The 72,089-nt window shown below is 45.6% G+C and overlaps 1 protein-coding gene across 1 annotated transcript; it reads left to right on the top strand.

The window, feature by feature from the left end:
- Positions 1 to 18,919: 18,919 nt before the first annotated feature.
- Positions 18,920 to 56,584, top strand: RIIAD1 (regulatory subunit of type II PKA R-subunit domain containing 1). The gene is made up of 4 exons (XM_085638812.1): positions 18,920 to 19,123; positions 37,847 to 37,923; positions 42,785 to 42,831; positions 56,223 to 56,584. Exons 1-4 carry the CDS (start codon positions 19,049 to 19,051, stop codon positions 56,306 to 56,308), a joined length of 285 nt encoding a protein of 94 aa, XP_085494938.1. The 5' UTR covers positions 18,920 to 19,048; the 3' UTR covers positions 56,309 to 56,584.
- The last annotated feature ends 15,505 nt before the right edge of the window (positions 56,585 to 72,089 follow it).

Below are 72,089 nucleotides of genomic sequence, written 5' to 3'. Positions count from 1 at the left end.
TATGTTCTTTGGAATTCAAGTTCTTTTCCGAATATGATGTCCATATTTTGTGAGAAAGATTTTTTCTAGGATCAGAATACAAGAACCAGGTGGGTCTTCTGCTCCTTCTGGAATGCCAAGGATATGAATGTTCCCCCGTCCGTTTCTATCTATCTTCGAGAGCTGCCAGTTCTCTGGATATAGACCGAGTCATGGTGTTGAGAGATGAGGTAACTTTGTTGGTTTTGGCTGTGGAATCCTCTCGTTCACTAACTCTGCTTTCTGTTGTAGCAATTCTGGCATTAATTTGTTTGATGTCTGTGCGGATAGCGTAGATTTCATTCTGCATTGCTTCTGTGTTGTCTTTTGTAGACCTAGCAAGATCATGGACATCTGCCAGTTTCTTGAGGCTCATTTCCATTGTGGAGTTAATGTCCTTTAAATGTTTGACATGCGATTCAGGGTTCGAAGGGTCTGCCTCAACTCTTTTCAAGCTCGCTCTACATTCTTCCTCATCCATATTGCATAGGAGTGGAACACTCATGGATCCAGGGTATCTTGACACAGAAGCTACTGAGGCCATTGGTTTCCCTTGTAATGCCACGTCCCAGGTTGAGAAGGGAGGAGTGACTGAAGGTTGAGTTATTGAGAAGCGAATTAGAGTTGACAGGTCAGTGTGTATTTTATCTCTATGCAGATATGAGCGCTGTGCATTGGGATGGGCCCCAAGTTATATTATTACGCTGCGCTATGGATGTGAGTAGAGGCAAAGTGTCACTATTGGTGGTGGCGTAATATTGGCTGTTTGTCTGGCGCTTGTTGGTATTGTGTTCACTTGATGTAGCATGCAGATTGAGTGACTGGAGTTCACTCTTTGATGTTCACCCCCCCGGACTAGCTGGATCGATAGTCTCTCACTTTGATTAAGTGCACTTGTTAGAGTCAATGTGTTGGAAAGAAACACTTCCTTTGACTGACGAGCTCTCCGTCGGACGCCTTAGTCCAGAGATACTGAGGTGAAGAGTTAAAGTTGTACATAGGGGCTCACAGGCCCAGCTTGTGCCGTGTAAAGTGGTCCTTGTAGAGAGTGATGTTATCAGGACAGACACTCTAAACGGATGTCAAACTCCAAATCTAGGGCTTTAGTGTGTGAGGCAACTAAAGCTCCTGTCTTGAAAATAAACGAGCAACAATCATTGGTATTAGATATTGGGGGTGCTGGTCACAGTGAGCCTGAATGATCAGTGCGTTACTTAGGAATCCGTCAACGTAGTGTCTACGGACCCAGAGAGGCTGAATAGCGCTTGTGGGGTATTAATAGAGTCTGATGATTGGAGAGGGAATCTAGAGTGCTGTCACCATTATTCACACAGACCTACATAGTGCAAAGTCGGCGATCGTTAAAGCGTATTGATGAGAGTGGTATATTTAGCCCGTTATGGGTATTACCAATCGCTTGCTATAGATTGTCATTGATGAACACTGTGCTTGCCTCCTGTAAGTTTTCAGCAGACCACAACTTCGTTACAGGACAGGGCAAATTTGGAGTAAATTACCCCGTTATGATGTTGGACGTCGCAGCCGAAGACTAAAGCTGGACGAAACGCTTGATTGGAGAGGTTGAGCGCTCCGATTAATATGACGGGTTGCAGCTAGTTAGTGTGGCGGTGGACGCTGTTAACCACTAAGTGTTTAGATGAAGAAACTCAGTGGATTATAATACTTTAGTGACATGCTCCTTACTGTAAGGGAAGCATGGGACCACCATTTTAGTTGTGAGACCAGACATATCAGGAGAACTCAGCGCGGCTGAAAGTCAGCAATTACTTACTGGTGAGTGCAAGTCTGGGAACTACGGCAGGAGAACTCTTATGTACTCTTACACGCTTTGCTAAATCAGCCTTAAACAATCAGTTCTAGTATCAGTGCAAGAGGAATCCATCCTTTCTATTTGCTCTACTTGTATATCACTATTCCCAGATTTTCTTTACATTCTATTCTCCTTGGGGTTGTTCTGGGGCTAAATCACAAAGGCTTGTAAGAGTATGTAAAAGAGTACTACTTTACCTACTGCACAATAGCTTTGGGCATAGGCCCCAAGGTGAATAATGCCAATAGAGACGACTATTCTATTAGCTTCAGCTAGAAAATATAGAAGGATTTTGTATAAACTAATCTTTAAAGAACTATGGGATAACCCTTATTTTTCAGATAGAATGTCGATGGATAGATCCAAAAGACGGACACCAATTCGCCGTCACTTATCTTTTATAAGGGCATATCGCCATTATGAATCGAGCAATGCAATGTATTGCGAGACCTTCTTGTGAACAGAGTGTGGCCAATGTTACCGTAAAGGTAAAAACCATTGTGCAGCAACACATATTTGCATTATGTTTACCATGAAATACAAATCAAGGTATGCAATGTTTCTCACCACACTTTTACCAACTGCAACATGTTTGTCAACAGTGTTTCTAACAGGACTTTGACTCTGTCCAGCAGAGAGAGTTTTACTTGAATGTACTGTGCTGCTCCATGTTGCAGATCATAATGCCATCATCCTTTCAACCTCCAAATCAAATCCAGGCAACCAGAAGTCTGATCTGATACGTTCCTTGGTTTGACAATCCCTAAATGTCCTTCGTAAACCAATTTAATAATCATTTTCCTAATGCACGCAGGATAATTCAACCTTGGTCTGCACACCTGACTAACCTGGTCTTTGTTACAACATCAGTTATTAATCCAACTGCCTGTAAAATGTCATTTTTAGGTCTCGCGCCTAGCGTTGCAGTGCGCAGCGCGATACCTCTTGTACGGGCTTCAGAAAGCTAACCACACGCTTGTGCGTGTGGTTTTGCTTTCGAGGGCTACCATTGGCTTTAGTGTGCTTTTTAAAAAAAAAATACAGCACACAATTGGGCAAAGGCGGGCGCATGTCCCGCCTTTGCTCCGCCCATTCCCACCGGTGTTTAGCACACGCAGCAGCGCGCGTTCGCGTCGCTGCCGCGCTCCCTTGCCCCCGTTCCTCTGTGGTGCGCACGCACTACTGGTTTTGCTTTGTTTCTATCTATGCGCAAATGAAATAAACAATAATGCTGTCACGATTACACCACTGTTGTTTACGCAATTTAGTGAGAAAGCGTCGTATTGGTGGCGGAATGTTTTTTTGGGGTTTACTACAAACATTATTAAAGAATGCTATCAACAAAAATGCAAGATTTCTGCTAACACAAAAATTACTAACATTTTCCAATTGAAATAATGCTAACAATAATTATGGATGTTCTTGTTATATTCGTTGCTGTTATTAATGTTATTGCTGATATTATCCATAATAGCTCGGTATGGAAATTAATATCGTTACGCGCAGTGGCTTTAGTGTTGCAAGTTTTTCGTTTCTGGGAGTTTGTCAAACTGTACAGTGTGCACAGTTTGTGTCAGCCCACTCGAGCAACGCAGCGCCTGCCCTGTGCTTGGACTCCCCACACAAACAGCCGGTGGATGCCCCACCTCCACCCCCGCCGCATATCTTATGAGCTTGGGGCGTTCACTCTATTATTCCAAACCCCGCTAAAGTTTACTTTCTTTCTAACGCAATTGTTAATTACCACCCGAGAGGGCAGGGGTAATGCACTGGATAGTGACGTCATTATTGTATGTTTGTGATGACAATCATAGTGTATATAAGAGAATCTCGAGTACATCTTCAAGAGCCACGATTATGTAGTGGAAGGCGTGTGCATGTTCTAGCTTCTTGGGAAATGTAAGCGTTCATGCTCAGTGGTGTCTGTAACGTGCAGCAGTGTTCTTCGATACCTAATTAAGCATGTGTTTCTAATCAGCGCGTGTCGCTTTGTTGATGCGCCCGCTGCATATGCATACATGATAGGCATTACAAGTAAACTAATAGTAGGAAAAACAACAGCAAAAGTGGACATGCAGGAGATGAAACATAATGTATGATATACAAATTCTGTACAGATCGCATACAAGCATTGCTTAGATACATTGTGTATGTGTGTGTATCACTGTTTATGTGTGTACATTACTGTCTCTGTGTGTGCATGATTGTTTCTGTGTGCATTACTATCTCTGTGGGTATGTCATTGTCTCTGTTTGTGCGTTTTGTCTCTGTGTGTACATTATCGTCTCTGTGTGTGCTTCACTGTGTCTGTGCGTGTGTCTCTGTCTTAGTGTGTACGTCTCTGTCTGTGTATTTACATCACTGTCTCTGTATGTGCAACACTCATCTGTGTGCATCACTGTGTCTGTATGTACATTACTGTTTCTGCCTGTGCATCACTGTCTCTGTATGTGTATTACTGTCTCTGTCTATGCAGCAGTGTTTCTGTACGTGCATCAAGCCTCTGTGTGCATCATTGTCTCAGTGTGTGCATCACTGTGTATGTGTATTACTGTCATTGTATGTGCAATATGTCTCTGTATGTGCATGAATGTGTTTGTGTGTGTCTATGTGTATGCACTTCTGTCTCTATAGTCTCTATATGTGCATATCTGCTTGTGTTTTTGTCTCTGTGTGTCCGTCTCTATATGTGTATCTCTGTTTTTGCAATGCAATAGGTCTCGCATTTACACAGGTTTAAGCTATTGGCATCGTAAATGAGAATTCATTTTATTTATGTTTTAAAAACCAAAACATAAATAAAAGGCATAGTCATTTACAATGGCAATAGCTCAAATCCGCGTAAATGTGAGACCTATTGCATTGCAAATGCTTCTTTTCAAGGTCTTCACATCATTCTTTCTTCAACACCATACAATGTGAATTCCCACTTTCACATCATACCGCTGTTCATAATTTCACAATTCTCCTCCTACACACTTCTCCATTCCCCTTACCAAATCTTAGAGTATGCCCCTTTATTCTGAAACCATAGAATATACAGCAAATTAAAAATGCATTCTTGTAACTTAATCACAGACTTACATGATGTAACTGAGTCGATTTGTTCCTGTATTAAGACCTCCTCAAGAGGCTTGTGTTCGGTTATGATAGTGAAATCTGTGCTCCACACAAAGTTTTTAAATTTAATTTTGGAATATATGACTTGCGAGAACCACTATTTTTATAGTTGAGTCATTTGTATCTGCTGCTCTTAAATATCTCGATGCAGAAGGAGGGGTTTGATTAAAAAACACACACCCAATCGATTACAGCCGGCATAGTTTAATACTGTAGAAATATCTGGGGTCAAATGTTTTTAAACACAGTGACTGGTTTAAGATATTTTCTCAATTGCTTGAGTTCTGCATTTCACTTCTTGATCACCATACATTTATTAGCTTTCTTTCTAAGATTATAGCTACCATCATGCTAGCAAACTTCTTAGTCTTAGTAAATTTGTAGGGGTGGGCGGAATTTGCGAAATTCACTTTCGCAAATTATCGCGAAAATGTTAAAAATCTCCGCAAAAGATGCGGAAGTTTTTTTCCCGCCCGTTCGCGGTATGTTCTGCGTGGTCGCGGCTCGCCAACTTACCCATGCGGTTGCTCGCGGGCGCGGCCATCTTGTTTTCACTTGTCTCGCGGTGCATGATCGCGAGAAGAAAGACGTGATCACGCGACGAATGAGGTTACTGCGGGCGCGAACTGTCGCGAGACAGTGCAAATGGCTACCAACAATCCAACATCTCGTGGAGAACGCGACCGGATCGGGAAAACTTGTCGGCGAACGCGGGGATTCAGGTAAGGCAATCGCGCGCACGCAAGAATGTATTATTTTACAGCGCGAGCAAGCAAAAAATTTCCGGTAAAATGCGAATTGCGGAAATTTTGACATTTTCGCGCTCTCTACGGAACGCGAAAATGTCAAATTATCACAATTTCCGCGAGCGGAAAGGATTTTTAGCCCAGGCCTATAAATTTGGAGTAAACCTCAGTCATGCCTTGGACATACAACAGTTCTGTTTTGTTCTATGACTCATGGAAGGATGCATTAGTATCCACCAGACCGGTTTTGGTTTACCATCTTTTCCTGAAATACTCAGGAATTTAACCTTGAAACATCCAAATTTACAACCAATTTCAGTTTTTTTTCCATTTAATATTGACGGTGCTTTTGTAATGTAAATAAAACCTTTTACCCTCTCATTGTGTTCCAAGTTGTTTTCATAAATCCAGATGTCACCCTGAAAGCATACCTGGCATAGCGCCCAAATTGCTGGTAATGCTTTTTGGAAATATTGTGGCCACCACTCATCACCACACGTGAAAGGAGGGACCCAACACACACGTGTGATTTATGCATTGCAGGCGTGCTAGCGCAAACGGATAGAGCATGACTCACAGCATGTAGGAGGTTTAAAAGGGTTACTTCTGGGAATCCAAAAGTCATATGCTTGTTGGCAGAACTGAAAGCATCACCATGCTTCGTCTGTTATTCCACTGTAGAACCACATGTGCCTTATGGAAGGAATAAAGCACAACAGACTAGGACAACCCGGTAAACTCCCAGGAGACCGAGTATGAACATGCACAACAAGGAATCTCCTGAAGGAGAAAACAGAATGATTGGTTTCCTGTTTTTTGGAGACATGGTAAAGAATGTATCGCTCACCTTTACTTGATATGCAAAAAATAGAAAATCAATAATAGATGGTATCTAATTTAATATAAGGCATACTTCTATGTAGCTCAACAATTTTTTTTATTTATTAAACACAGTAGACAATTAAAAGATGGGTCATAAACAAATTGCACTTTCCCGCTGCCAGTACAAAATCACCCCAATAAAGTTTGAAAGCCCCAATAGTAATCTAGGACAGGCCGGGGACCACCCAATGATATAGTCCTCCTTATGTTTAGAAATGATTTTCTTGAGGAAAAGGCTAGAGAGTCCTTCAGGTTTGGTAATTGTGCTGGTCACTACGTCGACGTTTCGGTCTCCAATAGTCTAATAAGTATAAGCGACTAAGCGTTAAGTTTTCTTCTTCAGGAGTTTCCTTGGAAGAATCTTCACTTCCGAAGAGGGTCAAAAAACATGACAATCTAGTTGAAAGATTTTCAGTGTGACTGAGCAAGTATAAGATTGCAAAAATAACTGAACTGAACTGTGAGTACCTTCCATTGCAACCACCGCAATGTTTCTTAAAAGTACTGACGCAACATGTGAGACTACGAATGACACCCATTGGCCTGGTGTTTATACCTATAGTCATTCCTGAAGCGAACATTAAGGACAACAGAAGTCTATGTGAACTGTAAATAATCCCTGTCAGGGTTTAGTTTTTGCTGCACACTGAACAAATGAAGGGGGGGGGGGGGGGGGGGTCATGCTCAACTTGTATTCACCCAAGTGACAAAGTATTTTATTAACCTTCGGGGATGGAACAGTTTAGTTACATCCTGTTGGTCGCAGAAAGTCCTCTTTTGCTTGGATTTCACCGACGGACAGTTGACAGCTTTTCTTGGGGAAAACTGCAATAAGAACCAGAATATCCAATCAGGACAGAAGTATAGTTTACAATGGCAGCAGCTAGCCAATCAGAAGTGAGCAGGATTTCTCACAAACTAGGGAAACTGTTTTGAACAGGTGCAGGATGTGGATTCTCCCAAGCCTCCAGAACATTTCTTAATGAAATGACTGACATTTTACTTGTCTGAAGCTTTCTGTGGTTGCTAAAGCTAAAGGAGCCACATTGGGCAATGTAAGAGAACAAAGAACTTGGTTAGGTTGTAGAGTATTTGCTTTGTAAGTAATGAAGATTCTACTGGACGCAGTCGCCATTGGATACGTGGCTGAACAGTTGCTGCTGTTGTACCTGAATACAATTTGCTTACCCTCTACAAGAGTGTGCAAACAGTCATTTCAGTGGTGACAAAGATGGGTGCACAATCTCTTCTGGAAGGTAAGCAAACTTTGTTCAGGTGTAACAGCTGCGGCTGCTTAACCAACTTAAGGGTAAAGTAGGGAGTTATTTCGCGCTCGGACACTTCAGTCATTCTGCCCACATACAGAATCAGTTGCAAGGAATGGTCGGTCCTACAATAGTGGGATACATACATTTATCAGGGATGTCAGTAGCCTCCTCCCCAGGCATGTAGTAAAAAGGCTGTCACTTTAGTAAGCAAACTACCGCAAACCCTGAAGGTCTTGCTAATGCCAGGTCCGTAAGGGCACTTGGTGGTATATGATGCAAAATCAAAAAGGAGTAACAACAAGCATTGGCAAAGCCAATAGGTAGCGCTTTTATGAACTATTGGCTCTACCAATGCTTTTTGGTAATGCTGTTGTGCGTACCTCGACAAAAGATATAATAAAAAAAAAAGTAAATTTAATGACACAAATCTGCACGTATGTGTCATAATATTGCTGACAGCCACGTCATTTCATAGGCGCATGCATGCGTCACTATGCATATGCATGCCTAAAGAACAACAAAAGCGCCATTTTTTTTATTTTTTGCGTTAGCCATTCCAAAGATGGAGGGCGCCACTAAAAATGGTACATTAAGGAAATGTATTTTGTACTAGTTCAAAAGCTCGCTTTTTGAAAACTGAGCAGCCCTACAACTGATGGCAGCTGCTGGGCCTTCCAAAAATATATATTTAAAATATGTTATTTTGCAGGCTTCAAGAGGTGGGGGGGAACACCGGAAGTTTGGGTGAGGGAAAGCAACAGTGAGTGAGCACTGCAAAAGTTTGAGGCTGGGAAAGGAATACATTTTTAAAAATGAAAAATAAACTGAGGTGGGAGGAAGCAATGGACGCAGTGGGAGTAGGGAACAACGCAGAGTGTTTGGGGCGTGGCAGGTATTAGACAGGGGCTATGCAACGCACAAAAGAAAACAATGTACAAAGAGGAACAAAATGTGCACTCACATGGAACGCTCGCAGCAAAAGAAAAAAGTCCCGCAGCAAAAGAAAAAAGTCCCTCACTAAATTTGAGCAATGGAAGGATGCAAGTCATCCAGTCAAAAGGTGGTAAAGCGGTTAGGCTCCATGGGAGGGACAAACAAAAATAAAAGGAAAACTATCCAATAAGAAGCAAGCAAATTAGAGTGATAAGAAAGCCACCCAAAGGTAAGCAACTGACTGGCATAAAACACTCTGCAGGTGTATTGTATGGTCCACAAGAGGCTAAAAGTTTCTTGCAGGCAAGACAGAAAAAAAAGGGATGATTTTTAAGCGAAAAATTGAACATAAAGAGTGGGGATGGCAGCAAAATACAGTTTTGGTCTATCTTGCTCACAGGTACCAGTTTTAATTTGAATCCTCCTTTTTTATTATTTTCACAAGAATCATTTAATTTTGCAAAGCACCAATTTGTCTCATTAATGAAGTGATTTATTTTATCTTTTTCTCCGCTCAATTATTTTGAGCCAAATGGGGCTTCATTTGAGATCTGCTGAGACGTGCATTTGGGTCAAATATCGACCTGATTTTGTTTTTGAGAGAAGTAATTTACTGAACATATTAGTCGGTCATAAGACAATTGCATATGGCCACCCAGGTGATCCTCCAGAAAAAATCCAGAAGAATGGTCCCCAATTCTCTTTCTTGCCCTACCACGTTGCGTGGATCACAGTCCTGACGCGCTTCAATCGTCTGCCCTAAACTGACCTCTCTTTCCTTTCCTTTCCAACCTCCCATTTTCCATACCGCCTTGCCACTCTATTATTTTGTCATTATTGGTGAAATGGTGAAATTGTATTGCAGTCATTCTACTGTGAAATAGCTTCCGCGCGCGTGCCTGGCCGGGGCTCAGGAGTATTCAAAGAGAGAAAAACATTTGAATAGGTGGCAAGCAGCAAGAGGTGAGGGGAGTGAGGAAGGGGAGCTCACAAAATACAATTCTGCTCAAAATAATTATAATCCTCAGGCACAACCATGCAGAAAGGGTACATTTTTAATTGTTTCTGTGCTGCTCACTGATTTCCGCCCTGTCGTAATCCCAGTTGAAAATAGGTAGGAATGTTCATTCCACATCTGGCATAGAAAAAACAGAGGCTTAAAAAGGTCATAAAATTAGTAAAACAAAAAGGACAATAAATTAGAAGTTGAAATAAGTTATCCCAATGCTATTCACTTTTAAATTCAGGAAACAGGACTTTCATTAAACAAGTTCATTAATATAGATTGTTAATTTGTTAGTAGAGAATTGTTTTTGTAATAATGTTTTAAAGGAAGGTACTTGAAGTCTACCGCTTGCATGCGTACAAATACAGGAAGGAACTATCAAGTGTGGTCATCTGAACCTGATAGTGTTGCAAGGGTTGAAAAAGCTAAAAGTGGCTGATTCTACAAATGCAAAACAACAACATCATATGGCTGCATCCTTCTTCTCAAACTGCACCCACTGGGTGAAACAAGCATCCTTTACTTCTACATCAACATCACATATGATGCCCCTAAAGGGCATACAGACCACCCTACATGGCTACCTTGACCAGCTGGTCAGAGCCCTGGGTTCATGTGCAAGCTCATGATACCACCTTACTTCAGGAGAACAGAAGAGGCCTGATAAGATGAAGAGTCATCTCTGGTGGGCAAGGACAAAACACGCCTGCAAATCAATTAAACCAGAGATTCTGCTCTGGGGCAGGTAAGTTTATGATCACTCTCACTCACATAACCTCTGATCTTGGCCTGTGCTCTCACCCATAGCAGTTGGTACATAATTTTGGGCCGCCCTTCAATACATACCTATCATTTGCACCTAGGTTGATGCCACTTCCAACGCAATTAGTTACTAATGAAGGCCTTTATGAGAATCCTCCCACTCTTGCTGGTCCAAGACCACACTGGGCTGGTCCTAGCAGTCCTTGCGTGCTCACTTTACTAGCCCGACTGAAGCATTACTGGTCTTCCATCCAAAACCGCCTAAAACCTACTGAAAGCCTGGTGACCCACAACCTCTGCAGCGACGAAACTCTGAAATGGCTGCCAAGAAAACAACGCATCGAGTTCGGAGAGCTATTCCTGACTGACAAAGTCATCTAAGGTCTTGTCCCATCGCACATGTGCTTAACTCAAGGACTGATCGGAGAACAACTGAAACGGCGACCAAAACAACAATGAGACAAAATAAAGCTGATCAACTACAGTAAGCAAATTAATTTAAAACTGTGATACTAAAATGTGCAATTTTGATTTAAGAATCAACCTTTGAGAAATTCATTGACTTATAGGCTTGAGCGAAACACTTTGGCTGAGCTTTATATGAATGAATTTACAACATCAGGCTGAGCTTCACTTGAATCAAATGTCACAACAATGAGAATTAGAATCGTAATTAATTATCCATTTACAAAAACCACATTGATTTGGATCTTCTATACATTTCTAGAGGCGCGTGCGATCAAATCTGCTCACAAAATCTGCACCTACCTCACTCAGCAGTCCTACCAACTACCCTGATGCCCAAGGTCACTATGCCAATACTGGCCATCCACCCGCTGCAGTACAAACAGGAGTGTGTCACTCATCTAGGTGTTTTGGAACTGAATTTGGGTATGAAGCAGGATGGCGAAACCCTTTTAAAGAAGTAAATGTCATCTACTCCAGTGGTGCACAATGACTGGACCAGACATGTCGGGCAATTAATCTCTAATACTACTCAATAACATTAAACCTTTATTGTGTAGTTAATTAAAACCATTACAATGTTGGCATAAAAACCATCAAATGTGACAACATTCTTATTCACATGTTCCGTTGTGCAAAAATGTGGGTTTGTTCGATCTTCTTAAAATAAGGCGTTGAACATAGTGCGTCTAAAATCAAATCAGCATATTTTTGTCCGGATTATAGAAATATCCGATGACTGCATTCACAGTGTTAGTAGCGGAGTTCTGAGCACATTTTTATTTATTTTTTCCTTTTTTTTTTGTCTGCCACAAGGAGAATCCAGTTGTTTCTCTTTCCATCGTTAAAAGGGGACCTGCTAATAAGGCATTTCAATTCTTAGCACAATTCTAAAAGAGTTGGAGATATACATCTAAAAGCAGGAAAAAAAGTGAACTGTGTGCAAGTTAGTGCCGGATGGCACCTGTCCCCCGTTATAATTTTATGTGAATCTGTACTGTGCCCTTTGTGGGTGCCATGTGGCTAGAGTTTGTGTACGAAAGTGCAAATTGATGTAGCTAACTTTTAATAAATAGAGCAGCTTGAATAGTTGGGAACAAAGTATGTTCTCATCTGAATACAAGGGGTTGGATCTGTGTGCGAATTATGTTGAGTGGCCGCTATACTCTTTTCCTATGATTTTATGGCTTCGATTTACTGTGTATAAGCAGCACTATAAGTTTGATATTTGTAACAGTTAGCTAACTTGTTGCAAGAACTTGGCTGCCCTGCATGCGACTGGCTGTTTATTAATGCCATTAAGGCAGGTCGACATGATCGAATTCCCAGAGTACTGAGAGCTGGGAGTAGAAAATGCTGTCTCCAGTTGTTAACAGCTGGGCAGATGCACAGGAAGTGTAGAAGTAACTCTTCCGCCTGTTCGCAGAGTCAGCACAGACTGGTCGGCCATGTTCGTTTCCATGTTGGGACCTGACCTTTTGAGCAAATAGCTCCCAGTCGGATCAAAAGCAGAGTGTGCTGTATTGTTGGGGATATATATTGTACAAGATATGGCTGTGGCAAGGGGACCCTGTACGAAGATAAAACCATCCATCCATTTTTTTTCTTTGCCAGGGCTGATTTCTCCAATATCCAGGCTTTGTGTTTGGCGGCATGGTTTGCTATTTTTTTTAATGTAGGGAAGCTGTAGTCGGTGCCCCATGCTTCGTGCAAGTTGACAGTGGTTAACGCTTGCTCGAATGCGGTTGGCCAGTCTTTCTTGCCTTTAGGCTGGTTCTTCAGTTCCGTCCAGCAGAGACAAATAAGACAAGATGAGTAATACAATAAACAGGTATGTAGCGGCTATGCAGGAAGGCACACTATGCGGTAAGGAAGAACAGCATCAAATGTTTGTACAATGAATGTAGGATCACTAGCTTCGAGCAGGAGAAACCTAGCCCAATTATGGTAAACATTAATTTATTAGGACTCTTTTGGCTTCCAGTTTGAAAGCAGCCGTTCAGGAGATTCTGCGAATTTCCGGTGGAAGAGAGTTCCATATCTTGGGGGCCGCGTCAGAGAAGGCTTGGTGACAAGTTCTCTTTTTGCTAAGGATGAGTGGTTTCAGGAGGAAAGTGTTAACGCTTCCTGAGGCTCTACCACCACATGATAATTCAAGCTTTTGCGCTAGGTATCTGGGAGTATTGAGATGCAGAGCTTTATGCACCAGAACGGCAATCTTTAACAGAATTCTAGCTTCATAGGGCAACCATTTAAGAGATTTTAGGACTGGGTATATGTGCTCATTTCGTTTGGTACCCGAAACCAATCTAGCCGCAGCGTTCAGTGATGCCCTTAGTGGAGCCAGGGGGTATTTGGGAAGGCCACAGAGAGTAGCGCTGCCGTAGTCAAGCCTTGGCAAGATAAGCGTTTGGACCACCTGCTTAAAGTCGGATTGTGGTAGGAATGGTTTGATGTTTCTAAGTGTCCTCATCAAGTGATTAACTCCCTTACACACATTGGTGATGTGCTTTTTCATATTCAGGTGTTTGTCCAGGGTGATTCCGAGGGATTTGGCAGAGTCTATGATGAGACGGGTGCAGTTGAAAGCAGTGAGGTGATTTAACCAAAGGTCTAGTTTGGGGACGTGGTTTGGAGGCGAGATAAGAAGGAATTCAGTTTTGGAGGTGTTGAGCAGGAGATGGTTCTTAGTTAACCAATTTTGCGTAGAGTTAAGTGAGATAATGTCATACGGAGAAGAGATTTTCAGATAAAGTTGCGTATCGTCCGCATACATATGGAAAAGAATGTTCATGGAATTTAGAGAGTAAGCTAATGGTTCCAAGAATAGGTTGAAGAGGATAGGAGATAGGGCTGATCCTTGGGGGACACCCATGAGTACTGGAGAGGCCTGGGAGAGGGAGTTGTTTACCTTGACTCTTTGTGATCTGTGGTGGAGGAAGGACGAGAATCATTGTAGCACCCAACCAGAGAAACCCATCCTATTCTTCAGAATGGATAGGAGGTTGTCATGATTAACCATGTCGAATGCGGAGGAAAGGTCAAGGAGGATTAGGAGGCATGACTCATTTTGGTCAAGCATTTTTAAGATATCATCCATAACATGAACGAGAGCCGACTCGGTTCTGTACCCCTTTCGAAAGCCAGATTGATGCTGATCTAGGAGTTGGAAGTTTTCTATGTGAGCACAAAGTTGGGATTGTACGCATTTTTCTAGGAGTTTTGCTAGGGTGGGGATTGTTGGAGATAGGGCGGAAGCTATTGAGGCCAGCTTTATCCGTGTTAGGTTTTTTTAGTATAGGTGACACCTGAGCTGCTTTTAGGGTCAGGGATTGTGCCTTGTGATAGAGAAGCGTTTACAATTCTTGTCCAGGTAGAGATCAGTACATTCTTGATTTCCTTGAAAATGGCAGGGGGCAGCGGGTCATTGAAGTGGTTAGATGGGTTGATATTCTGAAGAATCTTGTTGATGTCTTTTTCACTGAAAGGGGTAAAGGTGCCCCACGACGCGTTGTTATTAGTGCCCAGGCTAGTAGGTACGCATTTTTCCAATAGGTCAAGGTGTGATGTGGACCCGGAGGATGGCAGGAGAACCTTCTTAGAGGCGCGATCAATGGATAGGAGTCTTGATTTTTCAATGAAGAAAGCAGCAAGGTCGTCGCACGAGGGTGGGCTCATCCAGAGTCAGAGAGGTTTGGACCTACCACTGATTGCTGTTTGACCAATTCAAAAAGTTTTTGGGGGCGATTAGCAGCTTGATCAAGTTGGTGTCTGAAGTAGTCAGCTTTAGCGCATTTGATTTGTTTGTTGTAGAGACTCCTAACCTCTCTAAGGAGTTTTAGTTGTTCCAAGGAGGGTTTGGATCTCCAGGAACGTTTAACTGCCCTGAGTTTACGGCATTCCGTGTTTAGGTTGTTATTGTACCACGGTTTGGATATTTTTGTTGCGGCATTTTTTTGTTGGAGCGGTGCAATGTCATCCATGATGTTGGAGATGGTCGCGTTGTAGGAGTCGGTGAGTAGCTGCACCTCACTCAGGTCAGCTTGGGAGGAGAGAGTAGATTTGCAATGGGCTGCTAGTTCAACTGAGTTTATTGATCTGAAGTCCCTTTTCCAGATCTTTGATTTTGTTGGTTGACCCTTCCCCATCGACACCTCTCTGTTGATATAAAAGAGGATGCAGTGGTGGTCGGACCAATCGCAAGGGGTAATGGAATCAAGAGTGATGGTCTGCCCTTTCAAGATAACGAGGTCTAGAGTTTCTCCTTTATTATGAGTGGGTTGGTCATAGTGCTGAATCCGGTCTTTATCATTTAAGAATGTTTAAGGCAATTTACCGCAGGGTCATTGAGGTTGGACCAGTGAAGGTTGAAGTCACCTAGGAAGATTTGGGACACGGCTGAGTCGACATTACCAGAGAGGATTTCCATTAGTTGCTCGATGAAAGGGAGATTGTCTCCCGGGGGGTGATAAAAAGTGTGGAGTTTGCAAACCGGCAGGTCATTACTTGAGATGCTGATACAAATGTTCTTTTCAACACCAGGATCTCATGGGTCTACTGGCGGTGTTGAATGAAGTACTTTTAGAAGGCGCTGTAGGTTTGTGTTCCTGAGAGGTCTAAGAGAGCAAGGAGCCTTCATTGACCTCTGATTGGTGCTTTTGAGGACAGAGCTTCAGAAGGTGATATGACTGGAGAGAGATATGGAAGCAGATGTGCAGCATTAGAGAGAACTAAAGGGGTTCTACCTTGCATGGACAGTCTGCAGAGCACAGGTAATGCAATACCAATGAATAAACCTAGGGACAAAGGATCCGGAGGGGTGGGACAAGAGATGCTAGGATGGTGTACTTGTGGCTAGATCTGCAGTGGGTAAGTCGTGCGGTGAGAGAGACTGGCATGAGGGTCAAAAGAGATCTTGGAAAGAAACCTGCAGGGGTTGAAATGTGGCGTATCAGAGAGTGAGAGATCTGCCCTGGGACAGCATCTGCAAGTAACAGTAGGTTGTAGCTTGTCGTAATCACCAGTAACATATGAGAAGGTCCTTCCTGCTCCCCTTACCTCATCAATACAATCACCCAAAGAACCTAGAGTTGAAGTATGTGAGAGCTGGTGACTGTATGCTGAGCATGCCCCTGGAACTGGAGGGACAACAGCATGAAGGTTTGAGGGAGAAGCCCTTTCCTAGGGACTGAGCCACTGCAGGCCAGACTGACCCTGAGCTGGAAGTGTTCAGGGGCTGAGATCGCAGCTAGGGCTGACTGACCTGAGGTTGCAGCTAGGGCAGACTGACCTGAGATTGCAGCTAGGACAGACTGACCTGCGATTGCAGCTAGGGCAGACTGACCATGGGTGCAGCCTACCAGTGCGCCAAACCGGAGATTACAAAGCAAACTGGCCTTGGGCATCCAGTACTACAGGCCTGACATTGTAGGGCAGAATGGCCCTGGCAGCTTTGCTTCAGGCCTGAGATGGCAGAGCAGACCAACTCTAGGCAACCAGTGCTACAGACATGATATTGCGGGGCAGACTAACTCTGGGCAACCAGTACTACAGGCCTAAGATTGTGGGGCAGACTAACTCTGGGCAACCAGTACTACAGGCCTGAGATTGTGGGGCAGACTAACTCTGGGCAACCAGTACTACAGGCCTGAGATTGTGGGGCAGCATGGCCCTGGCAGCTATTACTTCAGGCCTGAGAAGGCACAGCAGACTACCTCTAAGCAACCATTGCTAGCCTTGGACCTGCACCTGCGCGCCATGAGAGGTACTTCACCTGTTTTAATTACATTTTGGCAGTCCACGCGGCACCCCTTTACACTGACCTGCTCCCTGCTGACGAGAGGCAACTACCTCGAAACACGTGTCCAGGGATGGCTAATGCAACACATATTTTTCTACATACATCGTGGCATAGGCGTACTCGCCGTCGCCACTACATCTACCACAGTTCCTTGGGGCAACTTGTTGGTGTGACGAGCAGAGTGCGACCAACCTTTGAATCATTTATTACGGCTCCCTTGAGCCAACGGGCTGACGAGCCTTGGACCTGCACCTGCGCGCCATGAGAGGTACTTCACCTGTTTTAATTACATTTTGGCAGTCCACGCGGCACCCCTTTACACTGACCTGCTCCCTGCTGACGAGAGGCAACTACCTCGAAACACGTGTCCAGGGATGGCTAATGCAACACATATTTTTCTACATACATCGTGGCATAGGCGTACTCGCCGTCGCCACTACATCTACCACAGTTCCTTGGGGCAACTTGTTGGTGTGACGAGCAGAGTGCGACCAACCTTTGAATCAACCATTGCTACAGGCCTGATATTGCGGGGCAGACTGGCTCTTGCCAACCATTGCTACAGGCCTGAGATTGTGGGGCAGACTAACTCTGGGCAACCAGTACTACAGGCCTGAGATTGTGGGGCAGACTGGCTCATGGTAACCAGTGCTACATACCTGAGATTGCGGGGCAGACTAACTCTGAACAACTAGTGCTCCATGCCTGAGATTGTAGGGCAGACTAACTCTGAGCAACCAGTACTACAGGCCTGAGATTGTGGGGCAAACTAACTCTGGGCAGCCAGTACTACAGGCATGAGATTGTGGGGCAGACAAACTCTGGGCAACCAGTACAACAGGCCTGAGATTGTGGGGTAGGCTAACTCTGGGCAACCAGTACTACAGGCCTGAGATTGCAGGGCAGACTAACTCTAGACAACCAGTACTACAGGCCTGGAAATGCAGGGCAGACTAAATGTGGGCAACCAGTACTACAGGCCTGAGATTGTGGTGCAGACTGGCTCTTGGCAACCATTGCTACAGGCCTGAGATTATGGGGGCAGACAAACTCTGGGCAACCAGTACTACAGGCCTGACATTGTGGGGCAGACTGGCTCTTGGCAGCCAGCGCTCCAGATCCGAGTTAGCGAGGCACTGGCCTGGGCTGTCACTTAGCCACTATCATTTCACCCATCCGAATTCCCTGCTAGTGCAAAAAGTAGAGAAATCGCCTAAAGTCAGTATTTTTTTACACTTAACAGCACATACTTTAAACAGTGAATGTGAGAAGAAAACATTTTTTAAATGTGTTCTATATCTGCCTTAACGCCACCTGACTGATAATTAAAGTAACAAAGAGAGAAAGGCAATGTTAAAATGACCACAGATGATTAAGAATGTTGTCTGGGCCTTTGCAGAATATTAAAAGGTGAACAGATACCCAGTATTTTCTCTGGGAAAAGTAGCAACCAGCTTGTCAGTGCAACATACGAAAACCCAGAACAAGAACTCGGCGTCCTCATGGACATGGAGTCAAACTATAACCTGCAAGTATCAAGGTCAGGGCTTTAAGTTAGCCAGGTCCCTCCGGGCCTCAGACCAGTGAGTAATAATTAAAAACGGACATTTAACCAGGTCCCTGTATTCATGTCCTAAACTTTATTGGTAAATAACACTTCTCGATTTCTGAACAATTAATAATGAAACAAACGTTTAGGTAATCCGTGCTACCAATATAGCTCCTGTTTACATTTCACATGTTTAACTTAAACTTGCATCAAAACCGTGGTTAGGTGGCACACTATAGGGATCACAGAAATTGAGTTTACTTGTTTATGCCATGTCCTCAATTGCATAGGCCACGCCCCTATAACAGACCCTCCACTTTTTGCATCGCACTCTAAGCCCTGATCCAAGTCACCTGTGCATATTGCATCCCATTCTGAGCCCTGTTCCAGGTCACCTGTGCATACTGGACACAATACACTACTGCTTTGTTTTTGACCTTGGGGTGTCTTAAACCGGCTGTTTACAACGCTGCAAAGCTCAGGGGACAATGACTCACTGTCACTAGGCATGTGTAGAAAGGTCTGTGGGATGAAAGCAATCAAACACCTCTGAAGACGTCAGAGTTTCTGGCTTCCGTCACGTGACTGGCCGGTTGCCATAGCGACGCTGACGGCGTCTCGGCCTTCGCTTTCCCCGGCTTACCTCCTGTCTTGTCGCCGCAGCGGACATGGAGTCTGCGCTGGAGCCCAGCGACCCCGGGGCTCTGAGCCCCGAGCAGCTCGAGAGGCTCCGGGACTTCAAGGTGAGCTGGCTGGGAGGGGGCGGCGTGGAGGGAACTCCCCGGTCTGCGCGAGAGCAGCAAGCATGGGACAAGGCATCATCCTCATCGTCAACCAATAGCAACGCGGAGAGGAGTGACTGACGAGGAAAGCAGCCTTTGGGAACGTGCATGAGGCGGGATTTGAGTGGCAATAACTCTGTTTTTTTCACCCTCCGCTGTCTCGCGGAAATGTAGTGAGACGTGAATTGGATTCGAGCACCTGGTTGAATAATTTATTTAGCGCATCTGTTATTTGTTTACCGAAGAGTACCGGTAAAATGGCAAAGTATTTACTTGTCAATACCATCAACGGCCGAAAAGGAAATTGTTGTTTATAGTTAAGGTGATGTAGGAGGGCGTCCTTTAGTTTATGTTTCACTACTGGCAGTTGATGCCTCTCCGCGGCTGAGCCAGCCCTTCTGCCCGGTGCTTGACTTTGATAGATATAAGTGCAGGGCCACGAAGATGTTTTTCTGAGTCCGCTGGAATGCGGGGTTGCCGAATAACAAGAAGGGTCTCTTTTTGATTCTCTCACATTTCTCTTTCCTCCACCAACTTACATGTTCAGCTTATTTTTTTACCTCGCTATAGTTGGTTCTTTTTATCCCCACTTTATCACTGTCTTCCTGCCTTTCTCTACTTTCTTCCTTTTCTACCCCCCCCCCCCTTCCTTCTTTTGCTCTGGGTCAAAGTCTGATCCTGAAATATAGGACCTGCCTCCCGCACACCCACCCACTCCCCTAAAAACAGCGGTGCTGCTCACTTCACTTTCACGTGCTACCCAGTAATCGAGGAAACGCAGGGCTCTATTGTAAGGGTTGTACAACTCATAGGAGGCGTCCTTAGGGCAGCTCAACCATAACTGACCTCTAAAACCTCCACAGCAGTTCTATCTGACATCAAACAGAACCCCAGCGTAGTTATACACAAGTCAAAACTACAACACACCCATTTCTCTATAACATAAGCATTCACAAACAATAAGGAAAAAACATATACATCGAAATTGTTTGTACTTGGGAAGGGGGAGATGAATTACATTGTAAAACTCTTAACATTAACATGCAGTAAATAAAAGGAAAATTAACCATCGCTTCAATGAAATGAAAACACAACATTATTGGGACTCGGGCGCGTGATTTGACCTGCAATCACCACTCATAATTGTGTAGCCTTATGGCAGCTCTCCCCACTCTGCCCATGTTGGTCCTCTTAGACACGTGTTCCCTCACTGCCCCATCACCTCTGCCTCTTTCGGCCCTGGGTTCCTCTCTCAGTTGATTTGCAATCATTCTCCATCGACAGCTTTACTCCTTTACATACATCCGTCACCTCCCTCTGCCAGTCTAGTACTTGCGTCCTCGCAATCAGCACCCCTTTAGTACAACAACGCCCTCCTCCTGTTCCACTTTGGAACATTGTCTAATTTAATGTAGTTATCTCTCGCTACAACCACTGTTTAGAGGCCTTTAAACCTGGACAGGCCCTGTCCATCCCGGTTTCACCTTTAACCTCACCCAGCCTCCAACAATTATTGTCTTTTTTTGGTTTCACTCCCTTTCTGTATCCCTTTCACCGTCTATTTCAACCAACTAGACACCGAGGGGCTCATTAGGATGGCGGGCGGACCTGAGTCCGCCCGCCATCCCTGCGGTGTTTGGACCGACCGCCAGGCATGCAGCGGTCCCGTACCACGAATTAGTATGCGACCACCACCATGGCGGTCGCATTCTTCAATTTAACATTGCGGCGGGTGCTGCTGACAGCAGCTCCCACCGCGATGTTAAAACCGCATGTCTAGCATTTCACTACACCACATGGCAGGCACCACACAGTGCCTGCCACTTGGTGCAGTGAAATGTAGGGGGGTACCATAGGTACCCCCCAAGTGCACTCCACCTTCCCCAGATACAAGGGGGGCCCACAACGGGCCCCAAGACCCAATCCCCACCAGCCTTTCCATGGCGGCATCGCCGCCATGGAAAGGCCTTTCATTCCCCACATCCTAATATGGCGGACGGTGCTTGCTAGGCACGGCACCATATTAGTAGCCCTGCTCCACCCGCCAGGCAATGGTTACGATTGCCACACGCGGAAAAGTGGCGGACGGACTTTGCGTCCGCCGTGATACCCACCGGCATCCTAATATGGTGGTGGGTAAATCTCATTGTGATGGCGGAACGGTCACCACCGCCGGCTTGGCGGTGTCGATCGTTTCGCCATCGTAATGAGCCCCCAACTTCGTATTCGCTTCTGTGGCTCTTATAAAGAAGAACGGTGAGCCACCTGTGACACCACCATTCACAAAAGTGCTGTACAACCACTCTGTCTGCATCCAAATAACTCTTTCAAGCCTTCCCAGGCACCCCTTTAATGATGTGGTTTCACTTTCGGCCATGTGCCATTAGACTGGGTGATGCACACTCATCCTGGAGTGTTTCACACCATTCCATTCCAAGAATTGTTTCCTTTCTCTGGGACTCAGTTGAGACTCCTTATCAGTAACAAGATAGCCAGGTGCACCATCCCTTGCGAACACTTTCCTCAAAACATTAATCTTGCTGGACGCGGTTATTTCCGTGATGCACTCCACCTCCAACCACCTTCTTTGTAAATCGACCATAACCACTACAAAGCGTGTTGACTTTCGTAGGTTCCACATGGGTCCGATAAAGTCCAAAGACACGTATCCAGCGGACACCCAGATCAATCAAATGTTGAACTTTGTCTCAACTTACTTTCAACTTTTTCTCCCTCGCTATATACACTTTACAAGTCTTCACCCATCGCAACACCTCTTCATATGTCTGTGGCCACCAAAAAGTTTCCTTCAGCTTTCTCAAAGTGCCTGTCCTATATGTCCCTCGTGAGTTGACTGCATCTGTCTTTGGTGCAAAAGTTCAGGATGTGCGAATCTTTCACCCCTCATAATGATACCATCTCCACATATCACTACCTCTCCCTTTACTTTGAAAAACAGCCTGGCTACCATGCTTACCCCTATCCTCTCTCGCTTGCCTCCATCCTTGATCAGAGACCTGTAGGCTACAGCTTATAGGTGTTACACCTTAGGCCAGCAAAAGACAACTGACCTCTGTTACTCCTAAAGTAAGTCCACATGACATCAAACACCCAGGTGAAGTTCCACACAAGCTGAACAACATCACCCACCACTGGCAAAATGAAACACTGCTTCTGCGCTTCTCAACCCGGATACCATCTCGGCTATGGACAGGGACACTGGTCTTTGTGGTCTTAGCATCTTTGGGTGCTATGTTCGATTGCTGCGCTGTTGGTCCTCTGTGAGGCCTGATGATTGCACTTGGTTTTGGTGGCTCCTGAGTTGTTGCTTCTGTGAAGTGCTGCCCATAAAGTGCCTATTCCTCCCTTTATTTTTCTTCGTGTCCACTATGTAATGGTCCTTTTCTTGTGGTTGCCCACATTCCAACTTTCTGAAGCAGGGGCTGATGTTTGCGGTCGCATGGAGCGATTCTGCGATCTTTCTGCTTGGATATTTTAGGAAGGTGCTAGAAATGTTTGCCTTGCCCTCTAAACGTGGAGGTCTAAATTCTTATCAATTAAACTAGAGGTTTTTTTTCTAGAATTTCTCATCTGAATTATATTTGAAAATGGCAGCTCCATCTCCAGTCTGTATTTGGTTGGCAACACACAAATTCAAAAATTCTAAAAACTGTGGGTAGCTGGAGTTATACACAGCTTAGGTGTTATTTACTGTTGAACAGAAAGTAGGACGGAAGCACTCAGGAAGAGTTGAGCGGTCAGGACATTTGCTATTTTTTTGTAAATGTCTCATTAGTATCTACCTTTTGAATGAGGTCCCTGGACTTGTCTATATCCTCTAAATAACAAGGCCTGGGCGAAATACGCTGGCAGAATTAGTGTAATTTTGCGTTACCCTTGTTACTCGAAATTTCACTACTACGTCACATTGTGTAATTACACTCCATGTGCAGTAATAATGTATTGCAAAAGCATAGGAACAACATGAAAAATGGAATGAGAGTGGCTGTTCTTTGCAGTGCTTTTTATTTTTTGCAATAAGAACAATTGATGGACAGAATGCAGAACATTCACCCCAGTACATAGATTTCTGCCTAAATTCATTGTTTTTTGCTCCCCATGCCATTTCAGTTTGAACTCAGCCATATGCAAATCAGTCTTGACCCTGCGCCCAATGGGAACAGTCCAGCCTGAACTGCCAGGCCAGGTCCTCCCTGGACTGGAAACAAGCATCCAGGATGGCTTGACTCCAGTGGCATGGAGAGCACAGGACCCACGTCTGGGCATACCTGTCCCACTCGGGGTGACAAATGCAAAAAGAACAATTGATGGACAGAATGCAGAACAATGTCATACATTCACCCCAGTACAGAGATATGGGCCTAAATCCATCGTTTTGTGCTCCCCATGCCATTCCAGTTTGAAGCCAGCCATATGCAAATCAGTCTTGGCCCTGCGCTCCAATGGGAACAGTCCAGCCCGAACTGCCAGGCCAGGTCCTCCCTGGACTGCAAACAAGCATCCTAGGACCGGTTTCGGGGTTTCACCCCTCATCAGGCAGGATAGCTTGACTCCAGTGGGAAATAAGGAACAGGGTCAAGACTGATTTGCACATGCCTGGGTCCAAACTGGGGTGGTGTGGTGAGCAAAAGAATGATGGATTAAACCCAGATCCTTGTGACTGGGGGTGAATGTTTGCATTGTCCAGCATTCCGTCCATCAATTGTTTCTTTTGCATTTTGATTTTTTGTAGCATATTTTAAGAGCAAAATGCAACTTCAGAGGACACAAGAATGCATTTTTGTGCTAAAATAAAGCGCCATATGCCAGTTTTACATTTTGCTTAATTATTCGTAATTTCGGATAATCAAGCCAAATTTCCATACAGTGACGCAAAAACAAATTACGCGCACATCTATGAATAAACCATCATAATTCGTTTTTTGGGGGGTTTTTTATTGTTGGTTTTGGAGGTTAAATATCCTCAGAAATGAATGAAATGTAGGTTTGGATGGCTGAGTAATAATATTGCCAATATATATAGTACATGGTACAAACTAAACGTTCTACAAGCAGCCGCGGCCCGTGCAGGTAAGAGTGGTGGGGCCTGGTGGGAGGGGATTTTGACAGACGATGACGAGGGAAAATTAAAATATAGAATTCATTTTCCCTTGTCGTCGTCCTTGGAAACCCCCTCACCAGGCCCTACTGCCCCATAGCTCTTACCTGCATGGGCCGTGGCTGTCTACAAGTGTATTTTACAACATCGGAAAAAGATGCACATAGGATTCGGGCGCCAGGATTCAAACCTGCGTGCCTGCATGTTATACGCAGAACACTGCAGAAGGTTAGCTATTGTACTATTTGCTTGCAAGGGTGTTTTGTTGTTAACTCACCGTATGCGTAAAGTTATTACACAGCAATGCCCCTCCTCCACACACTACTTCATTCATACTCCGGCATGGAGTCTTCCTTTTTACTGAGCTGCTGAAACTAGAGCAGAAGCGTCACCAGCGCAAGTGGAGGCCATTAATCTTCCCCCCTCCTGCCGCTTATCAAAATGACTTGCATAAATATGTAATTTCAGTCCCTACAGATTCACCCACTTACATTTATCTTCACCTGAGGCAGACAGCTGAGGTGTAAGCGGGGGATTTCAGGCCAGGCCTGAGGGATTGCGTAGTAATTAGCACACTTCCTGCACAGAAGACCCAGTGATGCACTGGCGGCGCGTTCCCGCCCCTTTGCTTCCCAGGGATTTTTTTTTCCTTAACGTTGGGCCTAGTCTGGAGAGGGAGGCTATTTCTGAAAAGGTTGGGAGCCCGGGGAAGTGGTTCATTGCAACGGCATACCGATTCGATTACTTACCGATAATTGCATTACTCTGAGTCCTTCTCTCGCTTACGTTCCTAATAACATGAGGCCTCCATGCCTCTCCCGACCTTTTCCCAAACATAAAAGCTCCTCCCCCCCTTTCGTACTTTCTGTTTCGCCAACAAGCCCCGAACTAACAGTTGGCCTGCACACACAAGGCCAGGAGGGAGGTAGGAATCTAAGCGAGAGAAGGACTTGGAGTAATGCAATTAACGGTCAGTAATCGAAGCATTACCCACTCGTTCCTCTCGCTTAGATTCCTAACAAAGTGGATGAATACAAGCCGAGGAAAGCTGGGGCAACTCAGCACATAGAAGAAGTGTTCTTGAACAGCTTCCCAGTCCACCCACTTAAACACTGGTATTTGAAGGAGCCTTGATATTAATGCGAATGCCACCACTTTGGCAGATGTTGCGAGGGCGGCTCTCATCCACTTCATTGCAGCAATTCTTGCCCGGCTAACCTTGGTAGCAGATGCAATTGTAGTGATGATTCCAGTTTATACAGTGAGCACCATTGGCACATGGGTTGGTTGCCCTCGCATCAACCTGGGAGCAGTGTTGTCTTCGGAACCCCTTCGGGCAGCCCCACATGAACTGCACAATGCCATCAATCACAAAGTTTGTACAGACCCCTTCGTTGAGGCAGGGTCCTTGGTGGCAGGAGTCTTGGAACTGGCACTGGTCACCAATAGGCCTTGGGCGGCACCACACAGGATGCCAATCTGGTGCAGTACCTGTTACACTTGACCCCAATCTCGCAAGGCCGGTTACAATCCCAGCATTGCAGACCTGTAGGTTGCCTTTGCCGAAAAGCGCACCGAAGCTCTCCGCAGCCCTACCTAAAGCACCTCAGGAGAAGTCTCGCATTCTCCCCTCCAGAACACCCAGGCGAATGCCGGTGACCCAGAGATACACCGCATTCCTTGCAACCCGCAAGTGCTCCAAAGCACCAACGATGCACACACCACCGGTGGTTAAAGACCAGGAAGAATGGTTCCCCCGTCGCCTACTGGAATGCCGCAATCCTGGCAAGCGCCTATGAGAGATGTTTACCGCTGGGCCAGAGGTTCCCTTGATCCCGCACACGCATAGTCTCTCCCTTGCGGGTGCATGAACCGCACTTGTACAGAACGCTGGAGCAAGCTCACCGCACCGTCCAAATGGGAGACGACCAAGAGAAACAGAAAGTATGAAGGGTTTGAGGAACTTTTATGCTTGGGGAAAGGGTTGGGAGAGTTACTGAGGCCTCACATTGTTAGGAATCTAAGTGAGAGGGACAAGGAGGTAATGACTAATAGGGAGAATGAGGACTGCTGCTAGAGGCTGTGGCAGTGCTTAATTTGTGCCAGTGTTTGCAGGGAGTGCGTGAGCACCTACACTCATTTTTGGGGACTTGGACATATTTTTCATCATGAGACTTTGACGCAGAAAGAGGGGGAAAGGAGGTGGAGACTGAAAAAACAGTGACAAAGAGAAAGCAAGAATGAAAAAGAACCTGCAAGAGAGAGGTAAATAGAAATTTTAGGGTAGTGGAAGACAGAATTATGAGGTGCAATAAAGTCTAGGCAGTCTGGGTATTGGCAACCCAGGCATACCGCAGCTCAAGCAGTGGTCTCCTAAAAAAAACTTTACATCCTGCTCTTGTGATTTTTCCTCTTACAAATTAACCCAAATTAAGTACTGCTGCCAGCTCTGACGGGCAGGAGGTCTAGACATGCGATCAGTGGTGGCTGCCACGTAATAGTACGGGTGGGGAGGGGGGTAAAAAAAAAGTTACTTTCTTAGCTGCCAGCCGCCACCTCTCCTCCGTCCTCTTCTGTTACTCCCGGAAGCAGGAAGCACACCGGCTCCCCTACACCAATCAAGACGCTGCTGTCATCAGCATGGCAGCAGCGTCATGATTGGTGTGAGCGCCCTGGTTCAGCGCTCAGACGGGAAGTGGGAGGCTGTGCATGTTCTCCACCCAGGCTGTGCAGTACAGCCAGGTAGAGAACATGCTAAGTGTGCATGACTGGCCGGTCCAAGACAGCCGGCCAAACTGTCATACGCACTTAAGTTCCCCGACCACTCTTCTCCCTGCTAGCTGTGACGACAGCCGAGCCCCATCTGCCCCGTAAAACTGCCTGAGTACGGGAAAAGAAAATGATAATAACATTGTGATATTATCATTTTATTTTTCCTTTTTCCTGCAGTGGGACGGCGCTCCTCTGCCTTAGCGGAGGAACCGCCGCTGTATGTGATGTACTCTACCCCAGCCATCTCAACCTCTCTGACATGTTGGCATCACACATGCTCTCCTTGGTCCAGTATTGGAGTCAGTTGTAAACTCACATGGCTTTCCCATCCCATGACACCTTGATTAGACATTTGCTGATGTAACCCCCTGCTTGCCTTTCCAGTTCAGACTTTTTGGGGATTTGTGAGAAGTTGGCCTGGCATATGATGTCCACTAGTTATAGTGGGCACCTTGTACCAGTCCAAACAACCCTTACTGATGTTTAGGTTAAAGACAACCTTTATTGAAAGCTTCCCTAGTGGTAGCTATGGAGAGCAGCCTTCAGGCTAAGTCTTGAAGGAATGTAACACAGCTTGGTTTACCAGATAATAACCTCTTGAATGACCAAATGAAAGGAGAACCACACAAGGTATATATAAAATATATGTATTTATTTCTAAACACTCTCTACTAACCTCTTTATGAGATTAGAGAACAAGATACACAATATTAAAGCACTAGAACGACAGTAAATAGCACAATATACAATGCGCCCCAGGGGCAGACCAAATCATATATTAAGAAAGTGGTATAAGAACAACGACTTGACTAGACACGGTGCCTAGAGCACGTAGAATTGCTGGGACCCCAAGGAACCACCCAAGGCAGTGACACAGGGGACCCATGGGGACGCGTGCAGTGTGAGAACACAGCCACGAGCTCTGTACAATCCTATGGGAAAGTCACAGTTGGAATTTTAAAGATTAAGGACACTTAGGAGAGCACTTGGAGCAAACCCTTGGAGACTTAGAAGGTTCTAAGGCCAGCACCCATGTGAGCACCAGAGTACTCGTGTTACCTAACCCAGGGAAGCCAGGTGCATAGGTGTCAAATGGTGTCGGGAATCTTCGTCGTTTTCAATGGAGAGTCGATGGTCTGTCCTGACATTGCTAGCATTGGTCACTTGGGACATTTCACCAAGTATGATTTGCTCAGGAGCCACAAGATCTTTTGTCACCATTGTGACACTTGCTCTTGTGTCCCTGAATGCCAAGGCCTCGTTTCCATTTATCAAAGGCTGCTGTCTGTATTTGCCCAGATTACTGGGACTGACAAATAAGGAAGCCATATTCATGCCTCCATCACAGATCAGTACAGCCTGAGTAGGAACTCTGACTAGGCCAGAGTCCATCTCAGACCCCAGGGTTGACTCTACTACACCCTTATTCTGAGTACCACCACTTGGAGCTGAACTAGGGGGAACAGTTGCTTTAGGGGCAATGGTGGCTGGAGTTGAGTCCTTGGACTTGGTACAATCACTCGTCCAATGGGTTTTCTGTTTACAGATTTTACACCATGGTTTCTTCTTGCTTTTTCCTTTGTTAGATTGGGACTCCCCACGAGATGCCGATTTGTGGGGCCCTTGAGAAGACTTCTGGTCTTTACCCTTTTCCCCACCCTTATCAGAGTTTTTAGAATCCTGCTTCTTGAAGTCACCCCCTTGGTTCTGAACCTTCTGCTTCACCCTGGTTCTGACCCATTTGTCTGCCTTCTGGCCCAATTCTTGGGGAGAGGTCAGATCAGAGTCCACCAGGCACTAATGCAACAACTGATTTTGACAATTATTAAGTATCTGCCCCCTCATAATTAAATTGTACAATCCTTTAAAATCAAACACTTTACTGCCAGGTAACCAGACTTCCAGAGCCTTAGTAGCACAATCTACAAAGTCAACCCAGTCTTGAGTCTGTGCCTTTTGGGTGTCTCTGAACATAATCCTGTATTGGTCAGTGGTTAAGCCAAACCCATCAATCAGTGGACTCTTCAAGACTGTGCAATTATCAGCATCCTCTTCTCTAACAGTGAGGAGCTTGTCTCTACCTTTGTCTGCAAAGGACAGCCACAAGATTGCTGCCCACTGCTCCTGAGGGACCCTCTGTACCTTACAGCCCCTCTCCAGTGCAGTTATCCATTTGTGGATGTCATCCCCACTCTGGTAGGGAGGGACAATCTTGTTCAGGTTCTTATGGTCATCAGTATGTTCTCTACTTCTAGGGACACTGTTGCTGCCACCATGTGGCTCTAGCCCCAACTTTTGAGAAGCTTTCTGAAGCTCCAGGGATTCCCTGTCTAAGGCCAATTGCTCTCTCTTGATTCTGAGCTTAGCTATCTCAAAAGTCAAGCAGTTGGCACTTCCTCTCATAAGAGGACTCCCTTTTATGAGAGGCAGTAGTTCTATGAGAAACGGAGGTCCCTACAGAAGTACCAGAATGATTAGATTCCTGAGAAGGAGATCTTGATCTTCTTGGTAAACTGTTAACCCTTCCAGGTGGGGTAAAGAGAGGACTTCTAGGGTCTTCTCCCTCACCTTCAGGAAGAATTGGATTGTCCAGGTTAGAATCATCTTGATCCTCCTGGTCAGCATCAGAGTCTAGATCCTGGATGTTTTCACTTCCAGGCCTGTCCTCTTCTACTGCGTGTCCCCCCAACCTGCCTGCCTCATCAGACCCTTGGGTCTTTCTGAGGTCATCTAAAAGCAGGGCCTCTATGAAGCGTTGAGTTCTAGGGTTTTGCCCTGTCTTCAATTTTCTTGATGCACACATATTTCTCAATTCCTGAAATGAGAGGTGGTCATACTTTTTCAGCAAGGAGCCATTGGCTTCTTCTCTTGAAGACATACTAGTGTTGTGAGGTGTGGAACCTACCTAACCTAGTGGAAACTACTGAACTCTCTGGAGTTAGAGAAAGGTTGTACTAAACCCTTGGCTTACCCAACTCTATGTTCAGTAGAACTTACTTTATTCTAGTCTTGGGTATATGTACCTATGTACCTATAGTGGTTTTCAGTTAGTCACTCAATTAGATTATCTGGTAAAAATCCCAACCGCTGTACACCAATGTGAGAAGTTGGCCTGGTATATGTTGTCCACTAGTTATAGTGGGCACCTTGTACCAGTCCAAACAACCCTTATTGATGATTAGGTTAAAGACCACTTTTATTGAAAGCTATCCTAGTGGTAGCTATGGAGAGCAGCCTTCAGGCTAAGTCTTGAAGGAATGTAAAGCAGCTTGGTTTACCTGATTATAACCTCTTGAATGATGAAATGAAAGGAGAACCACACAAGGTATATATAAAATATATGTATTTATTTCTAAACGCTCTCTACTAACCTCTTTATGAGATTAGAGAACAAGATACACAATATTAAAGCACTAGAACGACAGTAAATAGCACAATATACAATGGGCCCAGGGGGAGATCAAACCATTTATTAAGAAAGTGGTATACGAACCACAACTTGACTAGACACAGTGCCTAGAGCACGTAGAATTGGTGGGACCCCAAGGAACCACCCAAGGTAGTGACACAGGGGACCCACGGGGGACGCGTGCAGTGTGAGAACACAGCCGCGAGCTCAGTACAATCCTATGGGAAAGTCGCGGTTGGAATTTTAAAGATTAAGGACACTTAGGAGAGGACTTGGAGCAAACCCTTGGAGACTTAGAAGGTTCTAAGGCCAGCACCCATGTGAGCACCGGAGTACTCGTGTTACCTAACCCAGGGAAGCCAGGTGCATAGGTGTCAAATGGTGTCGGGAATCTTCGTTGTTTCCAATGTAGAGTCGATGGTCTGTCCTGACATTGCTAGCATTGGTCACTTGGGACATTTCACCAAGTATGATTTGCTCAGGAGCCACAAGATCTTTTGTCACCATTGTGACACTTGCTCTTGTGTCCCTGAATGCCAAGGCCTCGTTTCCATTTATCAAAGGCTGCTGTCTGTATTTGCCCAGATTACTGGGACTGACAAATAAGGAGGCCATATCCATGCCTCCATCACAGATCAGTACAGCCTGAGTAGGAACTCTGATTAGGCCAGAGTCCATCTCAGAGCCCAGGGTTAACTCTACTACACCCTTATTCTGAGTACCACCACTTGGAGCTGATCTAGGGGGAACAGTTGCCTTAGGGGCAATGGTGGCTGGAGTTGAGTCCTTGGACTTGGTACAATCAATGGTCCAATGGGTTTTCTGTTTACAGATTTTACACCATGGTTTCTTCTTGCCTTTTCCTTTGTTAGATTGGGACTCCCCACCAGATGCCGATTTGTGGGGCCCTTGAGAAGACTTCTGGTCTTTACCCTTTTCCCCACCCTTATCAGAGTTGTTAGAATCCTGCTTCTTGAAGTCACCACCTTGGTTCTGAACCTACTGCTTCACCCTGGTTCTGACCTATTTGTCTGCCTTCTGGCCCAATTCTTGGGGAGAGGTCAGATCAGAGTCCACCAGGTACTAATGCAACAACTGATTTTGACAATTATTAAGTATCTGCTCCCTCATAATTAAATTGTACAATCCTTTAAAATCAAACACTTTACTGCCAGGTAACCAGACTTCTAGAGCCTTAGTAGCACAATCTACAAAGTCAACCCAGTCTTGAGTCTGTGCCTTTTGGGTGTCTCTGAACATAATCCTGTATTGGTCAGTGGTTAAGCCAAACCCATCACTCAGTGCACTCTTCAAGACTGTGTAATTATCAGCATCCTCTTCTCTAACAGTGAGGAGCTTGTCTCTACCTTTGTCTGCAAAGGACAGCCACAAGATTGCTGCCCACTGCTCCTGAGGGACCCTCTGTACCTTACAGCCCCTCTCCAGTGCAGTTATCCATTTGTGGATGTCATGCCCACTCTGGTAGGGAGGGACAATCTTGTTCAGGTTCTTATGGTCATGAGGATGTTCTCTACTTCTAGGGACACTGTTGCTGCCACCATGTGGCTCTAGCCCCAACTTTTGAGAAGCTTTCTGAAGCTCCAGGGATTCCCTGTCTAAGGCCAATTGCTCTCTCTTGATTCTGAGCTTAGCTATCTCAAAGTCAAGCAGTTGGCACTTCCTCTCATAAGAGGTTTCCCTTTTATGAGAGGCAGTAGTTCTATGAGAAACGGAGGTCCCTACAGAAGTACCAGAATGATTAGATTCCTGAGAAGGAGATCTTGATCTTCTTGGTAAACTGTTAACCCTTCCAGGTGGGGTAAAGAGAGGACTTCTAGGGTCTTCTCCCTCACCTTCAGGAAGAATTGGATTGTCCAGGTTAGAATCATCTTGATCCTCCTGGTCAGCATCAGAGTCTAGGTCCTGGATGTTTTCACGTCCAGGCCTTTCCTCTTCTGCTGCGAGTCCCCCCCAACCTGCCTGCCTCATCAGATCCTGGGGTCTTTCTGAGGTCATCTAAAAGCAGGGCCTCTATGAGGCGTTGAGTTCTAGGGTTTTGCCCTGTCTTTAATTTTCTTGATGCACACATGTTTCTCAATTCCTGAAATGAGAGGTGGTCATACTTCTTCAGCAAGGAGCCATTGGCTTCTTCTCTTGAAGACATACTAGTGTTGTGAGGTGTGGCACCTACCTAACCTAGTGGGAACTACTAAACTCTCTTGAGTTGGAGAAAGGTCGTGCTAAACCATTGGCTTGCCCAACTCTAAGTTCAGTAGAACTTACTTTATTCTAGTCTTGGTTATATGTACCTATGTACCTATAGTGGTTTTCAGTTAGTCACTCAATTAGATTATCTGGTAAAAATCCCAACCGCTGTACACCAATGTGAGAAGTTGGCCTGGTATATGTTGTCCACTAGTTATAGTGGGCACCTTGTACCAGTCCAAACAACCCTTATTGATGATTAGGTTAAAGACAACGTTTATTGAAAGCTATCCTAGTGGTAGCTATGGAGAGCAGCCTTCAGGCTAAGTCTTGAAGGAATGTAAAGCAGCTTGGTTTACCTGATTATAACTGCTTGAATGATGAAATGAAAGGAGAACCACACAAGGTATATATAAAATATATGTATTTATTTCTAAACACTCTCTACTAACCTCTTTATGAGATTAGAGAACAAGATACACAATATTAAAGCACTAGAACGACAGTAAATAGCACAATATACAATGGGCCCAGGGGGAGATCAAACCATTTATTAAGAAAGTGGTATAAGAACCACAACTTGACTAGACACAGTGCCTAGAGCACGTAGAATTGCTGGGACCCCAAGGAACCGCCCAAGGTAGTGACACAGGGGACCCACGGGGGACGCGTGCAGTGTGAGAACACAGCCGCGAGCTCAGTACAATCCTATGGGAAAGTCGCGGTTGGAATTTTAAAGATTAAGGACACTTAGGCGTGGACTTGAAGCAAACCCTTGGAGACTTAGAAGGTTCTAAGGCCAGCACCCATGTGAGCACCGGAGTACTCGTGTTACCTAACCCAGGGAAGCCAGGTGCATAGGTGTCAAATGGTGTTGGGAATCTTCGTCGTTTCCAATGGAGAGTTGCTGCAAAGTGCTGCTGCTGTGGAGAGGAAAAGAGTCTGGTGTGATCCAAGCCTTGATCAGAGATGTGAAGAACTTGAAAGCAGAGGGGACAGAGTCTGGGTCACTTCAGGGTGACCAGGGGCACGGTAGATCTATGCCCACCAATGTCGGGTGTTTCAGGTGCAAAGAGGTGAATCTTGACTCCACTACCACGGGGACCAGGAGACGTCGACGATAACCACAGTCCACAAGTGAGCTGTCCCATGAAGGATGTTGAGTGCTGGGGGTCTGTGTCCAGATTGGAGACCAACAAGCCTTGGCAACGGCAACCCATGCGGTGAGAGTAAAACGGCTACGGTGTGGACCAGCAAGGTTCTATGGACTCCCCAAGCAATGGAGAGTCAGGGCATGTCTGGAGCAACCAGGTAAGCCCATCGAAAGTTAAAGTACCTTTCTCAGGGACCCACAAGTCGACGGACAAGGAATCGCGAAGGGACCTCGAGAGGAATCACTAAATACCAGCCCACGGGACACTCGAGGAGTGTAGGCCAGTAATCTTCGGTGGAATAACTGCTTGGGGTCTGGACTACAAGTAGCCCAAAGCACAGCCTCCTGGATCGCCAAAAAGCATAGGCTGCTGCAAATGTGCACGGTGTCCAGGGGTTTGGGTTGCACAGTGCCCACAAGGGCTTTGGATATCAGGTTTGCTTAGAGCACAGATCGGCCTTGGGGAAGCTTGGAAACCCACCTCCTGTGTTGCAAAGTCTTCGGAGTCCTTCGGTAGCTGCGTAGTTGCAAACCGGACAGATGCGTCTTGGGTGCCTGCCTTGCAGGGGAGTAACTCCTTTACTCCAAGGGAGATTCTTCGGTCATCCAACATCGTGTAGATAGTTGAAGTTTTGGGATGCTGTAGCAGAGTTTCGTCCAGGTAAATCTAAAGTCCTGTAGCCAGGGGTTCCTTCTTTATACCCAAGGAAGGGGTGGGACAAACTCTGGGGACTCACCTATGGGAGGGTCAGGACAGAGGGGCAGCTACATCCATGTCCTTTGTCCAGTTTTGTGCTAGAGCAGGGGCTGGTAGCCCCTGCAACCGGTTTGAGCTGGACTATGCACAGGAACACCAAATGTGCCCCCAATGCAGACATCTCTTGGAGTGCACCCACCCAGCCCCAATACACTAAAGCCTGTCTGGGAGGTGGTCACACCTCCTTGTGACAGGAAACCTATTGTCCAGCTTCCCCTGCCGGAGTTTCATCCAGCAGCAGGAGGGCAGACTCGTGTCTGTGGCTGGCAGCATCTATTTTGTGATGCCAGGGTTCTGTGAAGCTGGTACCAGGTGTACCAGTGAAGTCATATTTCTCCCTCTAGTGGGGTGGAATCATACCTCCCCGACAGTTACTGGCGGGGAGGTATGATTCTAAGGTGTTTGACACCAAACAGAACATCTTTCCATGCAGCCATTCCAAAGTTAACATTTACCGTGAGGTCATAATGCACTTAAGAGTATATGGTTTGGCTGCATCACAAACAACCCCGGAATAAAGGTTCCGAAGGCTGGAGAGGCACCCTCTCACATAAAACCCAGCACCCTGCCTTCAGGATTGATAAGGCCTGCCATAGGGGTGACTGATGGGTTTATATGTGCAGTGATATGGATAGATATAGTGAACCTATATCTAAGTAAGGGGTGCATACATCACCTTACACAGGCTGCTGTAGCATTGTGTCATTTTGAATGGTCTCCTAGGGGTGGTATAATACATGCTGCAGCCCCTGAGAGGCCTCTGGGGTACCTATGCCCTAGGTACATAGTATACCATATACTAGGGACTTATAAGGGTACCCCAGAATCCAATCTGTGGTGTACCTAGCGTACATGCAATCAATTTAGAGAGGAAGCAGCTTGGCTGGGGTCCTGAATAGCAGGATCCCAGCCAGACTAAAGGCGAAAAACAGTGAAGCATCAGCAAAAGGTGGGGGTAACTATAAGAAGCAGATCCCACAGGATTCACATCGACTCTGCACAAGTTCAGTTACTAGAGCCAGTTGAAGAGCATCTCAGTTCCTAGGTCTTTCTTCCTTCTTCTTCCTGGCTTGATGATCACCTCCTGGATAGCTCAGTGGATAAAGCACCCACTGCCTCTCCCAGGTTTGACTTTTCTTCCTCCAAGGAAGAGGACCGCACAATTCTGCAAATTATCTCTGTTACATTTTTATACATTGGTACAAATAATTGGTCTGGGCTTTTCCTAAACACTGGCCTGTGTGTGACTGACTATAAATCCAAATACTGAACTATCCAGGATTATTAACATCTTGCACCCACAAGTGGGTCCTTCCTGGGCCTAACTAACAGCATATTATGAAGTTATTTGTCAACAAAATAAATCATTGTGCATGTAAGGGACACTTCATCTGACTCTTTTGTTCACCCATTTATCACAACAATGAACATTTATTCATGAGTGCAAGTAGACAAGCCATGGCCCTCCTTTAGGTTCTCTAATCCATTCACTGACTAGTATCACCATCTCTTCACCCAATATATCATCAATAAATGTGTACTTGGAGACTGCAAATAGGCGGTCCTGGGCCTTCATGGAGGTGTCCTTTTCTGTTTGCCCCAAGATCTGTAATGGTGTTCTTCGGTATTGCAAATGGACAATCCTGTGCTACCCTAGAAGCAACATTGTTGGTTCCCCCTCTTATCTTGTCAGTGTAAAAGTACTTGGATCTTGGGCTTTGTAAAGAGTCCTTGTTTGTTCACCCACTTACATCGCTAACGATAAAGGACTTCGGTATTGTTAACATGTGGGAGTCGGTCTTTTTGCAGGTGACTGTTCACCCACAACTACTGGCAACGGAAAAGTACTCATGAATAGGTTAGCACCGGAGTAACTGGGTATTGTAAATAGGTTAGCACCGGAAGTAACTGGGTATTGTGAATCGGTTAGCACCGGAAGTAACTGGGTATTGTGAATAGATTTGCACCGGATGTAACTGGGTATTGTGAATAGGTTAGCACTGGAAGTAACTGGGTATTGTGAATTGGTTAGCACCGAAAGTAACTGGGTATTGTGAATCGGTTAGCACCGGAAGTAACTGGGTATTGTGAATCGGTTAGCACCGGAAGTAACTGGGTATTGTGAATAGATTTGCACCGGATGTAACTGGGTATTGTGAATAGGTTAGCACCGGAGTAACAGGGTATTGTGAATAGGTTAGCACTGGAAGTAACTGGGTATTGTGAATCGGTTAGCACCGGAAGTAACTGAGTATTGTGAATAGATTTGCACCGGATGTAACTGGGTATTGTGAATAGGTTAGCACCGGAAGTAACTGGGTATTGTGAATAGGTTAGCACTGGACATAACTGAGTATTGTGAATAGGTTAGCACCAGAAGTAACTGGGCATTGTGAATAGATTTGCACCAGATGTAACTGGGTATTGTGAATAGGTTAGCACCGGAGTAACAGGGTATTGTGAATAGGTTTGCACTGGAAGTAATTGGGTATTGTGAATAGGTTAGCACTGGAAATAACTGAGTATTTTGAATAGGTTAGCACCGGACGTAACTAGGTATTGTGAATAGGTTAGCAGCGGAGTAACTGGGTATTGTGAATAGGGTAGCACCGGAAGTAACTGGGTATTGTGAATAGGTTAGCTCTGGAAGTAACTGGGTATTGTGAATTGGTTAGCACTGGAAGTAACAGGGTATTATGAATAGGTTAGCACCGGAAGTAACTGGGTATTTTGAATAGGTTAGCACCGGAAGTAACAGGGTATTATGAATCGGTTAGCACCGGAAGTAACTGGGTATTGTGAATAGGTTAGAACCGGAAGTAACTGGGTATTGTGAATCGGTTAGCACCGGAAGTAACTGGGTATTGTGAATAGGTTAGCCACAGAAGTAACTGGGTATTGTAAATAGGTTAGCACCGGAAGTACTCGCCTATTGTGAATAGATAAGCCCTGGCCTTCGTAGAGGTGACTTTGTGTTCTCACACTATCTCCTTTGAATAACTAATCAGGTAGTGCAAAAAGAGAGGCCATGGTCTTTCAAGAGGTATTCCCATGTATTCCCCCCAATATATAGTCAATGACCAGAGGTATTCTGACATTATGAATAGATTCGCCCCAACCTTTTACGGAGGCACCATTGTCTCTTTGCCTCTAACATTCTTGATGAACAAGTAATGAGGCATTGCCTTACCACCCTTGAGGTGCACCCCAAAATGGTAAAACTCTTTGCCCATGACCACTGCTAACCGGTGTTCTTTTTTTGGTTGTAGATCAAGACTCGCATTGCCAATGAAAGATATCTGCGGTCTCACAAAGAACTGCCGCTGCTTCTGGCTGGATTTCTCAGGTAAGGCGGGTCTTCGGATTATACAACTAACCATGGTTCGCTAGCTCTTGCATGATTGAGAAGGAGGTCTGAACCTGCACTAAAATATAAAGCTATTCAGATTTGTTGGGCTGTCAGTTGACCTAAGTTGGCTTGACTTTTGAACAACCGTCCCTCATTTTTCCCTGAGAAAATACCCATTTGTCAGCTCGATCAATGATCCTGCTCAAAATGTGTGTTTTTGGGCCTCGCCTACCGACAGCTTTTCGCTGTATGTTGTTGAAAGACCTACTGTGGGCAATACCAAAAACCTACAGTGGTTGACTTTCTTGTCACTCTTATTTGATTGTTTCTTATTGGACGACTTTCCTTCCTCTCCTGTCTTAGTTCCTACCCTGGAGCATTGTTTATTTACCATCCTTAAGATTGGATAATTTGTATCTTTCCACAGCTCACATTCGGGTTACAACTTTTTTTTTTCTTTTGCATTCAGTACTCCGTGCGAGTGCATTGTTTCTTGCTCTTTACTCTCATGTACGGCTTCCCCCATCACATGCCCACCCTGTGCGCTCAGTGTTGCTCACCACACCGCACAACTCATCTGTAAAAGCATAGCAACAAGCATAAAAACATGTATATTTTTGCCAGAGTTTGACTTGACTTTGATTGGTCTCCTGCATTTCACATATCACGCAAAGAGCCCAGGATGTGGCAAATATAGGAAATATTTATGCCGCTGGGGGGGATACGGGCTACTGCATTCACTGTGCCGCCATTTGGCTGGAAAGAAGATGGTTATTCCCCCTGGATGCTGCTGAGATTGAATGGCTCCAGCATTTGGCATTTGTTTCAGTTCCCAGTGCTGTCAGTGTTGGACTGGCCTTTCTGGCAGCCTGGCAAATTGGCATTTCTAGGTGGGCCAGCTTGAATGGGGGTGTGTGGCCCATTTTCGGCCCTGTGGGCTGTGACGGAATGGAATAAAAATTTTAAAAAACAGCCCACTCAGTGGGTCTGTCAAGCTGTCCCGTCTGGCTATACCAGACTGCCCGAAACGTCGGCCCAACACTGAGTGTTGTGGAAAGTAAATAAGGCCTTGTCAAGTGTTTTCTTTTTAGACCTGACACTTCTTTACCCTTCTTAAATTCTGTTTGCAGTTTCCTGCGTTAAAACAATTAAAAAAATAATTATACTATTTTTTAAGATTGCACATTTTTAATGCTTTGTACTGATTCAAGATACTTTAAGATTTGTATTTGCTTTTCATCCAGTATTTTGAAATGTTTTTTAAATTTTTTTCTTCTCAGCAGTACTTTGCAAATAAGCATTGGTAAAGCCAATAGCCTACCGCTTGCTTTATAGTGGCGGGATTTATTGGCTTTGTCAATGCTTGTTTAATGTCTTACCACACTCCTGTCACTTGCTAACCATGGGGACATTAAGACCCGCAAAGAACTGCTGAAATGGGCGTATATTGAATTTCCACCAGGTACCACAATGGCGCTTATCAGGAGCTGTGCAAATCTCCCTCGCTCGCACTTGGCATGTTTCAAACATTTCAGTAAGACTTGCAGAGGGGCCCAAACATATTTTAGGTGAGAAACTCCCCATTTATTTAAACAAATATTTAAATTCAACACAACGCACCCCCTGCCAACGCAGATGTTATTTGCTATGGTGTATTCCCAGACCATCAATCAACACTGGGTGTAAATGACCCTGTAAGGCATCCATTAAACTTTCTTTATATAGTACTTTTCTGCTTATGCATTGTGTTTTGTCTTTTTATACTGTGTGTTTATCTCTCCTTATACAGTGTGTTTGCACCTGCCTATAAAATGCCTTTATCTGCTTATTCAGTGTTTGCCATTGCTTATGCAGTGTGCAAACATCTGCTTATACAGTGCATATTGGTCTGATTTTAAAGTCAATGACCTGCACAATGTGTTTACTTCTGTGGATATGCTGCTGTGTGCTTACGTCTATATCTGCAGATTCTATTTGATTTTTTTAGTCTGCTTAGTGTCTGTTTCTACTTACACATCCTGTTTGTATCCAAAAGTACAGTGGCTTATACAGTCTTTATGGCTGATTATACCGTTTTTGGCCATGAACATGTTTGTTTCTCCTTCTTACTTGTTTAGACAGTGTGGCTGTCTGATTATACAGCGTGGTTGCTTCTGCTTATACAGTTGTCTGCTTCTGCAGTGTGTTAACGTCTGCTTATAAAGTGTGTACTTTCATGTACAGCCGTCTGCTTACACAGTGTCTGATTTTACGTTTGTATACTTATGCAGTTTTAACATCTGCTTTTACAGTGTCTGATTTTACATTTGTATACTTATGCAGTTTTAACATCTGCTTTTACAGTGTCTGATTTTACATTTGTATACTTATGCAGTTTTAACATCTGCTTTTACAGTCTCTGATTTTACAGTTGTGTGCTTATACAGTGTGTTTTCCTATTTTAGTATAGGCGCATGCCTATGCAGTGTGTTGGCGTGTGCTTATGCAGTTTGCGTTTTGGTGTGATTACATGGTTGTCTAGTTATACTGTGTTTACAGAGTTAGTGTCTGCTTGTACGGGTATTAGTGTCTGCTTATACAATGTCTGATATTTCATGTGTCTGATTATACAGTGTGTCTACATATTATGCAGTGTGCTTGGATTTGATTCTACAATTGTCTGCTTTTACAGTATTTGTGTCTGCGTATGTACTATGCTAGTAGCGGCTTACACAGTCAGTGATCATCTTTTTATACAGTGTAATTCAATTGTCCGCTTATACACTGTGCTTGCGTATGCAGTGTGTTAGCGCCTCCTTAAACAATGTGTACTTTGGCTATTGCTTGGACAGTGATTGAGTCTGCATATGTTATGTTAATTTCTCCTTATATAACTTGTTAGTGTCTGCTTGAACAGTGTGCGTAATAAGGATTTTTGCAGGTATCTGCTAATACAGTGTTCGCATTGCTTATGCAGTGTGTCTGATTCTGGAGTTGTCTGTGTATACAGTTTGTGTCTGCCTATGCAGTGCCTGCTTATACAGTGTCTTTGTGTCTGCTTATACAGTGAGTCTCCTTATGCAGTATTAGACCCTGCTTAAGCAGTGTGCTGAAATGTGCTTATGCCGTGTGCGTTCGGATGTGCTTACATGATTGTCTGCTAATACAGTGTTTGTGTCTGTTTGTCTGCGAATACAGTGCATTAGAGTCTGCTTATGCAGTGTCTTTGTGTCTGCTTACACAGTGAGCGGTCAGTCTTAGAGCCTGCTTAAGCTGTGTGTTAGGGTGAGTGTATGCAGTGTGTGCTTGAGTCTGATTACACGCTGTGTACGTTTGGGTCTACTTATACAGTGCGTTATTGTCTGCTCCTAGAGTGTTTGATTAACCAGTGATCTCTTAATGTGATCTGTTTGTTTTTGCTTATGCACTCTGTATATTCGGGTTTATGTGGTGCATTTGTTTGCATTTAGCGTTTGGTTACGTGTGCTTGTGCTACAAAGCGCCGTATTCGGAGTCCCACAGGGTTTTGCGGCCCTTACAACCGTCTGGGTTGAATGAAGTTAGGCTATGCAGGCCTGAATGCGGCATAACACGTGGCCGCTTTAACCGCACGTTCAAAGTGCACGCTATCTCCATCTCAGGCCTGTTTTTGACGTGCAGTTTTCTTCATGCTAGACCTGGGGGAATACGAGTGAGAAAAACACCGGGCCTGGGCACGAACTCCGCTCGAATCAACTCTGTTTTCTCCTGACATTTCCCGGTCGTTTCGGGAGAACATGAGATGCTCCAGACCACAATGTGCATTATTTATTCCGGAGTGCGTGAAGCGCAAGTGGTCCCGGGAAGGGAATTAGGGTTACCGTAACATTCCTGACGACACCATTTCCAGTCCTAGGCAGTGGCGTAACAAAACTCGAGCACCCCCCCCCCACCCCGCAAAGTACCAGTGACAGTTGGTGATACACAAAAAGGGTGACATAAATAAAATGACACACAATGCAAATAAACATTTTACATTTAAAAATAAAAAAAAGTTTCACTTACCTTCTTAGCCTGCAGCATATCCTCCAGCACAAGGTCTCGCAGCTCCTTATCCAATCCGGGCACTGCTCTCATGTTGCACGAGAGAAGTGTCTGGATTGGCTGGAGCAGGTCGCTTCAGCGCTCCCAAGAACACTGAAGGCCCGTGCCTGCTCTTGAGAGGTTGAATTGTGCATTACTGTTTGTCTGTAATAATGTGGCCGACCAAACCGACATGTGCAATTCATACTGAAGGGGCCACTCGTCATTGCTGTCAATCAGCAGCAATGACGCACTGGCCCCGCCCTCTCCATTCGGCAGAAAGCTGGAAAAATAACATGGTAATAAAATCCTAATATTACCATTTTATTTTTCCAGCTTTCTGCATCTGTGTGGGGAGGGGGGCGGTGCTCCTCTGCTCCCATGGAGGAACCGCTGCTTTAAAGTTAATAGTGAGGGGGGGGGGGGGGGGGGGGGGGACTCACACGCTCCGGACCCAGTCAAGGGCGCTCACGCCAGGCCACCCCCCTTCCACGCTGTGGGGGCTAATGTTACGCCACTGGTCCCAGGATTCAATTTACCAAAGGAGTGCATTCTGGGATCTGCAGTCTTGATTTAGTTCAACGTACCCTTAGGACCGCTATGACTTGCAAAATGAAAGTTCAGGGCTGCAAAAGTGACCCAGTGAGGTGGAAAGGAGTCGTATCTGATCCCTGGCTGCAAAGTGTGTTTGTGTCTGTCTAAACGCGCTGTTCATGCCACCGAATACGAACTGCTTGTTTTAATTCTGTCCATTTGCAACTGTTCAAACGTTGTGTTTACATTTAGCTACTCACTCTAACACTATTTTTAACCGCAGGGAAGTGATGCTGAAAAGGCCGGAAAACGTCCGAGAATTTGCTGCAGGTCAGATTTACTATTTTCTATGATGATTTAATGATTTTGTTACCCAGTGTGCCTGGCTGTGGTGTTCCATGTGCAGGGTGCCATCACTCGTTCTCTCATCTCATGTGGATTTTACAATCGGGATATGGTGACCACCTCAATCCAGGTCATTACCTCCTCGTCTGCCTTCCTCATCTCAGTCCTTACTAATGAGGCCTTTGTCTCAGGTGTAGACATTGTTTACTCCCTAGAGACTCAAACACAATGGCAGCCTAGGCTTTGGATGTATAAAACCCCGCCCCCAGCGCATTGATACAAATGAGGGACTAACTCCCTCTTGAAACCCCATCGTATCCAAGCAAAAATAAAGAAAATGATAACCGTAAAAAGACCGAGGGAGCAGCTGGGGCCGGTCCATTGGGGCTGAGGGGCCACGCCCCTCCACCTTTTACCCCTTATGAACAGTGTCTGTCAGGCTGAACAAAGGTCAGCCTGACAGACACTGTTCATGTTCAGGTCAGGCAGCCAGGAGCCAGACATGCACTAAATGCACAGGCTCCTGGCTGCCTGAGCTGAACTTTACTGGGCTGAGGAAGTCACAGCTCCTGTTGGTGTGACGTCCTCAGCTCAGCAAAGGTCCCTGAGGCCCTCCCCTGAGTGACGAGGGAAAGCGTCACTCATTGCTACGTACCTGGGCACTTCAGTTTTAAGCCCTGAAGCACCCAGGGTTGAGTGTCAATCAGTGACACATCATCACAGAGTGGGGTGGGGTCAGCAGTCTCACTGACCCCATCCCACTCTGTGATGACGTTGAGACTGCTGCTTTCCCTCATTGGCTAGGTCAGCCAATGAGGGAAGGCAGCAGTCCTGAGCCTCGGGGGGGGGGGGTGTGTCTGTCTGTCTGTCTGTCTGTGTCTGCCCCCCCCCCCTCTCTCTCCAAAACATACCGGCCACCACTGTGAGGGAGGGACGGAACGTAGAACTGTGATGAGGAAGACTACGACTCGAAGTTATGAAAATTACCGCTGATCTTTTCACCTTCAAATCATTGCTTTCAGGTGTGTTAGTCTAATTAGTTCAATGGAAGAAAAGCAAGACTACAACACCCAGAATGCATTGGGGATCGCACGAAAGTTCAGGCCTGTAAACTGGGTCTGTAATGACCTGGAATGAGGTGGTCACCTAGAGTGGGACCATCTCTAAAGGGGGTTTACTCTTTCACATGCTAGCAAGCTGTTATAACCTCAGTACCATAAACAGCCTATTTCAGAATGCAGTAGAATCCTTTATCAGCTCTCCGCCGTGAAGAGTCATAAAATATCTATACAATAAACCATTTACTAGTGCAGTGAATAACAAGCAGTACTACTAACCAATTTCGAGCTATTCCTTTTCTCAACCTTGGAATAATGAAAGCAGAGTCTCCTTTTCCAGGACTTGAACATAGAGCCGCTCAAATAAGAGCATAGCCATTGGAATTATGCGATTCTGGGGCTGCTGCATTTCCCGCATAATTATGCATTTGCCACATAACCCATCATCTGCTGCTTAATATGCAGATTATAGCAAACAAAGTGGTCTCTAGCTCAAACAGATCAAAAGCACTAGAGAAGTGGTGAGGTATACCAGCGCTGTGGAAAGCCCTTTCCAAAGTTTGATTGGTCATCTTTCAGTTGCTTTTTGCTTTATATGGTTGTTAAAGTAGTACTAAGGCGGTGAAATGGTTCCACATACAGTGTTACTGTGTGTAAGAAGTACACAATAATGAAGTAATTACACTGCATAATTATTTTTTTCTTGCTTCATTATTTATTCAACCCTGCCACATAATTTGGTCTTCCCCTGCTGCATAATCTCCAGTGGCCCTGCGTACGCGTACTTAATTCATTGAGCTGTCATGCCGACCACCACTTGTACGGATCCACTGTCGCAAACCAGTGCTTTACAAAACATAAAATGTGTGTGTTTGGTGTGTGTATGTATATGTATATGTATATATATATATATATATATATATATATATATATATATATATATATATATATATATATATATATATATATAGATAGATAGATAGGTACTCACACAGCCTGCAGGCCCCACTCCAGAACGATATAAACAGATTTCCGACACCTGCCAATTCGGCCATTAGGAAAGTCTCCGATCCTGCCGCTGCGGTCCCCTCGCTACCTCCTCGTGGGAAACCTCATGAATTATATAAGCCTGTTCATGTTTTCCACGTTCTTGAAAACACTGACAGCTCACCTCATTTTTTATATATATAATTTATCCAAATAGATTGTTGCAGCCGACGTTGATGTTTAGCCTGCCTCTGCCGACAGGTCCCTTGACATAACCACGCTCAAAACAAGCACAACATGGAATGGTTACTGACCGGTGATTACTGGGTTTTTTCTTGTGGAAACCTGAGGAAAAGGATATTTCTGTTTTGTGAACGAGGGCTTTATATAACCAAGCCTCTGCGAAATGTAATTTCACGAAAATAAGGAAGCAAGTTTGCGAAATCGCACAAGAAGAAATTTAGCAGTATCCGTCATGAAAATTGAATACTGCAGCACACGTGTCAATTGTAATTGCATTTATATAGCGCTTCCTACCCCTGATGAGGCATCGTTGGAAGTACCTGCAAGCAGGAAGCGCCGCGAAAGTAGCAGGATTTTGCAAATTTTATAAAATATAAATTTAGGTGCCATCGTATCAGCTTGCATTAAAAAAAAATCACCAGCCTTTTATTTTTACCAAAAAAACACAGACCGAAAAGTAGAAAATCTGTCTTAAAACCGCAGAGTGACTTTCAGGCTCGGTTCCAGCCTATTCTCCTTACATGCATTGCACACACTGGAGAGAGGCTCTTTATTTTACTGTCATCCTAAAAAGAGGAGCGCGCGAGTAGGCCTCGGGCTGTGTGCGTTTGCAACCAGGAAGCGTTTCTCTGGTTGAAGAAAACGGTCAAAAACGTCCTTAACCCCTTCAGCGCGGCGTGGATTTCCGCGCCACGCTGAAGGTTCTGAGCGCGGGCGGGGCCATGACGGAACGGTTCCGTCATAAGCACAGCCCAACCGACGTGCATGACGGAACCGTTCCGTCATGCGCGTCGAAGGGGTTAAAATGAAACGCTGGCTGAGGTCTCCGGCGTGCAGCTTAGTGTCGTTCAGAGGGTGAAATGCCAGAAAAAGACCCCCTTTAATAATAATAATTCCTATTTGTAAAGCGCAAACATATCACCCCTTAAGGTTTTAAGGCGCTGTGGGCCGCCGGGGAGATTAAGTGAGCTATTGCCCAGAGTCACATGGTGCTGAGCTGAGCTGCCGCCGGGGATCAAACCGTGAGCCCTGCGCTCTGGAGTCAGCCGCTCTGGCCGCTGCGCCACACCTCTCCTTTTAAAGCGTTGGAGTGTGTAAGTCACATGTCCACCACCACCGTGGACAAGGCCAGCATAAGTGGCACTGGTGTGCAAGGGGTCCAAGGCCCCCCAGGTCTGGTTTTCTTATCCTTGTTTCTTGCTTTCTACCCAGCCTGGGGCGGGGACCCGTTGCTTGCATGAGGGCTCATGCCCACCTTGCCTCGCCCCTCCATGTGGGCCAGACACCCCTTCCACACTTCTTCTCGGAGGTCTCCTCAAGCAAAGTCTTCTTGCTGCAGTCCCTGCCTGCACGCCTTTGGTACAGAAACAAGATTAGCAGGTAAAGTCCTCATTGATTTATAGAACATCGCTCACAAGCACTGAAGCGCGAGCAATAAAACATCATTAAACTGCAGAAACCCAATAAAAAGCACCGACAACAAGAAACAGGTTCAAGCTATGGAGCACAACATCTTGTTCTTTAGTGTCTTTATGGGAGAGACAAGCGAGGAGGAGAATTATGTGGCTGGCGGGAAGAGGCGGCACGGTACCAGGGTCTCCCGCTCACCCGCAATGCCGGGGTGTGGAGAGGTAATCAGTGGGGCCATATGGGCTACCTTATGTTAGGGTGGGCAAATAGTTGATGTGGGTCCAATGCCCAGGTGTGTCCAATGCCCAGGTGTGTCTCGGATCGCTGACTCGGCAGTGGCATATACGCCGCCACGGTGGTGATGTCAGCATCTGGTCAAAAAGCACCAAGACGGTCTTGTAAAACGTTCTGACGTATCCCTAGTAGTGATTGAAGCATGAACCCGCAGTCTTTGCACACATCAGTGCCAGCCGAAGGGTCTTCCTGGCTTCAGAGCGGTAAGCCATGGTTGTCCATGTGAGTGTGTAAACCAAGTTTACCAGTTGACAGCATTGGAAGATGAGTTGTCTTTTGCCAGCCATTGTGATTGGTCCAAGCCAAGCAGGCTGCAACAAAGCTTAGGAGTTCATGTCCAAGCTTTGATAAGTCAAATAAGCATAGCTGGCACTACCTATGGCATTGATGAAGGGCTCCAGGGCAGTGTCACCCACTGCCTTTACTTATGGGCTAGTCGAAAGCTCCCCACTGTCCTGGCATTGACTCTGTCAGTGTTAAAAATATTCCTAACGTTGATGCGGCATCAAGTTCATCTTGTATTCTCGTAATAGAATACACCAAGGATACTCGCTGCCTTGATCTACTGAACCAGACCTAGGTTACCTGCTTCAAACTTCTAAGAAAACACGCTCAGTTATATAATTGACAGCACCAGTTACCTAATGCGCTAATGGAGTGGACAAGACCATTCCATAAGGGCATTGCCCTCTACCTTGAATCAACGGACTGGTCCACGTCTGGCCTGGCCTCATGTAAAGAACTGGGTCGATGTTCCCCACTCACCAGATACAAGGAGTAGACCAGGGTTTACTGTTGCCTTGGTATATTGGACTATATTTAGATTTCCCATGTGCCTGTAGTGATGGAATAGGCCTCACTTATGCTTATATAATGGTCTGAGCCAAGGTTACCCACTGCATAGATACAATGAACAAGTCCAAGGTGGTCGGCCTCCTTGTGTAATGGATGAGTCTAGGTTTTACCAATGCCTTTGTATAATGGAGCATACCAAGGATACGGACTGCACTCTTATAATGGGTTAGGCCAGTGTTGTCCACTGAAAACATATAATTGACTAGACTAGATGTTCCGCTGGGTTTCTAGGTTCACCCACTGCCTTTATAGAAGTGACTCGGCCTAGGATATGGAAAACCTGCTAGAAGGCACGAGTTCGAGGATACTTCTTGGACCTACTTAATAGAGTAGACCAATGTCAACGACTAGAAAGATATAAATGAGTAGGCATGGGTTCGCGCTGCTCTGGGGTAATGGGCTAAGTTAATATTACTCACTCCCTTGAAGTGATGGATGAGACCACCCAGTAGTTATAAAAAGGACTAAACCAGGGTTACCCGCTGCCCAAATACAAGGGTCTAAACCGAGGTTCTCTGCTGCCAGCATGTGGTGACTAAGTCTAGGTTTGCCTACTGCCTTTGTATGAACTCAGCCGAGTGTACCCACTGCCCAGATAGAATGAAGTAGACTAAAAGTATGTGCTGCACTTATGGGATGGCCTTGGCCAAGATTATCGACTTCGCTAATTTTATAGAAAAAAATACAGGGTTACCTACCACCTTGAATGGGCTAGTCAGAGGTCACTTAAAACCCTGGTATAATGAATTATACTCAGAATTCCTCTTAAAGTCGGCTAGATCAGGGTTACGTGCTGCATTCAATTAATGGATTAAGCTTGAGGACCTGCTTTCTAATGTGTTCGACCTGACCAAGGATGTTTGTTGTCCTGATGGGATGGACTCGACAAAGTTAGTTGAGTGCCCTGATATAATGAGCTAAGCCAAGAATACCCTCAGCCCTCATAGAACACATTGAGCCACTGCCATAATGGAATAGACTAAACTACGATTATTTACCTCTCTAATGAATTGAAACTTACCACGGGTCCTACCCCCCTGACCCAATGGACGAGACACAGGCATCTGTCAACTCCAGTGCCGCCAGATTACTAAATTGGACACATTTTTGCGGCTTTGACCCAGATGGCGGGTATCCACGCTATTTAAATATGGACATGTAATTGAAATGAGCATAGAAATAACATTAAGGACTCTCATATAAAGAGGTCATACACAAGGGTACTTAAGGATTATAAGTGTCAATCAGATTTGCAGTATAAAAAGTGGAAGTATCTTTGCAGTATTTGCCGGGGCGAAAGTAGAACCAGCTGGGAGGTGTAAATAGAGGGACATTTCAGGAATACAGCTCTGAGGAAGTCGTGGGGAACACCCCAATAGACGAAACACATGTTGACTGGCTGGACTAAAGAGAAAGAAAACTAAAAGACCAAGAGAAATACAAGAAATGTGTTATAACATTTGATATGTTTAACTGGACTGAGTGTGTGCTCAGGTAATGCAATTTTACTCAAGTGCAAGTGACTAGACCAGGTTTGCCCAGGGCTATAATACAGAGGTGACCTGCTAAGCTGGTGTAGTGAATTAAGTAGAGGTCACCCACTGCCTTGAAGGAATGGAGTAGCCCCTTTGCCCTCTACCCTGCTAGAATGAGATTCCTGATGGAATGCACCAGCTGCTTCCTGACCTAGGGGTCTAGACCTTACACACCATCTACTCTTGTCTAGTAGGCCAGACAACGCTTTCCTGCTCTCCTCAACGAAGTGACTAGACCCTAGGTTCTGGATCCTGCAAAGGAATGGACTAAACTAACTTCATTCAATGTCCTGAAATAAAAGACTAGATTGGGGGTACGCACTTACCGGATACAGTGGGATTAGACCAAGGTTGTATGACAGACCAATATTAACAAACCTACCTACGTATCAGTATTTGTAGACGGTAATCCTATCTGGGCAGCATTGGAGTGCTGAACAGGGCCGGAAATCTTGATGTATGTTTCAGAATCAGTAACAATAAGCAGGGCTGGACTGGCCGTAACAGGCATCAGGCGTTTCCCGGGGAGGATGTACCCGGTTTTGGAGCGGTGGGGGCCATTTTCCCAGCGATGCTGCGATATCGGTGCCCAGTCAAAAAAGCATCAGTGCTAGGGGCCGGTTTTGTTACTAGGGCCAGTTTTGCAGGGGTGCTGCTATATGGAGTCCCCAGTAACAAAAGCAGCAGTGCTACACAGTCACCCCCCCCCCACCGCCCCACCGGGGGCCGGTCCAACAAAATCGCCAGGGATGCTTTGGGTTCCCAGTCCGGCCCTGACAATAAGACAAAAGCAATGAACTAACCCAAAGTTCAAGTCCTGGTATAATTCATTAGACCAATATCATTAACACCCTAACATAATGTTGGAACAATATATAATGGACTAAACAAAGTTCACACACTGTTCCAGCACGCAGGACCAGATGCATGTTACCCACCAACCTGATATATCGCAGTAAAGCAAGTTTCAATACTACTGTAATTTAATGGACTCGCCCAAAGTTTTCCTCTGCTCAGAGGAGTGTGCATTATGGCTATTAGCTGGACTGGTATAATGGACTTCACCACGAATTACCCTCTTCGTCACCTTGTCCACTGCTCCAGTGGATCTTCCCTGAGGTCACCAGCCGGGACAGGATAATTGACGAGACCAGTAAATGACCAATGGAATCCTAATATGATGGACACGATTATGGTGACCCACATGCTTATCTCATGGGCTGTAGACCAAGGTTTCCTTGATTCAGTATCTGGATCTGCTCCAGATCGCGCATTCCCACTGCGGGGCATTGATAGGTGCGTTTGTTCAAGTCACGCTTTCCCACTGCTAGGCAACGCTAGGTAAGTATCACCCTGGTCACCTACTCCCTCTGCTGAGCAATGCTGGGTGATTGACAGCTGGGCAAGCAAACCCTAATGTAGTGTTGATGTCTGCTTAGCAGGGCCCAACCTTCTTCCAGCACTTGATGTAATTTCCAGTGCCAGCCAGGGGAGCTTTCAGAATTTAATACAGATGGATTAATTGCTCGCTGATTATGAGTGTGAGAGTACATCCCGCCGCAGGATTGTTGTTTTGTAACGCTAATGGTGGGATTGCAGACGGCGCGAGTCACCAGGGACGGAAAGGGCGTTTTGTACATTCCGGAAAGGTGGAGGCTTGTGAAAAACAGGAGGTTTTTTTGGGGAGGGGGCAGTGGAGAGGAGAACCAATACCGAGATTTTTGGAAAAAAAATTGCAGTCATCAAAAGATTTTAGAAAAATAACAATTTAAAACTTGCATCATCCACATGGTAGTCCGTTTGATTGGGTTTATTATGTTTAATGCCCTAAGTGGCGATAGGAGTGGCACTCGGGTCTGGACATGAGAAGGTGGCTACCATGGAATATTCCTTCTTTTTAAGAGAAAAAAGTGAGATTTTTGGAAGAAGAGAAATAGAAAAAAAATGAAGCGGGATGTGCATTTTGCTGTGCCTCTTTGGCGTTCATAAAGAGAGTTGGTCCATTTGGCCCATAGCCCTTTTCCAGACAGTAAACGTGCTTGGTAGGAGGCCGAGTCTCTCTGGAGGTGCTGCATGCATCTCATGACTCTTCAAGCCGGTGTCTATACATTTTTGTCAGAGTGCCTCTACATCATCCCTAAAAAACATTTCTCACTCTCCTACAGTCTTGCACCATCCCACAGGTCCAAGGCTATTACACCATCCCAAAGGCCTAGCAGTCTCACAGCCTGCCCGGCAGCATTGCTCTCACACCATCCCATGGACAATGCAATACTTAGACACCCCACAGGCTGTTGCCCTTGGAATCCAAGATCAAAATGGGCCGGTATCTGCAGCCCCTTCACAGCTCTCTTTGTTGCTAAGCATCACCCCCATGCTCCCCAAAATCAGACACCTCTGCCTTCCCAGAAGATAGAGCAACTTCAGAAATGGAGATTGGTGAACCTATCAGAGAAAAGTACTGACTCCCACCAGCGCCTCCTTCCCCTCTGAATCATTTTGAGCAATGTAGAAACTGTTTATCAACCTACTTGCCATAACTCGTGCTGCCCACCACATTGTTCTCCTGATAACTATTTTTGTGTTTCTTTGCTGTGTCCAAATTGGTGCTTTGTCTGTGGCAGACACCACCAGTTATGTTTCTTTTGTGTGTACCTTGATAACCGTAACCTGTGAATTTCAGTGGTTTTATGCATTTGAGCCAGAATGATAACTCGGTGTTCAATGGTGCTTTTTCAGTGAATTTCAGTGTTTTATTTTGAAATACCTAATTAGTAACCACCGCTGTACATAGCTGTGTGCAGCAGGGTCAGGCAAGGGTCTGCGCCCCCATCTGCCACTGGAGGTCATCCTGTCCCCACTTGTAGCTGAGGTTGGAACTTGTGCCAGGCCGCTGGCCGTGTGCCCAGCCGGCTGCGGGTGCCCAACCTCTGCTGCGCATGCCCTTTGGCCTTGTTCCGCAGTGGTTGTGTGCAGGGCCTTGCCTGTGGCAAGGCCCGGTGCCATACCCACCCACCAGCCCCTGAAGCATGTTTTTTGGCTGTGATGATGTGGCGTGGGGACGGAGTTGATTCCTGGTCTGTTGCCAATGTCCCTGGGGTTACTCCATGGTGCTTGGCCCTTTTTTCAGCATCATACCCTGAATCTTGCATCAGCACCATGAGTTAGATTTCTGATTCTTGAATCCTCTGCATCTAAAAATGTCTGGCTGAAGACGGACACTGAGAAAGGTACCATTGCCTCCCTGCTGCCATTCCAGATATGGGACTTGTGAGTCGGAAACCTAACTCTCGAATCCTACAGCTTTGCTCGTTGAGGGCCCGACCCCGCCCCTGTAGGGTCACCCTGCCCCCTTATCGACCTTTTTTTTAACTAAACTTTTGGGCAAAGGAACTGTGCTCCAAGTCCTGTCATGGGCGCTTTATGAGAAATCTTTCAATTGTGGCAGCCAATCGGATCTCTTGAATCCGTTGTACCAACCCTGGTACCTCAGATCCCAAAGAGACGATGGGAGAAAAGCCTTCCTCATCCAATCAGAATTTTTAGTTTTCTGAAATCTCAGACTCGCAAATTATTCACAAAACTGTTCACCCTTTAGAGACCACTCAAACTTTTTTAAAGATTAGGACCTCAAAAACTACTGAATGGATTTACACCAAACCAATAAAAGTAGATTCCCTCAGTAAAGTTCTACTCTTACTCTCATGGCAAGTTTGAGTAAATCTGTTCAGAAGTTCGGGTTGTAGACCTGAACAAAATTTCCAGTGGGAGCTAAAATGGAGAAAAAAAACCTTCATTTTTGCATTTTTGCTCAGAACACAGTGGTATAAAAACCCATACTTCAGGGATAACTCTGAAATATGGAAAATAATTCATGGATCTGCATAAAATATTGGTTTCATAATCATGACAGCCCTCAAACCCGTCTGTAGAGCTTTACCGTCGTCAGGTCTGCTTGGATTATGCAGCATTTAGAACCAAATCAAACTACAATGTTATCAAAATGATGCGTTTGAGATACGAACAACATTTACGCAGCTTATGTGATGAATGTGCCAGTGTCGCTTGTTAGCTGCTACTCCAAAGTAAACATAAAAGAAATACTTAAGAGCTAAAATGTAATATGGTCCTTTATTGGCCTCTCGGTGTTCTGACATTAACCACATGATGTCCGGCCTCGTACACTGTGGGTAACTGCGGAGTATGGTTTGATATTGCATGTGTGGGCTCTGGATTTATCAGATAGGGCCTCGCGACTCTCACGGGTGAAGCAGCCGCGCTCTACAAATCCTGATTGATTGATTGGATTCTAAACCCTCTCTTTCGCTGACACAATTTTAGCATTCCACTGATAGCACTACATTTGTTTGAAAAGCCCATACCAAATAGCCTTGTAATGGAAGCCATTTTATATTCCACCTAAGATGCATTTGTTGTGCATCACTGACCTTATTGTTGCCACGCGGGCCCCTTTCATCTGCGCTTGATACGGCGCTCGCTGAGCCCAAGTCCTTAGACAGACACCAGTCGACTGGAAAATCTCCCACACACATTTATTTATCTTTCAGGCCATAGGCACCGGTATCATCCGGGGCGGTACTAAAGCCATTGTGTTCAGCCCTACAGTCACCCCCACTAAAAATAGATGAAACCTATTGAAAGTGACCCACCAAACTTAGCCCACGCCTCCAAAAAAGCGAACCAACTCTGGTCTGTTGTGGAAATGGTACAAAAGACATACTCCGAACTACCGAAGAGTGTGGCGATGCCACACTAATGTCAGCTTGTGCCTTATACACAGCGCTGGGAAGCCTTTGAGTAGCTATGCGCTATATAAATCTGCATAGGATAAGATACGAGTACACATTGACAACAAAAACAATAGCAGTAATTTTCACTCTATGCCCTCAATTTCTTGTGGAAAGTACAGGGTTATAGCGATGGATGTATGTGTGACAATGTGAGCAGAGAAAAGTGTTACGCAAGCAGATGTATATATTTGCAAGGGTTGCAGAGATGTATACGTTTGTGTTACCAGCAGGTCTCCGCTTGGAGCCTTTGCAGAGCTAATTCAGTCTTTTATCCTTCCAAGATTAATAAAAATGAGTGCCAATTTCGATTGATTCTTAATAAGTGTATGTAAAATGTTTTATGTGGACTGAGATGCTTGCAAACTCCATATAAATGTCAAACAGTCGTCATTATACAGGTATTTTACTTGGAGTAGAACATTTCTCTAGAAAGACCTTTTGAGACAGGAGAATTAACATTTATAAGTGGCATAATTCTGGTAAAAAGTGCAGCATTCCTTGAAGAAAAGCGAGGGCAGAAGGTAAAGTGCACAGAAGACGCCATCTTACCCTAAATGGAAGCAAGTTAGGTGTAAACATTTTTTTACATTTTTTTATCCAAAGCAATATTTCTGAAATACTCGTGCTTTTATTAAACACAAGTGTGTAAGTGCAATAAAATGTTAATTTGGTGCAGAATTGCAGCTTCGATAACACCGGCAGTTTTAAGAGAAACCCCCAGTGTAGGCCTGGCACAGGGAACAGCCTTTTTCACACCAGCAGATCCTAGGACATAAAAAACCTCTCCAAGCACATTACAAGAAGCAGCAAGCATGTTTACAGAAACAAAAGTCAGAAATCCATAGAAATTGTCTTCTGACATAAAATTATGGAAAAAGCGATGTTCTAGCTTAGAGGATCTGAGAGAAACGCAGAAACAAGCATTGGCCAAGCCAACGTGTCTGGCATGCCCATGTGAAGAGCACTGGTAAGGGTTGCCTATGGTGAGTCGCCTTCAGCGGTATAGGGACGGGGGGCGCAACTGGCAGGGTAAACAGCTCTTATAACGAATCCTTCACCCTGCATGCAATTGCAACGCAGTTGTTACAACGCATACAATTACGACTGGTGGAGGGGGGAGAAGGTGTTGGATTTTCAATCCAACACCTTCCCTACTGTCCGCACAGACTGGAGTTTGAATTGTACATTATAGTATTCCAACATCCAGTGCCCCCCTGAGCAAGTCGTTGTAACAACCGCGTTGTAATTGCATGCAGAGTGAAGGCATGCATAATAAGGAGGCATATTCAGTTATAGGGCTTTGATCCTTCATTTTAAAGCCCCTGCCAGGAGCTACGTCTGCTTCCAACATATGTCCACTTCTTGGTAGTGAGTAAGGAACTACTTCCCACATCACCAAACCCATAATATAGAGTGAGCGGTGCAGGGTAACTATCCGCAAAATGCTATGGCCCTTTATTTAACGCACGAGCTCGTACAACAGACAGCTGTCTGCTCCCAGGAGCTAAAAGTGAAATCTGTTTTCAAGATACCTCACTCGGTTAACGCACCAGCTGTATAGATCCAATAGCCTGCATGATAGCGGTTCGAATCTCGGCAGAGCCGATTTAACCGTTTTCTTTTTTCCAACATTTCACTTTCCTATGGTTAATAAAACCAGCACCACTCATATTAACAACACCTCTTATTTAAGCACCTTGATAATTTATGCTGTGGCGAGCGATATATAAATGATCAATATGAATTAGTCCGTATTTATTTCGAAGAGAATCCCTTCTAAATGGATGTGGTAATTTCAAGAAGATAATGGATTCCCTCTCTCCCCAATCTTTCTGTTCCCAGTGTCGAACACAAGCGAGGAACACGTTTCCATCCGCTTAAACCCATCAATTGCTTTGTCTGGGATCTTGATATAATAGTGAGCCAGACCTAATGAAATCGAAAGTAGAGGGGAGGTTTAAGAAAAATGTCAAATCCCTTATTGCTGAAACATCTTGAGGCTGTGTGGCACTGACCGGTGTTGGACACTGGACAGTGGCCCTTAAGGCGAGTTTGTTTCAACATTGCCCCTTTCCTGGTTTCGGTGTTTGATTTGTGACTCGTAGGGTTTTTTGTGTATCAGTAATTTTTAACCACCCAGAAGAGAAACTAAAACTAATATTTTTTTCAAATATTAATTTCAGAATATTTCACAGACCCGGAGCTGCCATCAAAAATTCAAGAGAAATTAGCCAAAAAAGAAGAAGAAGAAAAGGAGTGCAAGCCTTGAGCGCAACTGACCAGCCTGCCTTGATACATACTGTGGTGCAAAGGTCAACACCGATGATGGCCCAATCTGGACACCGCATTGTGCCTGGACTCGTGGAGTAGCGTTGGCCTGTTGGATAAGCAACCCATGTCAACTTCTAAAGGAGGAGTGGTGTTTATAGTAAATTTAAAAAAAATGTTACAACAGATACATTATTTATATATACTTATAAATTACAGAACATTAACATTTTACTTCCTAGAGTTTTAAATAAATTGTTCTTAGAAAACAGCAGAAGCAACTGAGTAATTATCCTTTCAAACCCTCTTCACCATGGCCGAGCTACTGGAATTACTATACGTGTAAATCTAATACCAGAGCAATCGGTGTTTTTCATAACTGCACAAGAGCGGAAGAATGGGAGTGAACAGCAGCTGTGTGAGTGTCAGAGGATGTGTGAGTGTGTGAGTGTGTGTGTGTGTGTGTGTGTGTATGTGTCAGAGGATGTGGGTGTGTGGGGTATAGATCTTCAAGATAGAATATATGCATTGCATTTATTTTGTTTATTTAATTTGTAGTATGCTTTTATCCAAATCGCTACAAGAGCGTCGGAGTAATACAAGATCTTGAAACTGCACACTCGATCGCCGCCTTATTGATCCCTTGTAATGTCTCCAAACTGCACTGCAGCGTGATGCAAACTGAACCAAATCAAAATTTCACTATCTCATTCCCACCAGAAACCGTATCTTCTGCGTCTACCACTCTAGCAGGCAACTCACGGCTTACTCTTACTGCCAAATGATACCGTAATATCCGCTGTAAGAGCAAATTACACTGTACGCATCTTTATATGCGCTATGCGAAGATTCCCTGGGAAAAGTACAGTTAAAGCGACGTTTTTGCTAAAATTGGGTATAACACCTTGAATGCGACCACTGTTATTCAACAATGAATGACCTGATTATACGTCAGAGTTGTCTAAAATGTTGGAAGGGAAAGTAAATTGTTATTTGGAAAGAAAGAACATTATGCAGAATATTATACAACCAAAGGCACACTACGCTGCACACCCTTTGGTATTTTTACCATCTTCTGACTTCGAATTTTGAACGCATATTGATGAAAAAGAGATCCCTGTGCTAAAGTAAAATCTGCAAAGTCTCTTAAGTGTTACAGAGTTACATTTAAGCTATAGTTAAGCCGTGGCTAATTCTGTGGAAGACCCCAAAGCTACTGAGAATGAGAAACAGCCAAAGGAGTGCGGCCTGGGCTCCTTAGGCCTAGGACTGGACAATTTCCACTCATAATTGCGCCCTAGAGCGTGGTGATGTCTGAATGCGTTGTGCGGCATACCACCTTAGTCCTGACAACGCCTTCCCTCACACCAGATGGAGGCTGTGTCCCATGCAAAGTGTAATAGTGAGCCATACGTGGTGTTATGCTTCAGGAAATGGTGCCTTTTGGAGCTGTTCAACCACCGCTGTTGCCTTCAAAAGCCACAAAATGACCATCTAATGGGCGTAGATCTATTGTTTAGTCCTGATAGAAGCCAATGGCGCATCTGGTGTTCAGACTGTGCAAAGTCTCCTCGACAAAGGGCTATGGGGACATAGGAAGAAGGACGTGTGGGCAATCTCTTTGTTTAGATGAATTCCAGCATAAGCCCATGCAGAGCACTGAAAAAGGTTTCAGGCACAATGGGTTTGCACTTCAGTTATACACCTGGCCAATATTCCGGCCACCTAGAAAGAAGCCTTTCATGAAAGCGGTTTAATGTCACAAGACCACAGTATCGAAAGGGTTGTATGTTAGGATGGTGTGACCGGGTTAAGGTCCCAAGAGGTAGCGGGGCACCCACACCTCGGTTTCGCCAAAATTCTTGGCCATATAAGATACTTCTGCAGGGAGTTATTCAGTAGGCTCACAATGGCTTCAAGATGTGTCTTGCCTTGTCTACCCGTGCCCAAATCTCCGCCAGGCGATGTGAAAAGAACACTACCTCATCACTAAGTACGCAAGCGGGTTGATAGTCTACACTAGTGCCGAGTGCCAGAACGTCAACAACGTGCGCCAGCCCCCTTGGCTGAAGGAACTGTGCATGCCACCTGCCTTGCTGTTTTGGGGCGACCCTCGGCTAATCTCAAAACACTATAGCCCCATGACCGCCAACCGTTAACACATGACGCAAAACTCCTCCTAATCTTTAGGGAGCCACTCGGTGATGGCATTTTCTTCCATCACAATTTGTAATCCCTGAATTTCCCCCCGTGGGATGCAGCTAAAGCGCTGTCTGGAGGCACGAGGCCTTCTGCCGTAGGATTAGCAGGGCAGCATCTGCCAGACATCTACTCGGCCATGTTCCCAGATCTGGGCTCCCCAGGCCCATGGACTCCGCTAGGATTTCATTAAAACAAGCCTGGGGGGGGTACTGTGTCGACCACCACTCGGGGAGGGGGGCTTCCCCTTCCTCCCCAACAGCCTGCAAGGCGGTATGGGTTGGGGGTGGGGTGCCCGGGCCCGGAGAGGGCTTTGTGAGGCCCGAGGCCTTCCAGGCCTCATTGTGGCTGCTCGGAGGCTGTTGTTGCCAGCCTCGGAGAGAGATGTCAGCCACTAATGAAGCCCCTCATTATAACCCTCTCCTGCCCTCTGTGTCCTGCAGTCTGGGCGATCCGGACAGCAGCCTGCCTTTTCTCTTCCTCCTAATGCAATTCTATTCAGAGATAAATCTCATTATGGACAAGGCCGGGTGCAGTCAAGGGACCATGCATTCACTTCATTTTTTTCGGATTACATTGCTTGCAGGCCCTCGAACAACCCCTGTCGTTTTTTTTTTTAAATAAAACATTAATTTTCGCGTGCAGCTTCCTTTTGTGTGCATGTTTGTTAATCATTTATATGGTGGGGAAAAAATGAGGTTGGGAAGCGCCAGCCGGTTCAGCTGAGGCGTTGACAGGACGAGGTGACAATATTCTCGGGTCCTTGGACCAGCAGCAAGTGTTGGGAGGGGAGGGGGGAGCGTCCTTCACTTAAAAGCCTTCCCTGACAGAGAATACTTTACTAACCCGATTTGGTGTGTTTATAAAAACAGTGCGCCTTCGCTATGCTTTCCTCAGTGAGCAGGCAGAGTTTTCGCCGCCATTTTGAAGGGCTCCAGGCTGAGTTTTGGGCGAACTATAATAGATTCATACTGGCCACATCACCAACATAATTATTTTGTAGGGTTTAAGGGCCCAATTCTTGATTACTCGCCCGGGTGGATACTAGCCCGAGTCAGACTGATGACACTAGTGCCCTTATTTACAGCGCTTGGGAGCTACAAGACCAAGTAAGCGCTACAGATTTCACAGAAGGGCCGCCGTATTTCTTTACATTCGTATTATTAATGTCCTTATGTCAGCCTCCTCTATTTATGTGGTCAAAGAATAACAACATTATCTTGGATTTCGCTGCGATAGTGCAATAAGTACTTACAGCGGGTATAAACAAATGTGTTTTTACGAACACATCACAAGCAGGCGAGATAGCGGTGGGATGGGACGTGTGTTGTTTTTATTTGCATGATAATCGCCTGCATCGTGTCTCTCTGCTGCCCTCTGCTGGAGCCCGCCGATTCATGCAGGCATGCGAACACCAGGCTGCCTTTCCGTTAATATTGTATTGACATTTATAAGGGGGCGTAGCTTCCATTGGTTGGGCAGGTGCAGTGGCACCGAGGCCTGAGAGGTCGACTGAACCCCGATTATTGCTGTATTTCACAGTTCAATTACCGGCCAGGGGACGCATTTCCTATTTTGCACTAGAACCAATGACACACTTGCTAAGCCAGTGTATCCATACAAGGCTTCCTGTCCTTGTGGGGCGTGCAGAAATGCTTGACTGCTGCTTAGCCTGGTACACTGCACGGTACACTGCATGGTACACTGCACGTGTGTGCGGGTGGAGGGCGACCGCTCTTGATAGCATCCGAGGTGCAGCGGCGGCTCTTCAACTAAGGCGGAGGAGCGTCGTCTCACTGCTATAAGAGCAGAGCAAAGTAAAAATAAAATGATAACAGAACGTTAACATCATTTTACTTTTCAGTCTGCCTTGAAGCTCCATGTTAGGACAGCGGGTGGGGCTGGGCTTGCGTGACACCTGAGGGAGGAGCGGTTGCTGCACCATAGGTGCGCATGACGGTTTGGCCGGCCTAAATCAGCCGGCCAAACAGCCATGCGCACTGTGCATGTTCTTCATGAGCTGTATTGTACAGCCTAGGCGGAGAACATGCACAGGCTCCAAGTCCCTCTCTGAGCGCCGAACCACGGCGCTCAGACCAACCACAACGCTTCTGTAAGGCAGCGTCGTGATTGGCTGGGAGGGACTGAGTGCTTCCGTTCCGAGAGAAGAGGACAGAGGAGAGGTGGCAGCGTTCACAGGTAAGTCTTTATTTTTTTTATTCTACCCCCCTTCCCCCGCCACCGTCCCCCAACCAGCCGCCACTGCTGAGGTGTGGTTATCGTCTTTAATGGGAGAAAGGAGAGAGATGGCGCACTGTTCATGGCTAGCAGTGTGCTGGCACCTTAAAGCCACTCCTAATGGCATTCTTTATGTTCACTGTCCATTATATTGGTCTGACTATTCTAGCAAGAGTTCAATCCAGCCCTGCTCCCTTTCTTGATTTTGTTCTCTCTCTCTCAGTGGCGTCACTAGGGGGGTGTGGGGGGTGCGGACCGCACCGGGTGACACCATCACATGGGATGACACCATGTGGAGGTACGGGGCACGGAGGAGTGCTTAGCGGCGCAACAGTTAATAAACCAGAAGTCGTACGCCCACCCTCGCGCTGCCCTGCCCCTTGAAATATTTCCGTTTCCGGGCAGCGCGCACGATAGCACCTCAGACGGTAATTGTAATGACGCTGTTGTGCCATGTTCCTGTTCCAGTGGCTCGCAGCACCGAGCGCGCAGGCAGGTGGTTCCTCAATGCCCCACCAGTGCCAGGGCATATATCGTAAGTGGGATGGGTCATGCGCTCGGAGGCGTTTGTTGTTTGTCACAGTATGTACTCGGCAGCCAGAGCTGGCCTGAAGAGCTGAACTGCGGGTGTTCAAGTGTCAGGGTGTTTCAGTATGTCTTGTTAACTTGTGAATACTGTTACGTTGGACCAAAAACTTTCATTAAACCTGAATAAATTCTGGCTCTTACACATAAAAAAAGCTCTTTTTTTACATGTATTACACTTTTAACTGACGTCTACACAGTAACAGAATTTGTAGGAAAAGTTGCAGTAACTTCATTGAGAATGTAGTCTGTCTTTGTATATTTACCTTGGTCCCAGCTGAAATATTAGGTCGTCTTGTATTTGTAATGAACCATTTGCTAATGGGTTCAGTACCTACTCAGAGTTAGTGGACCACTACAGAAATGTAGCTGCAATGCAGTGCCGTGCCAAACTTATATTTGTGTACTAAAAATGTGGGAGACCTATGCAAACATTATTTGTATTACCATATTTTACTGAAAGCCAAAGCATGAATTGGACTTCTAGCATGTTTCACATTGGTACATCTACTGGTTCTTACTCTATATTCTGTAAGAAGAGAAAAATTCTACTCAGTTCTCCTAGTTGAGAGAGTTTAAAATGATCTGAGGGATGCTTAAAGTAGAACGGAACAAATTGATAATTTCCATACTAGAACACGGGATGCGTTTAAAAAAAGAATATGAATACTTTTCTAAACATTTTTTACGAGCAGACAGTGGTCCCAGAGACCTGCTTGTAAATAATGTTTTTTTCGACATTCAGAGGCAAAGGAGTTACTTGCGGACCCTTTCTGTTTGCAAATGGTTGCCTCCAACTTTGTTTAGGTGGTAACAGTGGCGTCACTAGAGGGGTGCGGACCGCACGTCACCATGAGTTACCGCACTGGGTGACACCAACTCTAGTGACGCCGCTGCTCTCTCTCGTTAACTTCGAGGAGCTATAGAGAGTGACAGAGGTGCAGCAGCAGTCATGTGCCTTCAAAAACTGGCCTCGATGGCATAAGCCTCCCGGGGAAATGCCCAGTGGATCAATAGCCTGCCCTTCCTCGAAAAGCAGGCATGGGACTGGATTAAGAATAGCACAAGGCCTCTTAGCAGATCTGATAATGGAACCTTCTTCTCTCCAGAGTAAGGGCCTCAGAGTAGTCAAGGGAACCTTCCCTGGTGTAAGGAGCATGGAATATTCATGGAACCTCCGTCACGCTTTCCCAGAAGATGGAAACAGTGTACGTAGAGTCGTCCATTGCAACAAAGGTTGCTCATCACTATCCGGTGTGCCAGGAGCCTTCAGCGAGGAAGTTCTGGTCTCCAGTATCGAGACTCTCACAATGGAAGAAGGATCACACGATCAAATGAGTTACCTACAGCAGTGGTTCTTAACCTGTGGGCTCAGACCCGGGGGTGGTGTCTATGACACCTTCTCAGGGTGTCCGCGACTGTTTAGAAAATTAAATAACATCAGTGCATTCATAAAGTAAAGAAACATAAAAGAGCACATTTTAATTTTTTTAAATGCTATGTAAATTTGAAGGAATTTTGAATTGGGTTCTAAATATAAAGTTTGTATTCCTACCTTGATTTGCGGAAGCAGCACAAGTAAAGTAAAAGAAATTGGGTATGGACGATTGGCGTCCTCAATTGAAGCAGTAATGTAAGCGGATAAAAAGAGAGTGCACATTTGGAGCAAAAAAAAGAAAATAATAGGATAGCATCCGACATATCGGTTTATCATCTGGAAATAAAACTAAATTTGAAGAGTTGCAATTTTCTGTTTAAAATTTTGCATATATTATTTGTGAATTACATAAAATATTTGATGCTTTGTGTATTGTTTTGAGATACACTTGTTCCTGTATTTTTATGAATTGTTCTGAAGCTCAAATCAAAGAAATTGCTTGGGGAAGGGTCCCTGGATTCAAGTAGTGATTCATCGTGGGTCCTTAGAAGTTAAAAGGTTAAGAACCGATAACCTACAGACTATGGAATCCAAGATGACCTCTCCCTGACAGAGGCAAAAGTCCTTCCCAGTACAAAGATGCAGCCCATGAGGAATGAAACACATTTGTCTTTAGTAATTTATAGAGCAGAGCTTCTACCCCAGAGTGTTTCCTGACACTAGCAGAAAAATTGACCCAACCCTAAACAGGCCAATCAAAAATCTCAGTTCTTGACTGCTTGGAGAATTGAACAGTAGTTGAGAAAATGTTGGGGGAGAGAAATGGAATTCCAGTAAGTAGGTGCTATGGGTGACAAATAACTACTGGCAAACTCTAGGCTGTGGTCAACACGTCAGAGAGAACGCAAAAAAGGTCAGAGGGCAGGTAGCGCTTTAATATAGGGTGGAACAAAAGGTAGAGCTAGTCCTCTGAAGGGCTTATAACGTGGTACATGGAACTTAAACGCTCATCTTCTCGCCAGCGGCCACTGAGGAAAGGTTCCGAGATGGCCAGAGGCGGGCTCGCTTTGCCTGAGGGCCAACATCATCCGAGTGACACCATTTTAAGCGGTTTGAAAGTGAGCTAATAAATAAAGGCATCGTGCCAACACCCTCGATTTAGATGCTGACACCTGAGCCAGCAGACAAGGGAAGGGCCTCTGGGGTGCGGGTACCCCTAGGGTTCTCAACGCCTACACCACCCTTCCTGGCTGCACGCAGACGATACACCCAACCTGGAGCCCAGAGAGAGCGCAATGCAGGTCCAGTGACTTGTAGAGAACAGCAGGCACCTGCGTCATGAGGTACGAGGAACCTGCGGCTTCCGTCGGACACGAGGCCCCATCTCTAGGTCTGGTCCATAGATCACACAGGAGCACATGCGCTTTAACGGGCACATCCAATCCATTCTCGAGGTATGCCCTGTTCCAAAGAAGAACAGTGCCGTCAAAGCCCATTGGGGTTGTCAGGGTGAGAAGAAGGACTTCATGTCGAAGGCTGGAGGGCCACACCTCTCATGTCCCACCCACAGACACCTACCAGGTAATGACCCAGAGCCACACAGCAGCTTCCATCGCTTGACACCGGGACTCTAGGCAGGACATTTGCAAATCATCTCACGAAGCACACTACACTGCCCACTGTAGGACAGCTGGCAAACAGATCTACGATGAGCTGTAGGATAGCTGGCAAACAGATCAACGATGAGCTGTAGGACAGCTGGCAAACAGATCAACGATGAGCTGTAGGACAGCTGGCAAACAGATCTACGATGAGCTGTAGGACAGCTGGCAAACTGATCTACGATGAGCTGTAGGGCAGCTGGCAAACTGATCTACGATGAGCTGAAGGACAGCTGGCAAACAGATCTATGATGAGCTGTGGGACAGCTGGCAAACAGATCAACGATGAGCTGTAGGACAGCTGGCAAACAGATCAACCACGAGCTGTAGGAAAGCTGGCAAACAGATCTACGACGAGCTGTAGGACAGCTGGCAAACAGATACATGATGAGCTGTAGGACAGCTGGCAAACAGATCTACAATGAGCTGTAGGACAGCTGGCAAACAGATCTACGATGAGCTGTAGGACAGCTGGCAAACAGATCTATGATGAGCTGCAGGACAGCTGGCAAACAGATCAACGATGAGCTGTAGGACAGCTGGCAAACAGATGAGCTGTAGGACAACTGGCAAACAGATCAATGATGAGCTGTAGGACAGCTGGCAAACAGATCTATGAGCTGTAGGACAGCTGGCAAACAGATCTACCATGAGCTGTAGGACAGCTGGCAAACCGATCTAGCATGAGCTGTAGGACAGCTGGCAAACAGATCTAGCATGAGCTGTAGGACAGCTGGCAAACAGATCTACAACCGGTGTAGGACTGCTGCCGAATAGATCTAACATGAGCTGTGGGACTGCTTCCAAACAGATCTACCAGACAGCTACCAAACTGGTTTACTGTGAGCTGTAGGACAGCTGCCAAACAGATCTACCATGAGCTGTGGGACAGCTGCCAAACAGATCAACTATGAGCTGTAGAACTGCTGCCGAATAGATCTAACATGAGCTGTGGGACTTGTGCCAAACAGATTTACCATGAGCTGTAGGAACGCCCCTTTGAATCTGCATCCGGGTACATACCAGTAACTCCACAAGTGAGCATTTCTCATCAACCATGTTCAATTAACCAGCGACTCCCTTTGAAACTCAGAAATATCCCCACAAATCACTCCAACACCCCAAACTAAGAGCTCCCCACTGAGCTCAGGGGACACAATCAGACGCTCATCCTTATGTTCGCACCGCGATCCTTACCTGGTCTATAACATTTATTCAGCCAAAAAGCCTGCAGAGGGAACGTTGGACCTGACTAAGTACCACCCAACCTTACGCTATTACCGTACAGCTCTACATGTGTTCCAGACCCTCCTTCAATGCGATCTGGAGAGGCGAGGTTCAGAAGTGTCACTCTTAATTCTCCCTTGGACAGCTACAGTGTTCCTCGAAGTAGTAGAAACCAAAGGAAATGATGGACGGAGTGTTAAACATTGCAAGCACTCACCCCCAGTCAACTGATCTGGGTTTAATCCATCACAGTTCTTTAGCCCACTCTGCCACCCCAGTTCAGACATGGCCATATGCAAATCAGTCTGACCCTGTGCCTCATGGGAACAGTCCAGCCCGAACTGCCAAGCCATGTCTTCCCTGGACCGGAAACAAGCTTCCTAGGACCGGTTTCTGGCATTTCAGGCGTCTTCAGCCAGGCTTGCTTGAATCCAGAGGCAAAGTGAGCAAGGGACTCACGTCTGAGCATACCCTGCCAACTTATGGCGAACAAAGTAGTAGAGCAGCTCCCCTGCTTGCCTTGAAAGTCTTAACCATGACTATGCCACTGACTCAGATGAGCGCCTCGTCACTAGGTACCAGACAACACGTCATAACTGGGTACCTGCGTCCCGTGAGGTCACAGAAGAATGGCCACCCAACGTCAAGTCGCCAGTCCATCCAAAAACACACTTTTGTGCTTTCTCGTCCGAATCACGCTAACGCTCCATCGGTGGTTGAATAGTTTGCCCAATTTGGCGGTGCAGACAGCGAGAGGACATGTTTGTAGTCTGCGCAATCATGTACAAACTCTATAGTTCGTTAATGGCACTATTGACGTCTGGTTTGTTTTGGTAAACACATTGAGACAATAAATGTGATAAAAGACACCAGACTCTACGTATATTACTGGAATATGATGGACAAAATATCTCCTGACAAATATATTGTAACCTGTTATGCAGAACTGACTGATATATATTCAACTTTCTTTTGAACTTGTGGCCCTTACAATTGACTACTTGCAGTCAGAAGAAGCAGAGATTACTCGCTTCCTCACTGCAGCAGTCTGAGGATGCACGGGGGGGTAGGGGCAGAGAGAGAGTGAGAGAGAAATTCAAGCCTGGAATTCACTCTCGGTCTGGACTCTGTTCAGGTCAGGAATGGCACAGGAGGCCTCACTGTGTGATACAATTAAATGAATGCTTATAAGCTATTAGTCCCAGATTTATAAAAAATTTCAGCAACACAGCAACACACCTTGCTGCGCCGCGCTGCGTGAAAGGGAGTGGGCAAGAATGTGCCATATTTAGTAAGATATGATGCATTCCTGTCCTCTTTCTGCACTGGCGCACTGAGTGCTGCCTAGCTCCAACATAGGCGCCCATGCACCATGGTACAAGGGTGCCTGCATTGGACGCAGGATTGTTTTTTTTTGCAGAAAATGGCACCTTCCTGCACATAAACATTCTTCAATCCTCTTTCTACGTGTGCTGCACAATGCAGCTTACTTAGTAGGAGGGAAAAACAAGGAGGAATAAACATTTCTCCTCATTTCGCCGCCCCTGGAAAGGCATAGCTCCATCCATGGAAAGCCTTCCCAAGGCAGAGTACCGCAAGGCAGCGACTTGTGCTGCCTTGCGTTGCTCCGGATTTACCAAGCTCCGCAGGGCCAAGTATGGTGGTCTTGCATGGCTTGGAAAATCTGACTTTGGTGCTGCGTTGCCCTTACGTTACCTTGCTTGATGCAAAAGCAACGCAACACTGCGAAGAATCTGCCCCACAGTTTTTAAGTTGAGGAGAATTATATGCATTGACAATTTTGATCTCCGCTGTCAACAACTATTAACATAATTCAGTTTTGTAATATGGTGACCAGCCAAAACATGAGTTTTTCCATTTTATTGCATTATAAATGTAAACATGTTTATATATAATAATACCTTTAAGGTATTTTTTTTACTAGCACTGTAATTCAGAAAGTAAATGTCATTTTTGTAACACCGTTCATTTGTGCATGTTTCTTAGCAAAAATCTCAACATTACATAAATACGTCTCTCTAAATTTTTCGTCCTTCGTCTAAACCCTCGACCAATAACTTGAATTAAAAATCCCAGGGCTGGAGTTAGAATTATAAATTAAACCAGTCATAAAGTACGTGGGGGGGGGGGGGTAAGTTTGAATGCATTTAAGAAGTAAATACAGGTTCCAACTTACCTGGGATATAGTTATGTGAGGTCTGAAAACTAGCAGCCTATATTCTGGAGTCAGTATTTTTGCAAAAGATGATTTTGCAGTCTATAGTTCCATGTGCACCTCAGGGCTGCCCCCGCCCTCCACATGTCACCTCGGTGATGAACGAGGAGGCCTTTCGTGAAGTAGCCCCCACAGGGCATGATGAAGTGCTCTCTCACTGCAAGTTGAGCTCAGCCCTGATAAGGCTGTCAGACATCCCAGTACTTATTATGTCTGAAAAATGGGCCCATTCATCAGCAGCCTTTAGAACGGCCAGGTCTGTGTCAAGGAAGATCAACAAACGAATATTTTTTTCGTGTGGAAACATCCCCTGGACGGCCTCGTCTTATCCCCCGGTTTCCTCCTCTATTAAGGGTCATAATGAGCTCCGGGGTCCCTAAATCGCCATCCTCCGCTTCCGTGGGAGCCCCTCTGCCCAGCTTTCCCCCTCCTTCACCCCTTTTTTATGGTCAGACTTGACAGCTCAGCAGTCTCCAGGCAATTATGTGTGAACACCAAGAGAGGGGATTTGGCTCCGCCTCCATGTGGGAAGAACGCAGTACATGTTTTGATTGAGCCGAATCTGTGTGCTTCCACAAAAAAGTGCTTGCTTGTCACACAGTTGTGTTCATTTTGTGTATTGATCCGGCTGCCTGACCTTGAACATTCATGGGCACACGTGTGCTTTTAAACTGTCTTAGATAACTATAGTTTATGGTGTTTTTGTCTGGCAGTGGCACAGATGGGTGGAGGGTAGTCATTAACCTACATGGATTTTTAGGTCTGGCATGACAGAGCAACTGTCATCTTACCTTTTAACCTACACCAAAATGATTCTACAGTTCTTTGCTTCTACTCAAATACATATCATTTCCCACGCTATCTACTTGTACTACTTCACATTACCATACACCATTCTTTTAAAGTCAGACCTATTGGCATTGCCAGTGCTTCTTTCTGTAGTATATAAGGATCATCAGCTAAAAATAACATTTCCTCCCAATTTATAGACTACATATGCCCATGCACAGAAAGGTAAGTGAGGCCGAATAAAGAAATATGCTTCAGAAGATGCGCGGCTCCGCTCGACCACAGGAAAAAACATTCAACACTGAACGGCCACATTTTTGGGAAATTGCTAATAATCCAAGCTGGGGTTAAGGAGCATGGCAAGGGAGGTGTGCCCAGAGTGCAAGCACATGCACCAAAAAGTGTACCCCGTTGGTAAACAAATGCCCAGGAAATTGTATCCAGACCTAGAAGGTGACCGAGGAAGGTGTAACCCGCAGATAAATGATAATGCGGAAGGCGTACCCGGGCTAAAGACAGATGCCCTGGAATGCACATGCCCAGTCTGGGGATACTGACCAGGAATATGTACCTGCGCTGTAGACATGCCCTGAAATGTATATGCCCAGGGTGAAGGATAATGCCCAGGACGGCACACCAGAACTGCAGATAGATCCGCTGGAATTTATATACCCAGGCTAAAGGATAATGCCCACGTTGGTGTACCCAGGCTACAGACACATGCCCTGGAAGGCATATGCCCAGACTGAAGGATAATGCCCAGGAAGGTGTACACGAACTGCAGGCAGATGCCCTGTAATGTTTATACCCAGGTTGAAGGATAATACCATGGAAGGTGTAACTGAACGGCGGACAGATGCCCTGTGTTGCGTATGGCCAGACTGAAGAATAATGCCCAGGAAGGTACACCTGGGCTACAGACAAACGCGCTGGAATGCATATGCCCAGATTGAAGGGTAATGCCCTGGAAGGTGTACCCGGGCTACAGACAGATGCCTTGGAATGCGTATGCCCAGCCTGAAGGATTATGGGCTAGATGGTGTAACAGAACTACTAACCGATGCCTTTGAATGCATATGCCCAGATTGAAGGATAACGCCCAGCAAGGGGTACCCAAACTACAGATAGATGCCTTGGAAGGCATATACCCAGGCTGAAGGATAATGCCCAGGATGGTGTACCCGGGCTACAGACAGATGCCCTGGAAGGCATATGCCCAGGCTGAAGGATAATGCCCAGGATGGTGTCCCCGGGCTACAGACAGATGTGTAGGAATGTTCATACTCGGGCTGAAGGATAATGCCATGGAAGGTGTAATTAAACTACGGACAGATGCCCTGTGTTGTGTATGGCCAGACTGAAGGATAATGCCCAGGATGGTGTACCCGGGCTACAGATAAATATCCTTGAAGGCACACGCCTAGGCTACCTGATATTGTCCACAATACAGACGAATGGAAACAAAGGGTAAAAGACTCTGCAAGTAACTGAGTCCAGACTTTGGAAAACAGGCTGGTACATTGTGTCCACCCCAAAGAAAAATGCTCCGAATTGTTTGCCTCGACTACAGAAAGGAGACAAGAACAGTGTGGAGTCACAGCATGGAATATTGCCAGCTATTTGTGTCAGGCAAGAGGGAACTACCCAACAATGTTTTGCCGCTATACGGAGAATGTCCAGAGAATATGAACTGGTGTGCACTGGTTTTAGACTCAAGGGTAGGAGTGACCTGATTACATTGAAAGCAAAATAAAACACTGCAAGTAATTCACAACCAATCGCTTCTATGAGATGGAAACACATAACGAGATGCGATAAACTCCTTTTGTGTATCTTGCATTTCCATCTCCAGCAAGTCATTTCCTATGTTGGGCGGTGGAACATGCTTCCACCTGAGCTGTGACTTCATTGGGGTGGTTTTTGAGACTTCTGGGTCTGACGGCTTCTTGCATCCATGTGATATCCTTGGCTCGACTATAGTGCATACAAACACATACGTACCCATAACAGAAGACGCGTATGTCAGTGTAAGGCAAGGAGCCCGCAAGATCCTGTGCAAGAGCTGGTACAGGGCAGTAAGGAAGAAGACCAGCTGGAGTGGGCACAAGCAGACTCGAGTACCTTGCAGAGTTGTAACTTGGCTGCGCGTCACGCACTTTGTAGGATTGCTTACCTTGACACTATATATTTATTACTCCAAGTATTGGCCTTCAGGTCACAGTCATTACACAAAACAAAATTGTGACCATGAAGGCCAAAAGGGTGGTAATGGCCCATTACCTACCAGTAATCCTCATTACTCTGGATCCTACCCTTCTTTGTCCCAATCCTGCTTTATGTAAGGACTGAGGCAACAAAGGTGGAGCGATGAATACTATTGATACCAAGGCAAAAATAGTAAATTGCAGAAGCCACAGTGATGTGGGTCATGAGGTCTATAACTCCAGGGAGCTCCTTTCCTCCTCTGAAATACAAAACCAAAATAAAGCAGATTCATAGACTTTCTTGCCCTCAATTCCGTTCTCCCTGGCCCTAACAGTAGTAGACCTTGCCGATCCAACTAACTATATACTATGACCGCTTTGCGGCATCTTCCATTGAGAACCATAAAAGGGATGATCGTGCCAAAGTCCATCCCAGCAGACTTCTCAATGATCTCTCCCTCCAACTGAAAAGCATATGAATGTGGTGGCTGGGAAGACGGCGCACACTCCCACAGTTAGTCGCAAGAAAACACAATTAGATAGAAAATATCCAAGAAGTATCTGGTGCTCTAGGGGGAGGAAGAGCCACCAAGTACTCCCCTGCTGGAAGAATTCCAAATGTCAAAAAAGAGGTTCTCCGAGCACTCAAGAGTCAGGAGTTGAGGTCGCGGTTTCAACACATGTTCTTTATTAGATATCCATTAATCCATTTTGCCCTCGCCAGCACGTGTTTCTTCTATGCTGCCACTGTAGCAGTAGACTTCATCAGGGCTAGTCCTATGTTGATGTAGCACAAGTTACTTACTTGTGTAACAATTTATCTGTAAGAGACATTAGTTAGTGATAGATTCCTTACCTTAGAATATCCCCAGGCGTCAGACTGGATCCGGAAAGTTTTTGTCAGCAGTACCCCTGCGCGTCGGTAGGCGTTGTCGTATGGCTCCGCGTACGTCGCTGGCATTGTAGCCGCCGAGATGACGTTGTCAGAGCTACTTACACGCGCCCACATGCACTGACGTCAGTTCTGTACACAACTTTACCGTGCCAGAAGCGCAGAGCTATGCTAGAGACCAACTACTGGTGCAATAGAACTAGAGCCCTGAAACGGATGACCTGAACCCTAGAGAACAGTTCGCAGAACGGGGAGGATGGGCGGGCGGTAAGGAATGTATCACTAACTAAAGTCTCTTACAGATAGATTGTTACACAAGTAAGTAACTTGTGCATCTGAAAGAGACACGTTAGTGAAAGATTCTTTACCTTAG

The sequence above is a fragment of the Triturus cristatus genome, chromosome 12 (assembly GCF_964204655.1).
Source record: "Triturus cristatus chromosome 12, aTriCri1.1, whole genome shotgun sequence".
Classification (NCBI taxonomy): domain Eukaryota; kingdom Metazoa; phylum Chordata; class Amphibia; order Caudata; family Salamandridae; genus Triturus; species Triturus cristatus.
Note: the sequence above shows the minus strand (reverse complement) of the source record. Positions and strands in the feature narration are given on the sequence as shown.

Excerpts from the sequence above, each read along its gene's own strand:
- RIIAD1 (XM_085638812.1), top strand. The coding sequence starts at position 19,049 with ATGGAGTCTGCGCTGGAGCCCAGCGACCCCGGGGCTCTGAGCCCCGAG. Across the intron at positions 37,924-42,784 it reads CTTCTGGCTGGATTTCTCAG|GGAAGTGATGCTGAAAAGGC; the intron begins GTAAGGCGGGTC and ends TTTTAACCGCAG. Across the intron at positions 42,832-56,222 it reads CGTCCGAGAATTTGCTGCAG|AATATTTCACAGACCCGGAG; the intron begins GTCAGATTTACT and ends TATTAATTTCAG.